The sequence below is a fragment of the Diceros bicornis genome, chromosome 5, assembly GCF_020826845.1.
Source record: "Diceros bicornis minor isolate mBicDic1 chromosome 5, mDicBic1.mat.cur, whole genome shotgun sequence".
Taxonomy (NCBI): domain Eukaryota; kingdom Metazoa; phylum Chordata; class Mammalia; order Perissodactyla; family Rhinocerotidae; genus Diceros; species Diceros bicornis.
In genome coordinates, this window is record NC_080744.1 from 95,238,357 (window position 1) to 95,289,141 (window position 50,785).

General features: G+C 42.9%; 1 protein-coding gene, 1 long non-coding RNA gene and 2 other non-coding genes across 13 annotated transcripts; 3 read left to right on the plus strand and 1 right to left on the minus strand.

Annotated features, from left to right (window-relative positions):
* Nucleotides 1-7,568: 7,568 nt before the first annotated feature.
* LOC131406500 (uncharacterized) lies at nucleotides 7,569-17,206 on the plus strand. 9 transcript variants are annotated; one of them, XR_009220153.1, is made up of 6 exons: nucleotides 7,569-7,719; nucleotides 8,529-8,693; nucleotides 9,163-9,267; nucleotides 10,052-11,504; nucleotides 14,113-14,148; nucleotides 14,653-17,206. It is a non-coding gene; the product is annotated as an uncharacterized LOC131406500 (long non-coding RNA). The 9 variants fall into 9 exon arrangements; XR_009220154.1 differs by lacking the exon at nucleotides 8,529-8,693 and having other exon boundaries at nucleotides 10,052-10,130; nucleotides 11,344-11,504; nucleotides 14,653-17,205; XR_009220152.1 differs by lacking the exon at nucleotides 8,529-8,693 and having other exon boundaries at nucleotides 9,155-9,267.
* Nucleotides 12,921-13,048, plus strand: LOC131406669 (small Cajal body-specific RNA 15). The gene has a single exon (XR_009220295.1). It is a non-coding gene; the product is annotated as a small Cajal body-specific RNA 15 (non-coding RNA).
* Nucleotides 16,433-38,615, minus strand: FSD2 (fibronectin type III and SPRY domain containing 2). 2 transcript variants are annotated; one of them, XM_058542542.1, is made up of 12 exons: nucleotides 37,971-38,615; nucleotides 37,727-37,822; nucleotides 35,790-36,020; nucleotides 34,544-34,566; nucleotides 33,378-33,499; nucleotides 31,109-31,264; nucleotides 29,071-29,205; nucleotides 27,865-28,015; nucleotides 25,244-25,377; nucleotides 22,825-22,957; nucleotides 19,238-19,414; nucleotides 16,433-16,685 (listed from the first exon to the last, which is right to left on the minus strand). In XM_058542542.1, the coding sequence occupies exons 1-12, from the start codon at nucleotides 38,613-38,615 to the stop codon at nucleotides 16,433-16,435; spliced, it is 2,256 nt and encodes a 751-aa protein (XP_058398525.1). The 2 variants fall into 2 exon arrangements, with proteins under 2 accessions (XP_058398525.1, XP_058398526.1); XM_058542543.1 differs by lacking the exon at nucleotides 29,071-29,205.
* Nucleotides 38,616-39,626: 1,011 nt separating this feature from the next.
* On the plus strand, nucleotides 39,627-39,730 carry LOC131406690 (U6 spliceosomal RNA). Its single transcript, XR_009220316.1, has one exon. It is a non-coding gene; the product is annotated as a U6 spliceosomal RNA (small nuclear RNA).
* The last annotated feature ends 11,055 nt before the right edge of the window (nucleotides 39,731-50,785 follow it).

The following is a 50,785-nucleotide window of genomic DNA, read 5'->3' on the forward strand; positions in this document are numbered from 1 at the left end:
GGAATTATGGGAGTCATTGCAAGAATGGTTTCAGTGATAGGGATGAAAATCAGATTGGAGTGAATTAAAGACAGAATAGAAGATGAGAAAATATAGAGACAGTGAATCTACAAGTCAAGGAGTATTTCTGTAGCTGAAAGGGGAGAAATGGAATAGTGGCTGCAGTAGGATATTGGGCCAAGGAAAGGATATCTTTGTAAATGGTGACAGTTATTAGGACCTATCTGTAAACTGATGGGAATCGTCCAATAGAGAGAGAAAATCTGACAATTCAAGAAAGGGAGAGAAAGAGCTGTAGGATCACAGTCCTTGAATGGTTGAGAGGAGATGGAATGTAGTTCACAGGTGGAGGAACTGGATGTAAATAAGAGCCCAGACTGACCCAGACTAATAAGAGGGAGGATTATGTGGGACAGATTCAGGAAGAGGGGTAAATGGGGGTGAGGGAAGGACTGAAAACCTGGAGTTATCTGCTGATCGCTTCTATTTTATACAAGATACAAAAATAGGCATTCTTTACCTTTCCTCTTGCTACCTGGGGTCTGTAACTGCCAAGATAACTCCAAGCCCCCTTACAGACATTCTAATGTGATTAAGTGGGGAAAAAATGGGACAGCAGGAAAACCATTATTAAAACAGTCTAGGGAAGAGAAAATACCTAACAGGGAATGGAGAGAGATGGCAGGTCCAGAAGTTTTCTGCCTTCTGCTTGTTTTCTTAGGTAGTACCACTAACAGCCCATTCTGTGGAAACCCCTAAGGTGGTTTGAGGGCGTTAATTTGGATATCTAGACAGGAACAGCTCCTGGAGAGCCCTGAATTCTAGACTGAGCAGTGTTGGTTTCCCTCTAGTGTTCTCCAGGAGCCACTGGATGGGTGTGAGAGCAGAGGGCCAGGATGGAAGCTGAGCCTTACGAGGTATAGAGACAAAGGGCAGGAGGAGTGAGCGCTGGTACAGTTCCTGGCTAAGGAGATGACAGGCTTTTGGCCCTTGGGCCAATTCCACACAGTATGTAATTAATCCTAACAATAGTTCATTTCTTTTTATTACTGAGCAGTATTCCATTGTATGAACATATCAAAATTTGTTTGTCCACTCACTTGGTGATGAACATTTGAGTTGTTTAGTTTTGTGCTATTACAAACAAAGCTGCTGTGAACATTTGTGTATTAAAGAAAATGTGGCAAATGTTAACATTTGGTGAATTTAGGTGACGGGTATGTAGGTTCATTGTATTATTCTTGCAACTTTTTGTATGTTTGAAATTATTTAAAAATAACATAAAAATGAAGTACAATTCTTACTAAACCTGATTAAAAGACACCTTAAAATGTTTTAACAATTATCATATAGTAAAATTGACTTCTAGTGTACAGTTTTATGAATTTTAAAACATGTATAAATATGTAACCACTACTAAAACTGAACATTTCCATCACTGAAAAAACTCCCTTCTACTATCCCTTTATACTGTTGGGGCCCAGAGCAGGCCACCCCCAAATATCCCACAATAGCATACTGATTATTTAGAATTAAAGTTACTTGAGAAGCAAAGAGGGCATTCTGACCCTCCTGTCTCTACTCCCCCTGAGAGCAGGAAATCAGTCTCCCATGTGAGAGGTGCTCTCCCCGCATCCCTATCACCAGAGCTGGGGATTCATGGCTGAGAAGCCCACATAAGCAAACCTTGCTGATTTACTACCTCATCTTAAACTCTGCTTAAATTCCTCATTAATTACGTACCTCAAATATAAGTTTTTTTCCTGTCATTCCTCACAAATTTATTGTTTCTTTGTGCAACAAAGATATAGTGCCTGCTTTGTTCACTCGCTGAGCATCATTTCTCTATGCTCTCCAATAGAGAGATCTTTAGAGGTCTTTCTCTTATTAATCTGTATCAGTTTTAGTCTTGTGTCAATTTTATTCTTAGTCCAGCCATAAGAACACAAGAAGGGTGGAAAGGGGATTTTCCCCCTCCCAGTCAATACTCATACTATCTCCCTAATCCTAACCCCTGACAACCACTAATCTCCACACTATAGTTTTCTCTTTTCAAGAATGTCATATAAATGGAATCATACAGTGTGTCAGCTCTGAGACTAGTTTCAGCATCATGTCTCTGAGATTGCTGCATGTGTCCAAATTGCTGCGTATGTCAATAGCTCATGCCTTTGGATTGCTGAGTAGCATTCATCTGATGGACGTTTAGGTTGTTTCCAGTTTTAGGCGATTATAGCTAGAGCTTCTGTAAACATTTATATACAGGTTTTTGTGTGAGCACAAGTTTCACTTCTCTAGGATAAATACACAGGACCATGACTGCTGGGTCATCAGTAAGTGTATGTTTAACTTTATAAGAAACTGCCAAACTGTTTTCTAGAGTGGCTGTACCATTTTGAACTCCCACCAGCAATGTATGAGAGTGCCAGTTGCCCCTTGTTTTGATCAGCACTTGGTGTTGTCAGGTGTGGGGCTTTCTTAGCCATCCTAATAGGGGTGTAGTGGTATCTGACTGTAGTTTGAATTTGCATTTTCCTAATAGCTAATGATATTAAACATCTTTTCTTCTGCTTATTTTCCATGGATATATTCTCTTTGGTAAAATGTCTGCTCAAGTATTTTGACTCGTTTTATTTGATGGGTTGTTTTCTCCTGTTGTTGGGTTTTTTTGTTGTTGTTGTTGAGGAAGATTGGCCCTGAGCTAACATCTGTGCCCATCTTCCTCTATTTTGTATGTGGGACGCTGCCACAGCATGGCTTGATGAGCGGTCTGTAGGTCTGCACCCAGGATCCGAACCCACGAACCCCGGGCTGCTGAAGCGGAGCATGCGAACTTAACCCCTACACCACCAGGCCAGCCCATCCTGTTGAGTTTTAAGAGTTCTTTACATATTCTGGACACAAGTCCTTCATAAAAGACACTTTCGATCTAAATACCATATATAATTGGTGCTCTTTGAAAATTAAAATATTGATATAAGTTCATTATAGAAAATATGGAATATACAGAAAAGTACAAAAAAGCCACCTCTAATCCCACCACCCTGAGAAATCTACTATCAAGATTTTAACGGCTATGTTTCTAGGCTATTTTTTTGTACTTAGTGATATTTTAAAATACTAATATTACAAACTAAATTGTATACTACTGGTTATTTTAACATCAACATAATATTAAATTTTCTTTGCAACATAAAAATATCCAAGCTCTAAGCCTCCATGGATCTGTAGATCCCCTCAGCACAATAGCTGGCTTCTGCAGGGTAGGTAAATTCTCTAGGTGAAGAACAAAACCCAGATTTCTCATTTGTTATGTCTACATCTATAATTTTTTTTTTACTAGAAATGAAACTTGAAGCACTATAAAAGATTGAATATAAAGAGATGAGTTATGAGAAACCAGACAGAGGTAAACAGAAGAAAGAAGGAATGGTAACATTAACATGAGATAAGGGGACATTGGTTAGATAGAAATTGAAAGCACTAAATAGGATAAAAAGGAATTTATGGATGGCACAATTTACAAAGAAGACAGGGCAGTCATAGTCCTGTATGAACCAAAGACATAGCAACTAAATACATAAAGAAAACTTTTTGGAAATGCAAGAGAAACTTATTTAAAATACATTTAAGTAGGAAATTTTAATCACACCTCTTTTAGAACTAGAACTGACCTAGGAAACATATCAGAGAATTGAATTCTAAAATCAATAAACTTGAATACTAAAATCAATAAACCTGACGTAACAGAAGCCCAGAACTTCAATTACAAGTAGAAAATATACATATTTCAATGTCCATGGAATATGTAAACATTGATTATGTACTTGATAAAGAAGAAAACCTTAATTAAAAAGTACAGAACCTAATTCTCTGATCATAATAAAACTGGAAAAAAAAATAAAAAGATGATAAAAAACGTTAAATGTTAAAAAAAAAATGATACCCAGTCCTGGACAACCCTTGGATCAAAGAGGAAATTACAAGTAAAATTACAACATATGTAAAAAGGAATGAAAAAGAGAACACTTTATACTAAACCCTATAGAATACAAAACAAGCTATATTCAGAGGCAAATTTACAGCCTTAAAATGTCTTCATAAAAAATGAAAGATTGAAAATGAAGAACTTAGATAAAATAAAGAATCTTAGATTTATATTGTGAAATTAGAAAAGAACCACAAAATGAAAGAGAGTAGGAAGAGGAACTATCACAAAAACTAAAATCAAAAAATAGAAGACGATAAATAATAGTAGAAAAAAATAAACTCCAAAGCTGGTTCTTTGAAGAGTTCAACAAAATAGACAAATCTCTTGTGAGCCTGATTTAGAAAAAAATAAAGCAAAAAATGTAAGGTTAGGAATGAGAAAGTAAACAACCACATGTGCAGAACAGGTTTTAACACAAGAAGGGGCTGGCCCAGTGGCGTAGTGGTTAAGTTTGCGCGCTCCACTTCGGCAGTCCAGGGTTCACAGGTTGGGATCCTTGGCGTGGACCTACACACCACTTATCAAGCCATGCTGTGGTGGCATCCCATACAAAGTAGAGGATGATGGGTATGGATGTTAGGCCAGGACCAATCTTCCTCAGCTAAAAAAGAGAAGGATTGGCAACAGATGTTAGCTCAGGGCTAATCTTCCTCAAAAAAAAAAAATCACAAGAGAATTCTATGTCTAATACAATGACAACTAATTTGGAAAACCTTTTGAAAATGGATGCCTTCCAAGCAAAATATGAATTATAATTGATCCAAGAAAAAGTAGAAAAGTTGAGTATTTCAATTATCATAGAAGAGAGCAGACACATTGTTTAAAATCTACTATATAATAATGCAGCATATAATAGTTTCACAACCAAGTTCTCTATTCAGCCTTAAAATAGCAGATAATTCTAAAGTTAAATTATTTCAGATCATAGAAAAATATGAAATGCTCCCTAATTTATTTTAAGGGATCTAGTATAATTTTAAATACCAGCATCTGATTAATATAGTACCAAAAACCCACCTATATACCAATCTCATTCATAAGAGATACATTCTAAATAAAATATCAATAAATGGCACCCAAGAATGTATCAAAACAATAATATACTTTGACCAAATAGAGTTATTTCAAGATTCTATTGTATTTTAATAGGCACTGTATCAAAACTTCTTATTCATTTGGATAAACTGATATCTTTAAAACACAGAATTTTCCCATCCTGGAATGTGTAATTCTCCATTTACTTAAGTCTTTAATATCTTTCAATAATGTTTCATATTTCCCACAAAAGTCTTGTACATCTTTTGTTCAGTGTATTCATATTAGGTTCCTTTTTTTATATTTTATTACTGGTATATAAGAAAATTTTAAGTTTTTATATGTTAATTTATTTAGCCACCTTGCTGAACTACTTAATTCGTTCTAATAGTTTGTCATCTCATTCTCTTGCATTTTCTAGAAAGAAAATCACATCATCTGAAAACAATCTTTTCACTTCTTCCTTTCCTACCACTTCTTTTTCTTGTTTTATTGCATTGGCTAGAAGATCTAGCACCATGTTGAATATTAGTAGTGAAAATGTGTATTCCAGTTTTTCCTGACTTTAATGGGAATGTCTCTAATGTCTTATCTTTAAGTATGATGTTTACTATAGATTTCTGGTAAGTGCCTTTTATCAAGTTGCTATTTATCTATTCCTGTTTTGCTAAAAGTGTTTTCTTTTAAATCACAGTAGATATTGGATTTTTTTCAGAAAACATTTTATCAGTTGAGATGATCATATAGTTTTAAGCCTCTAAACTATTTAATACAATGATTTATAGCAACAAGTTTTTTAATGTTAAATCATTTCTGAGATAAACCCTTTCTTGTTCTAGATGGAGTGCAGGATTGAATTACTAACATTTTATTTTAGAGCTTTGTATCCATGTAAGTTTGGTCTCTAGTTTTTTCTTCTGGTGCTATCTTTATCAGATTTTGCTATTAGGGGGATGCTAATGTTATAAAATAAGTTGAACACCTTTCCTCCTCCACCCCATGTTATAGCACAATTTCCAGGACAGAAAAACTGACAAGTGAAAATTGTGCAGCTTGATGGCAGCATTCCAGGAATAAGGGACAGCATGAGCAGAGACACCAGGATGAAAAAGCACAGGGAATGCTCAGAGATAGGATTAAGACTTCTTAAACTGGAATAAGTAACACAAAGTAGGTTTGGCTCAAGCTGCTAATTAATTTTCAAAGCACAACTCCCTTGCTGAAACACTTGGAGTTACTCCGCATTTTACATAGAAAATAGTCTCCAAACTCTTCAGCTTGCATTCAAAATCCTTCCTACTTTAACCTAACTTATTTTACATTTCAACCTGTGCTTCCTTCTCTGTGATGTTTGTTTGCCTAGCATGTTGTCTATGATGGTCTGTGATGGCACATCCAAATCTTACCCATCTATCAAGGGACTAACTCAAATGTCCATGAAAACTTCTCAGATCCAAGTGAACTATGTTTGAATTCACTTGTATTACAGTTATTTACCGTCAACTTTTGGCTTGCCTATTTCTTAAGCTCTTGTTAACGTCAACCCCCCACCCCCCCATTCCTGTCTTTCCTGGAACCTTAGAATGTGACTTTATTTGAAAATAGTGTCACTGCAAATGTAATTTGTTAAGGTCAGGTCATACTAGAGTAGGGTAGGCCCTTTATCCAAGAAGACTGGTGTCCTTTAAGAAAGAGACACAGAGACAGGGACACACAGAACACCATGTAAGAACCGAGTTAAGAGACTGAAGTGATGCAGCTACGAACCAAAGAACGCCAAGGATTGCCGGACACCACCAGAAACTAGGAAGAGACACGGAAGGATTTTACCCAGAGTCTCAGAGGAACATGATCCTGCGGACACCTCGTTTCAGACTTCTAGCCTCCAGAACTGTGAGCCAATGAATATGTTGTTTTAAGCCACCCAATTTGTGGTACTTCGGTGTGGCAGCCCTAGGAAATTAAAGCGGCAATTTTAATTTCTAATTTATCTTCCTAGCCGCAACAGTGCCATGTCCACAGTCCAGTCGAGGGCTATGTGGGGGCTCCACCCCTTCCCCGGTAAAGGAATGAGCAAGTTCGCAGCAGTGGTAGTAATCAAGAGTCACCAGACGCTTATGAGCTCCTGCTGTCAGGTGATGTGCAGCCAAGGCTCAGTAAGTGGTAGCCAAGATTACGGCAAGAAATGGGGCTACAAAGATAAACAAAGACAGTAAGATACCAAATACAACACGGGGCAGCTGGGGAGACGGGGCCTTGATGCTCCGGAGGGCGCCCGTGGGGCAAGGAGGGAATTTTTGAGGCTACTGAGTCTCCAAGCCGCTCTCCTAGGCCCCGCTGAACGGCTCCCTGCCCTCCACCGAGCTCCACGGACTCCCACCCCGATGTTCCACCAGCGACCACGGAGCGTTAACAGCTGGACCCTTCCCGAGCCTGCGCGCGCCGCCTCGGCGCGCCCCGCAACATCACGCTGTTGCGTGGGGCGGGACTTCCTCACGCCCCGGAAGCCGGAAAGGACTTTTCCGCCGGAAAGAGAGAGGAGTTGCGAACGAAATCAGATGCTCGCAGGCTGGCGTTCTTGTTGTGGGGCGTAAGGCCGAGCTGTGACCGGTTTGTGGGGCGGGTGATGGCGGCGTCCTGGTAGGCAGGCTGGAGTGTCAGGCTTCAGGGATCCGGCGGGAGCCGAAGTAGAGGTGAGGGGCCGCTGTATTTGTCGCGGGGTCAGCGCCGCCAGAGACCCAGGTCTCATTCCTACCTGACTCGTGTTCAGCTTCCTCGATCTCGTCTGGAAAACGAACTTGGTAGCTCACGGAACTGTGGTGGGGCTAGATGTGGAAGGGGAAAATACACACTCGGAGTAAAGTTTAAGAAAGAAACTCAGTAGGTGCATTTCACCTCGGTGATACCCTGTGTCTTGTAAGGGATATGATGTGAGGGCCTGTGCAAACCCAGACGTTCTGAGCCGGCGGCTCCTGCTCGAGGCAGCAGCACCTGTTGCGTTAATTTGAAAACACACACAGTTGGTAATTTTTAACCTTCCTGAATCTGCCGGCAAAAACATTTGGTATTAGAGGCGGAACAGAACCATCGAGCTCATACGCCTCGTTTTATCTTAAACTGAAGGGCAGTGAGAGGAAACAGGCCGAAGGCCACACCGTTTGTTGGTGATAGAACCGGGACCAGAAACGAGATCTCTTCATTTCCAGCTCAGAATGCTTTCTTCCACACCGTGGAAGGATTGCGAAACAATTCGTCTTTTGGTGGGGGGAATGAAAAGGAGTGAAGAGGTTGGGTCTGTACCTCTAGGTGCAGTGGGAATCCATCAAAGACAAAGTCAAGATGTGTCAGGAGTTAGAGCTGTGTCATTTATGTACATTTTAGATGCTCCATAGATGCAGATGAGTCTGGCATGTCGCTTCTGTCATTTCCTATGCAGCAGCGTATGTGTAGTAACAAAATGTGAGGATGGAACTTGCATTACCTGTTACATACCTTGACACAGAAAGTCCTGGGGTTCGTAGATATGGGCTCACCCTGGAAGACTTAGAGCTAACTATTATCTGAGCTCTCACTGTGAATGTTTGCTGTAACAACCGTGGAAATGTATATCCAAAACACTGAGTCAGAAACCAGCTATAAAGAACTTCTAAGTTGCCCGCAAATCCAGGTGAGATGCTGTGGAGTGCACTGCAGTCATACCTCTGCTGTCTTCTTAAGTAATAATGTGTTTGGCACTCAAGCTGTTTAAATGTATTGTGCATTATCTCTTCATCTCTCTCATATTATTAAATGGAAATGTAGAAAAGTGGGTGAGCCAAAGAGGTCTAGAAAACAACAATGAGTTATTTTAGCAAATACTGAAAAACTGTTGGTGTCACATAGGGGAACTCTTACTGCTGAGGAACTCATTCAACTAGATGTTCATTATGGGGGAGCCATGAATACTCTATAAACGATTTTCAAACTTTTTGCTCTCAGGATTCCCTTAAAAATTATTGAGGATTCCAAAGAGCTTTCATTTATGTGGGTTATATATCAATATTTATGGTATTAGAAATTAAAACTGAGAAGTATCTAAAAACAGGAATACAGGCATACTTTGTTATATTTATGCTTCACTTTATTGAGTTTCGCAGATGCTGCATTTTTTGCAAGACCCTCCACCAGCGAAAAGATTACTGCTCACTGAAGGCTCAGATGATAGTTAGCGTTTTTTAGCAATAAAGTATTTTTTAATTAAGGTATGTACATTGTTTTTTTAGACACAATGCTATTGCATACTTAATAGACTACAGTATAGTGTAAACATAACTTTTATATGTACTGGGAAACCAAAAAATTTGTATGACTTTATTGTGATATTTGCTTTATTGCAGTGGTCTAGAACTGAACCCACAAAATCTAGGAGATATGCCTGTATACGAGCACACAGTTTGTCAGTTGTTAAAGTGATGGGTATCCTCACAGGTCATGTAGCCTCTGATTGAACTCTGCTGTATATTCATGGAATGAGAGTGAAAAGGGCAAATAATGTCTTAATTATTATTATGAAAATAGTTTTGACTTGACTAACCCCCTGAAAGGATGTCAGGGGCCCCACTGGGACCACACTTAAAGAACAACTGCTCTATGCAGATGTTTCAAAGAAATTTTAGATGATGTAGACAAATTATTGCTATTGCAAGTGATTGTGACATGAGCAGAAATATCACCTTAAATATGCAATAATAAGGATGGTGTTATATTTCTAAGACTTGTATCGAGGCACAGGGAATACAAACAGATGTCCATTTTGTGTTCTCTTCATCCTGTTGATTTGTATAAGGCTTCAGACAATGGTTGAGACCATCTCCTAGAGAGTCAAGAGCTAAGAAGAGAAGACTCCACAGTTGTGTGGATTTGGACATGGACAAGCCACAGCCGGTTTCTGTTTCACTTGCTCCCTTGGCCAGTTAACTTGCTCACCTTCCCCTACCAGTGACCGGCAGCAGGTTACAGCCTCCATCTCCCTTCTCTGTCTTCCAGAATTCACGTGACATTTCAGTGGATTAGTAACTGCACAGAAACGTGCCCACAGCTGAGTTCGTAATTATTACATAAATAGGTAATTTAATAGGTGCTTAAAATGCCTTCTATTTTGCAGCAATCCTTGATAGTTATATGTGGTTATTTGGGGGAAATTGGCTGAAGTTCTTTGAAGGGCTGGGAAGTTATTTTTCTGATTTAAAATAATGAAACATAGACTCGCACTGTCTGACAATTCTAGCCATCTGTCAACTTTTTACGAAAGGATGACATTTCAGTAATGAGGGGGGCGTCCATCTGATGTTCACCCTACGTATAATACATAAATGTGGCCGAAGTTGGGGGGGAGGGGCTGCTGTTTGGTACTGAGCTACTTTAATTGTTGCTTGTATCATTTGTGAGGAAGTCTCTCCCATAAAATGATTCTTAAAAGACACTTGACATTTGAGAAGCAATCACCTGTGATCCTTTTAAGTCCTTAAGTTTGTCATTACCTTTACAGCATATACTTTCCTCCGTAAAAGTTTTAGATTCTAAGACCAGCAGAGAGCCACAGAGTCATGTTGTGCTGTAATATCAGATTGTCCATCAAGCTCTCTCAGGGCTAAGAGGGTAACTTCTACTCACCAGCCTCCAGGCCATACGAACCCAATTTATGTTTTGGAACATTTAAAATACATATGTTGTAGATCTTTGGGCTCTCTTAAGAATAGTCAAAACTGTAATATTAAATATCAAAGGACTCTTGCAGTATGGGGGAGGAGCATTCTAAACCACACGCATCTTCCCTACCTGCCAGATTCTCCTAAGCCCCCTCCCACTCTTCCCAGGTTAGAAGTCACCATGGAGCACTGTTACTAATGGGATTATGTGTTGGATCCCTCAGGTGTATTAGGACAGAAGAAAGGTTGAGAATGACTCATATGTATTTTTTGTGTGTGTGTGAGGAAGATCAGCCCTGAGCTAACATCTGCCAATCCTCTTTTTGCTGAGGAAGGCTGGCCCTGGGCTAACATGTGTGCCCACCTTCCTCTACTTTATATGGGACGCTGCCACAGCATGGCCTGACAAGCAGTGCATCAGTGCACGCCTGGGATCCAAACCCAGGCCGCTAGCAGCGGAGCACACGCACTTAACTACCACGCCATGGGGCTAGCCCCGATTTGTATGTATTTTTAACCTCCCCTTTCTCCCCCTGCAACACACACAAATTTGAAAGCTGTGTTGCTTTCTACAGAAGAGGATTTTCTTTTAATTTGAAAGACAGTTTGATGTCTTTTTTCTCTTTTCAGGTATATGAGCTCTTTGAAAGCAGATGCTGTTGTTTCCATGTTCTGATCCTTTAGAGATTATGAAGGCACAATTCCTGCCTTTGATTTGCTTAACTTAACAGTCAAGTGGAATAGAGGCAGGCCAGTGGTTGCAGTGTAGCCACTTAAGTGTGCTAAAAGAGGTGAGTGTGTGGCACTTAACTCAGCCTGGGAGAGGGAGGAATTAGGCAGTGCTTCCAAGAAGTGACCTGAGCTATACAGGCATTAGGTGGACAAGGAAGGGGAGGTCCATTCTAGGTGCATAGGAATCTGTGGCTGGTTTATAAATTAGATTGTACAAAAGATGCTATTGCGTATTTTATACGTTCAGAGCTCTGTCCTTACTTTTGGATTGTGCTTCTCTTGTTTTTTCTCTCTCACTGCCCCTCTCCCCCTTAATTGGATGGGTATTTGGGATATGAAAGGAAGTCAAAAGGTAGGAATCTTTCTGAGTTTGCTGAGAAGTAATGTGTATACTCAGTAAATCCGTCACTGAAAACTAAGTTCCTGCTTTGTTAAAATGCACAGCTGGGAAATCTCAATTTTGTTGGTTGGGTGCTTTCCCAGTGAATGGATTATATTCTTGTCTCCTATCCTGTCTATTTGAGTTTAAGGGAGGTCTCTTAAGCTCCTTTCAAAGAAAAGACCTATGTTTAGACTTAGGAATGAGCATGGGGGAGAGAGCAAGATTTGAATCCAAGTTCATAATACAAAAACATTTGTATTGGCTATGTCTGAGTGACTGTGTGTTGTTTTAATCGGCTACATGCTGTTTAGTTGAATTTGTATAATAATAAACGATAGTTTAATTCTACCAGGATTCGAGTAGGGTGGAAATAGAGCAGAAAAACCTGATTCTGTTAAAGTCTGGGAAAATGAAGAAAAAGCAATCAATCAGTGAGTCGGGCTTAATTTTTTACTGGGTTGGGAAATAGCAGAAAACAAACAGTGAAGTAGTAGGACATGATCTACTTGACAAGAACCAGCATTCAATAGCATCTCTAAAATAATTTCTAACTTGGGGAATTGTTGTGCCCAGCTCATCGCCACACTCCTTCCAGTAGACTTCCTAACTGACAGAAAAGATGCTAACTGGCTGGAGTCTTCTTTCCAAATCACAAACTCTTATCTTGCATTTTAGATTGACTAACCACTGCAGTGAAGCAAGCATATGTAAGAGTTCAAGTCTTTTAAAGCTTGAAGTTATAAAAATAATAAATTCTCGGGGCCGGCCCGGTGGTACAAGCTGTCAAGTGCGCGCGCTTTGCTGCGACGGCCCAGGGTTCACCGGTTTGGATCCCCGGCGCGCACCGACGCGCCGCTTGTCAAGCCGTGCTGTGGTGGCGTCCCATATAAAGTGGAGGAAGATGGGCGTGGATGTTAGCTGTCTTCCTCAGCAAAAAAAGAGGAGGGTTGGCAGATGTTAGCTCAGGGCCGATCTTCCTCACAAAAAATAATAATAATAATAATAATTATTATTATTATTATAAATTCTCATTCCCTTAATATATTGACATACTAGAAGACAGTGTTTTAAAAGCTGAACTTGGTCATATTCTCTGGAGACTTAAGAGAATGGAGTCCTTGAAGTCAAGCTGACTCTGCTTTTAGCCTCCTAAATGAAAAGGTAGATAGAACAGTTCTTGTTTGCAAAATAAATTCAAGATCTACTTATCTACCAACAGCAGTTATACACTTTCCATTGTCTTCCTATAGAAAATAGGAATAGTAAATTTATAGATGAGTAAGGGTGGAGAAGGACAGAGTGAACTCAAGAGAATCTTACTTTACTAATTGATAGGAAGGTGACTAGAAATTGGAAAAGTTGTTTAGGGAAGTGGGGGGGGGACCTTTCTTGTAGTGCAGTTTTCATAGGGTCTAGGAAGTTTTCTGGTAGCTAAACCTCCTTGGATAGAGAGCGACCTGGTCTCATGTACAGAATGCCGTATAATGGTGAATTGTGCGGGGGAAGCTGCCAGTGTGTGAGCCTTGTAAAATTATGATTTTAACAGATTTTAGAGGATGAGAAATATTAAGAAAAAGGCCTCATTGCCCATGCATTTGCTCTGCTTTATGCTGCTGACCAAGCACACACTTCAGAAATATTTTGTTGGATGTGTACAAGTGATTGCATATCATTGTTTGAACCAGCAGGAAGTCAATTATTAAACATACACTTTTCCAATTAAAAGGCAATTTAATTTTACCAGAAACCAATGTCATTTTGTATCCCAAGTCTAACCAACTTCCCAATCCCATCTAATAGGGGTGCCTTAAATTCTGAATATTCTGCATTACTAAACCCATGTTAGGGCTGGCCCTGTGGCTTAGCGGTTAAGTGCGTGCACTCCGCGGCTGGCGGCCTGGGTTTGGATTCCGGGCGCGCACCGACACACCGCTTCTCCGGCCATGCTGACGCCGCGTCCCACATACAGCAACTAGAAGGAGGTGCAGCTATGACATACAACTATCTACTGGGGCTTTGGGGGAAAATAAATAAATAAATAAAATTATAAACCCATGTTAGTTTACGCCAAGACTGTGGTGGTTTTACCTATTCTCTTTCCCCTTTGTTAAGGTGGGGAAGCCAAAGCTTATGTTAATAACTTGCTCAGGAGTTGTAAAGTAATATAGGTAAAGCTGAGAAAGGAACAGATTTTGGTATCTTTTGTTTTAACTACCCATTATCAGGAATTGTGGCTACAATGGTCTGACTTGTTAAAAATCTTTTTCTGTTTTGTTTTTTAACAGATTTATCAGCAGGTTGCAGGGAAACATGGCCTTGAGGTAAATCCTGCCCCTTGTTGAAATTTAGTTTTAGCAGAGTGTTCATGGTATTTTAAGGAATTGCAATATTTTACCAAAAAAACAAAGTTTTGTTTTGCTTCTGTTCTAGACTTATTTTTTCTTCTAAAAGATGAGAAACATGTTTAAACAAAGGTTCTTGATGCTGAATAATTGTGATGCATCTACCTTGTTTAAATTAAGTGGATTTTAAATGTCAAAGCTAATTCTAGACAGTTTTTTCGTGGTCAAATAAAATTTTATTAAAACCTTATAGGTGCTGAGTTTTTACCCATTTTATCCATGTTCATATTCATGTGAGGTACTCCATAAAGCCTATTAGAACCCTGAATTCAAACTTGCCTTATCTGTGATGTCCTACTTCCTACTTGGTAGTTTCTATTTCAGTAGCTGAGAACATTTTTGAATATACACATATGTATATTTTAATTGTTTATGACTTGAATTGTTTCTGTGCTTACGTTGGTTGTACCTTCCTCATTTCAGGGTAGTGATCCAGCTTGGCAGGTCAGGCGCGCGTGCGTGCACGCAACGAGCTGTAAGATTGTGAAGGTGAGTCATTAATGCAGGAATCTGAACTTCTGTTTATAGCAGTTGGCAGTTTTGAGAGGAGATAAGAGGTGTTGTGTCAGACTGGGAGTGTGCTGGAAAACATGCAAGTTTTAAAGTGAACGGTTTTTCAGTTAACACAAAACCTTAAGTGATGAGATGAGGGGCAAGCTGTTTAGAGGCGTCCATGGGGCACAATACTAAATTGTCTCTGAGAATTGCTTCACAAGTGGAGTCATTTCCTCTGCATCTTGACTCGGAAGCTTGAAAATGCTTTGTGTGCAGAGCTTTAAGTGACAACTAGAAACTTGAACTGGACAACCAGGAATGCGGCTGATGGGGCTGGGCATTGAGGTCACAAAAGGGCATGAGAGCAGTGAGGCAGGCTGCCCAAAAGCTGCTGCCTGGAGACTACCTCTCCCACCAGTGCTCAGCTTTGCACCTTGGTGGGCTGATGTTTTCTTTTAAAAAATTGTGCATTTGCTATATGTCATATACTGTTAGGCGTTCTCATGTTTGTCATTAAATCTCCCGATCCTATAAGAGAAGTATTATTTTTCTCTGTTTAAAGGGAAACAGGAGCTCTGGAAGATGATGTGACATTTCTAGGGTCGTAAGGCAAAGTAGCTACAAAGTAGCAATCAAACCTAGGTCTTGTGATTTCAGATCTGGTTCTCTTTACATTACAGGACAGTTCCTAGAATAGTTGCAACTAATGTTTTCTGTTTTCTCCAAATCTATCCCCTGATCCCCTAACCCACACAAGCAGTGAAAACACCACATTTATGTGTAGGCTGCTGTGTGACACGAAGAAGCATGTAATTGTAGTGTTCCATTTTTCCCAATCTTGTCATCAAGCCACAGATGCCTTCTGTTCCTTGGTGCTACCTCCCCTCCAGGTATTCTCCGTCTCCGGGCCATAGGTCCTTTGTTTTCATTTTGAAGGAGCCCTGCCGTCCCTCACATGGAGAGCAGTGAGAGGCTGAAGAGCAGTGGTTGGATGAAGAAGAAACTCGTTTATTCAGCAGATATTTGGTGTACACCTGTTATGTGTTAGCCCTTGGGAACTGATGAACAAAACAGACACTGTCCTGCCTTCATGGAATTAGGCCTTATAAAGGCCATTTCAAAATTAGAGTGGGGTGAGTACTATGAGGGAGAGGAACAGGTTGTTGCAAAGGGTGTACAGTGGGAGAAACTCATCACAGTGCCGCTGACTGCTGGGAAAACAGGAGAGGAGAAGGGCACAGGGCTTCCCTGCTTCTCTTTGTGGATAGACTCTTGCCTTCTCAAGTCTGTTCTTGGCTGAAATGTCACGAGTGTGCTGGAGCTGCTGGAGCCACTAACACTGTTGTATCTCTTCCCTCCCCATCCCCCAAGCTCTGAAAGCCTTGGAAACTCAGATACCTTGCATGTACACAAATAGACCAATATAATTTGATAACTTGAAAGACCTTTGAGTTCATTTAGTCTGAGCCCTCATTTTACAGCTAGGCCTGGTAATGACTGACCTAGCATCACACAGGTGGCAGTGCACAGGACTACAATCCAGGTCAGGTGAAGTGAGTGCCAGCACACCAGTCTGCCAGATAATAACATGAGCCACAAATTGTGCTGGGCGCGTGGTCTTGAATGCCGAGTTCAGCCAGCTGAGGTGTGAGTGGCTGGGAGAGGCGTAGACGCAGAAGAGAGACAGGAAGCTGGCCATCAGATAGGTCTAATAGAAAGTGACGTGCTTTGGCATTGAAATGCCATTATGTATCTTTAGACATCCGGGCTTTTCCAGAGAAAAACAGGGATGCACAAATTGGCGAAACTGACAACCGAATGTGTATAGATGCTGAGAAATGTCAACATTGAAAAATGACAATTTTGAATTTTCATAGTCTAATAGAATGCCAAGCTTCCTTGGGAAAACTGTTATTCTTATATCTGGAGTCGTCTTGTTGTGTAGAAATTCGTACTTATGCCTGAAGATTAAATTAACAAAGCTTCAGAAATTCTGTACATGGGCTATTAACAGAATATTTCATATTCATTTTCAAATATTCCTATGATTGTATTATTTCCTTTTATTAAATGACTACCAAAGTAACAGGCCATTTCTAAAACTGTACTCGATATCTCTTCTCTAAAATTTGTCCTAAGAAACTTATATTTTTAAACTCTTTCTGAGCAACCTATTAACCTAAGAAACTTACATACAGTATCATAAACTCATATTACATCAAAATATGTATAGAAATGTGTGTATGTATAGAAATAGTACATTTAAAAAGTTTGGGGGCCGGCCCCGTGGCTTAGCGGTTAAGTGTGCGCACTCCGCTACTGGCGGCCCGGGTTCGGATCCCGGGCGCGCATCGATGCACCGCTTCTCCGGCCGTGCTGAGGCCGCGTCCCACATACAGCAACTATAAGGATGTGCAACTATGACATACAGCTATCTACTGGGGCTTTGGGGGGAAAAAAAAAAAGGAGGAGGAGGATTGGCAATAGATGTTAGCTCAGAGCCGATCTTCCTCAGCAAAAAGAGGAAGATTGGCATGGATGTTAGCTCAGGGCTGATCTTCCTCACAAAAAAATAAATAAATAAATAAAGTTTGGATTTCAAGATTCAGATGTGTAGATCCCTTGCAATAAAGACATTTGAAACAGGGAACCTAATGATCTTTCATGTAACAAAATGGGCCTTTGGTTTTTGTAATCGGTGCACAAGTACTCTGAAGGCATCTAGTTCTTCAACTTTGAAACTGAGCAGGGCATCCCGCGGCCTGTCATGGTTCAGCACCGTTTCACACGCTGGGGATCTTTTCACCAGGAGATGAGGTTGCTTCTCCTGTGTGCTATGAATATGGCTGAAAACAAAGCCAGGCACAGGAATTTCCTAACCCTGCTACCTAAAGATGTTTGAAGAGCTGTGTGTGCCAGCATGCTGGTCCAGATGGCTGAGATGACCGCTTAGAATACGATCCAGGTGTGTCAAAGCAAGCCAGCCTATCTCCATCCCAGTTCACCTCTTCCCCTCAGCTTTGTTTCTTAACTAAGCAGCTACCAGAAGCTGTTAGGCCTTCCTTCTACTTTCCCTCCCACCACCAATAGAGTCTAAGACTGAACCAAAAAACATGAGTCAGCTAGGATACCTTACTCTCATTCTCTACAGGTAACACACACAAACTCTTGTACAGCTTTCCAAGATGGGACTGCTAGTGCTTGGCTTTTTGCCCGCCCTTTTTCTTTGTCTCTCATGTTGTCTCTCCTCTTCTGTCTTTGAACCTCCTCACCTGTCCCACTACACGCAGATTCCTACACTTCCTTTATGTTCCCCTAGTTTTTCTCTGTGCCTTGTTCTTACCTTTCTAGGAGAGGAGACTTGGATTTTTAATCTTACTTCAGGCAGAATCTCCAAATACAATATTTGGCTCAGTGCATAGTATTTCTTGCATTCCCCAAATTGGGTCTGAGTTTTAGTAGAGTCCCTTATAGTCTAAAGATCTCACAGGCAGAAAGTTGGTCTTCCCACTTATGGTTGGGCATGACAGATACTGTTTAACCATGATGGAGGCTCATGGGCACAGAACATTGGATGAAACATTAATAGGGTTCAGCAAACGAGGGTCAGAGGCCCCATAGTACAAGGGGTGCTGGGAAAATGGTATGGTAAACTTTTTGTGCAGTTTTTGAGATGAAGGGAGGTTGTAGCCATGGCTTTCTAAGTCTGAAAATGGCCATTGGCCTGGCCCTCGTGGGATTTTCCCAGCTTTATAGAACTGCTCCAGTGTAGAGGACAGAGTGCTCAACAGCAGAAGCAAACCAGAATTAGCTGTAACCATTAAGCCTCTGCCCACACTTAACTTAAAGAGATGGAATTGGGGCTTCAAATCAAACTGTATTCATTTAATAACGGTGAAGTTGAACATAAATGAAAAACCAATCACTTAGTGGTTAAGACTGCTGTCTTTGGAGCCAGACTGCCTGGATCTGAATCGTGTTGGGTGGATTGTAGCTTTCTTGTTTTTAAAATGGGAGAATATAGGGCCGGCCCCGTGGCTTAGCGGTTAAGTGCACGTGCTCTGCTGTTGGCGGCCCGGGTTCGGATCCTGGGCGCGCACTGACGCACCGCTTGTCCGGCCATGTTGAGGCCGCGTCCCACATACAGCAACCGGAAGGATGTGCAACTATGACATACAACTATCTACTGGGGCTTTGGGGGAAAAACAATAAAATAAAAAAAAATAAAAATAATAAATAAATAAAATGGGAGAATATGATGGTGAGCAGTAAACAAGATAATACATGTAAGAGTGTAGAACGTGCTTAGCACATAACAAGCTCTCCATGAATTTAGCTATTTCTGTCTGAAAGAAAAGTACCCAAAGCTGCTCTTTCTCTTTTTATCTGGACTTTAGGGAGATATCTTAGAATATTTTATAAAACACGTGGGCCTTAATTATTGCTGGTGAAAACCTTTGTTCTCTTCTTTCAAAAGCAAACCTTAGTCTTGGGTATCCAGATTTTACTTTACCTTGATGACGCAAATGTGTGCCTCAGGCACCAGGAGAAGCAGTCTGCTCCCAGGTCCTTCTGTTTAGGGACATCTTCAAAGGCCACGCCCACTGTGTAGTCCAAACACTCGTCCACCTCTACCTCCCAGTAATGGCGCCCTCGGACTGGAATTAGATTTCCCATGACAGCAACACACCTGGTTTTAGAAAGTGGAAGCGTGTGTGACTTGGGTGACCGAAGCCTGGCTGTGCAAGTGAGCAAGGCCGACTGCCGGGGCAGTCAGTAGGTGGTCTGTGAATGTGGAGGCAGGTGTGCTGAACACCTCACTTGTAAAGCAGCACAGCCTGAGCACTCAGAGCTCTTCTCACTGATGCGGAGATGAGAAGAGGGTTATTACACTGCTGGTGAGGAGGAGACAAACCAATAGAAAAGTCTGTTTGCCTTTTTAAATGATTGGGCTTTTAAAGTAACAAAAAGTTTTGGTTCACTTATTCAAAAAAAGGAAAGGGATTGAAATCTCACAGAACACAGCATAGTCAAGGCAACCACGTGCTTGAAGTTCAGGACAGGCCAGCACTCACTTATACTACAACACTAGCATGGACGGTCTCTGAGGTGATGCTTCTGTTAGAGATAGCTACAGGTAGGAGGCAAGGATTCTGATTTCAGAGGCAGACCGAAAAAGAACAAAATAGCCCATTCCTCACAAGATGTTAAGATCTATCGCCAAGATTTCACTGGAAACAACTACACTTACATAGGTCACAGTTATGTTTTGTTCTACAACAATAAAGCACTCTACCGGGAAAGGTTTTCACTGGAGATCAGATCACATCAGTGTCCCCAAGGTAGATATTCTACCTCCTGCAGGAGCCTCCTACATTACCCAACTTTATGTAGCTCTCCAAATCCCTAGGCAGATTTATTCAGCTGTCATTAAACACACTATCTCTGCTCTCAGAACGCCACATTCTAAACGCCCTCGAAAAGCTTTGGGAAGGAGAGTGCACCTTATTTAACTCCTCGTCTATAAAATGAAGCCATGTCTGTTCCAGGGTCCAGACCCACATTTCCACCCACCTGTTGTTTCTAACTCAGGATGTCCCAAACTGAAATTATCATATTCCTACTCCTCCCACCTACAAAAGTTTGTGTTTTGGATGTGGTGGGGAGGGGTATATACCTCGCATGTTTTCTGCATTTTGCTTAATAGACTCATTACGCAGTAACCCAAGATAGAAAACTAAGGAATAATGTAGTGGTTACAAGGTCAGCTTCTAGTTGAATTCTGACTCCCAACTCTTAATAGCAGCGTGCCCTTGGGCAAATTGCTTAACTTCTCTGTGCCACAGTCTTCTCATCTGTCAAATGGGACTGATAATAGTATGGCCCTCACAGGCCGTTGTAATGATTCAGTGAGATAATCCATGTAAAGCCCTGGGAAGTGTGCAGCACCTGATGACTACTCTGTAAATAGGGCAGTGATATTACAGTCCCTGACTTGTCCCTCCTCCACTTGCCCCTTAGCCAGTTGGCCACTCTCATCGTTGGTTGTATGTGCTAAGTATCTGTTGAATCCACTGGCTCCTCTTGTCCACCCTTCTGCTGATTTAGTCAAGGCCTCCACAGCCTCCTCCCTGGTCTCCTTGTTCCCCATCTGCCTCTCCTGCTCCTTCCCCAGCTCATCCTTCACCACGTAGTGTGAACTTTTTGAAACATAAATCTGATCACATCATTCCCCTACTTTAATTCTCCAGTAATTCTCACCACCTAAAGGATAAAATACAGACTTTTTCTTTGCACTGGACCTTATCTATCTTTTCTGCCTCATCCTCCACCTCTTCCCATTATGGATCGTGTGCTTGAGGCTATGTCTGCCCAGGGAGCTTTTTCATAGTTCACACAGAGTGAAGCAGCAGTGGCCTGGTCAAAGATGTGTGTTTTCAGAGGCCCAGGTGAATGGAACTCACCATAGGAGGGCTGTCTCTGTCTGGTTTTTGAGGGGATCCTGTCCAAGAGAGCTTCCTGCAAGGGTTGAGGAGACCTCGGCAGAAAGAGCCTGGAGTTGTAGTGTTGGAGGTTGATGGGTTGTGAGGGGCCACAAGAGGGAGAGAACTGCCATCAGAGGGGCCTACCTGGGGAATTGCTGAGGAGCCCACGAAAGTGCCCATGAGGGAGAGTCAGCTTTAAACATCACATTGGTACAGCCAATGTTAAAAACAAGACACCAGGCCCAAGATGGAGTCCCTTTATGCTAAAGGACTTCACCAAACCGAGACAACTTATAGTTTCGGCTCTCCCAGAAATGGAATCTTAAACTGGTTAATCAGGAATTGCCTGACCAGCACTAGTTAGGTGATCTGCCTGATTCCTGCTGTCCCGTGAAGGAAAGGAACCTTGCCATAACCAACCCACTTTTTTGCCTACTGTAACCTCCTTATTCCTGCTCCCTTCTGTCTATAAATGTCTTTCATTTTGTGCAGCTCCTCAGAGCTCCTTTCTGTCTGCTAGATTGAATGCTGCCCAATTCCTGAATCATTGAATAAAGCCAAAAATCTTTAAAATGTACTCAGCTGAATTTTGTTTTTTAACACAAGTAAGACCTTTAATTGCTTCTTATTCCTCTTCATGCCCCCAACCTTGGGTTGAATGGGCAGAGGTGAGAAAGGATAAAGTTGTTTCCACTGTACCCTGTGAAGTTCTGCTATTTCACGCCAACGCTTACATACAGTAGGTGCTTAACACATACACGGTAAAAAAGGCCAGCAGGGAGCCAGCGTCGGAAGAAGAGCCAGCTGTGGGGATAGGCGAGGACCCAGGCAGGGAGGGTCCTAGATACAGTTTTCATCCGTGGATTTCTGGCCCTCACAGGAGAGCCCCTTTTCTTCCTTGGAAGATCCTCCTGACTCTAAATCAGCCTACCGAGACCTCTTTTTGCCCTGACTACCAGGAAGCTGAGAGCCACGTTTAGTGTTTAATCTTAGGAAGAGAAGTAGCTGTTGCCTATCTGTGTTCTTTTTCCTTCATTGCTTTAATTTCTCTGTTTCAGTAGAGTATATTTGCCTCTTATTTTAATCCTTCTTTAAGTATTTGGAAGGAAGTAAGGTATAAGTAAATCACTTCAGCATTGGGTACTAAGCTCTGGAAATAGCCACAGATCTAGACAGCGTGCATCTTTGGTGACCACCCCTCCCTTGGGTCACGCACTAGCACGATCACCATTTTCCCCACCAGCTCCGGCCTGGGCTCGCTCCATCGCCAGATCCTCGTCAGGAAGTTTTCACAGTGTGGGAGAAAGAGCACTGGGCTCCTTGTTTCTGTTCTCCTATTGCCTGACAGCGTGACCCTCATGCCCATCGCCTCCTGACCTGACTCTCCAGCTCTGGCAGCCCAGGACTCGGAGGCCACAACGTGTCTCTTCTGTCTGCACCAGCCAGCCCTCTTCTCCTGTCCTCCCCTCCCTACCAGGCCCCTATCCCCTCACTCATTTCTGGGTTTTCTTTCCCCCTTCAAGGCTGCATCCATTTGTCATAATCCAGTTTTACCTGAATAACAGTGTTATTAGGGAGGTTCACAGATTGTTCCAGTGAGCGGTTGATAAGGTACCTGGTAAACCGGGTGTTGCTGGGGAACGGCTCCCCTGCAGAGGTTTTCTTTTCGCTTCGTACAACTGTGAGCCCATCCTCAGAAATGGTCAGCCAGGGGTGACAGGTGTGCTTGTTGAGGTGGAAGTAGCTGCCTGTGAGGGGAGGGAACACACCAAGGTCCCCAGCTGATCTCTTCACTGCCTTCTCAACACTGACCCCGTGGGCAGAGGGCTTACTGCACACTGCTGGCTTCGCTTCCGGGTGATACCCGCAGGCCTGGACCTTCCGTAATGATAACCCTCACGGTAATAGGGCGATTAACATGGACTGGGCTGTTACTGTGTGTTGGGTACTAAGCTAAGCAGGGTGCAAGTCTTACCTCATCTGGTCCTCACAGTGACCCTTAGCAAATGATAGAATGCAGACTTGATTCCAGATGCTGTGCTCTTACCTGCGAGGCTGTAAGTGCCTACACACGGACAAGAACTTCTTTTCTTTTTGTTTTTTTATATTTAAAAAATTTTGTGTGCATGTGTGAGGAAGATCAGCCCTGTGCTAACATCTGCCAGTCCTCCTCTTTTTTTGCTGAGGAAGACTGGCCTTGGGCTAACATCTGTGCCCATCTTCCTCCACTTTATATGGGACGCCGTCACAGCATGGCCTGCCAAGTGATGCATCGGTGCGCGCCTGGGGTCCGAACCGGCGAACCCCGGGCCGCCGCAGCGGAGCGCGTGCACTTAACCGCTTGCGCCACCGGGCTGGCCCCCAGACAAGAATTTCTAACCTACCAGCCGAAGGAGAAAGGAACTGAGGGAATTCTTAATGATCAGTGTGATAAAGGTTTGCAAAATTCAACGTTCAACTTCTACTTAGGGCATTGGGGGAGAAGGAGGGAGGTTAGAGCCATCCCCAAATCAGGTTAAAACACAGCTCTTCAAAAAGTGGAACAGAATAGATTTAATAAAAAATTATTTAGTAAAAAAAAAAATTCATTATTTAGGAACATAGTAACTCATTCTCCATTATTGTCTCTTTACCAAGCTCTTCTTAAGTTCCTATTCTGTCACTTCTTATTGTCTCAAACCCTAGTTCAGGCATCGCCATCGAGCTGTTCACAATTATTTTCACAATTTGATGCTGCTGGAAATTTTGTTTGCTATCTGAGCTGACTGGTGAGGGCAACGCAGGTTCTTCCCTTGCAACTGACATGTGTGGCCCTTACTGCCTGCTCTCTAATCCCAAATAAGGATTATTTTTGAATATATAATGTTTTTTGCTGATTCATGTTCAAGTTTTTCATAAATAGACTCTTAAAAAATTATTTGAACAAATTCAGAGATGACTGAATAATCAAGAGCTGCCTGTACCTTTTGCTCTCTTCTTTTTATTGAAACAGCCAGAATTTGACATTTCAAAACACCAAGTCAGCACAGGAAATTAGAAGTGCCAGCCCAACCAAAGGGAGGCCCCAGCATGATATAAAAGAAAAACCTGCGTCCTAGCCCCAGGGCTAAGCCCCACCACCTTAGGTGGCCACTTCACTTGTTTTTCCATCTGTGTGGAAGGAACATAAGTGGGGACTAATCATGCACCTGTCCTCCTGGCATTAGAAATGAGGACAAAATCACACAGTGGCCCTCAGTGAAAGATCCCAGTCCAGGGAACGTTGTCTCCCGAGCCCTGGGCCCAGGCTCCCTGCTTCTGCATCTCACCTGCATGTCGCTCAACCAGCCAGCCTGAGCCCACTTGCTCCCTGAGGTCCGAGAAGAGCCGGCTGGCTTCAGTGCAGCTTGGCCAAGCTCAGAACGCAGAGCCGCAGCCAGACCGGACAGCAGGAGATGTGTGGAGTGTTTCTAGTGATGTCTCTGCTGGCTCAAGACTTGGACATGACATATGACAATTTGATGACATCGATGGCAAGTGAGAAGTGGAAAGGAGCTGGACTTGGGGATGTGGGTACCCAGGCCCTCCCAGGGCCTGGGAGAAGGCTGGGAAGCCAGGTCTAAGTTGGGCCTGTGGGTGGGAAGATGCTTGGGCTGATAATGGGAACAGGGAGATAAGCCAAGGCCGATGGCTCTTGCTGGGAATTTCATCAAGACCCCGTCCCAGGGGTGGTATTCAGCCTGTGGGAGCTATGGGGTGTCTGGGCCAGCCAGGTCCAGTGTGACAAGCCTCTAGCCCACCTGAGGGCTGTCGAGAAAAACCTTGAGTTCTAACACTTGCTCAGCCGCCAGCTGCTCTATGACTTGGACCTTCAGTCCCCCGTCTGTAAGATGGGGCTGCGGGGCTTCAATCACCCCCGAGCCCCTTCCTGGCCTGACTTGCCGTGTGTTCATGTCTGTGAACACATCTATTTTCCAATGAAGTCATATCAGCACTGAGTCTGCCACAGAGCGGTCACTTTGGGGCCCAGAGTATAAGTGGCTGGGGGCACAGACCTGTGGTGTGGACGGTAGCAGGCTCGCTCCTTGCACTGGGGCCCCCCACGTTGAGGGCTCGCACGTAGATCATGTATCTCTGCCGGGGCTGCAGCTGCACCAGGGCCTCGCAGGTCGGGATGCCCACAACAGACCTAGGCAAGGAAGCAGAGCCACGGTCACCATGGGGTGGGGCCGGGGTGGCCAGCCAAGCACCAGTCCTCCCTTTCGAAGCTGGTATTTTCAACTTACCCTCGTGCCCCTGCCCTCTGACCCACAGCACAGCCCGGAGTGTTGGCCCCCCTTCGGTGCTCCCTCCAGTGGCCTCGGGGCCACTTTCCTCGTTTTCTTGTGTCCATGGCTATTTTCCCTCCAAGCTCCCAACCCTGTTTTCCCAGCCCGTAGTACCGTGCTTGGCGTGTGTCTAATGCTGCATCAGTGGAGGCGAGCACGCCATCCAATCCGGTGTGTCTCCATCTGTCTGGTGGGATCATAGCCTCTCCCAGGGCAGGGGCCGAAGACCACTTACCTTAGTGCAGTGCTGGGCCCATAGCAGGCTCTCCATGTGTGTTTATGAAGAAATGACCCTGACTCAAGCTGAAAAGGCCCACAGAAGCCCAATGCTGTTGACCCCTTTGAGAACAGCTGCCTACTGGGAATAATCCAATTTATCTAAATTGTACTATACAGGAATACAAGCCCATAATTGCCAGTCTGTATTCCTGCTGTTGCCAGCCCCCTTTCCATCCAGTGGGCAAGAGAAGCCTTCAGAGTGATGCCCGTTTACAGATATGATGCCCTTGCCTGACGAGGCCAGGATGTCCAGGTCACCTCTGCGCTGCAGCTCCAGGCCAGAGGGGCACTTTTACATATTCATTCAGTAAACACTAACTAAGCACCTTAGGTTCCAAGTACTGTATAGGGAAGCCCTGGGGAAAACAGAATGTAGCCCCTGCCCTCATAGAGCTATAGTCTAGATGAGAAGAGAGGCATTCCTCAAGTCATCACTGGAAGAAATGTAAGATGGTAATCATGACAAGTTGAAAACAAGGTGTATAAGGGGGGGAGAGGTGATTTTTGAGCTGAGCTCTGAAGCATGAAAAGTGGATAGAGGAGTCTCCTACATAGAAGAAGAAGCATGTGCAAAGGCCCCGTGGCAGGAAAGAGCATGGGAAGTAGGAGGAACTAAAATATGACCAGTGTGGTTGGAGCCAGACAGGGAGGAGGAGCTAGTGTGGGATAAACTGGAAAGGCAGGAAGGGGCCAGAATCTGTGAAGGAATTTGCCTTTTTTTCAGAGCAATGGGATGCCATGATTAGATTTGTACTAGGAGAGTAGGCACTACCCCAGATCAGATCACCTAGGTCACTGACCAGCCCTCTGATGACCCCCATCATTATGGACTGATCCCAGGTGTCATCAGATGCTCCTAAAGTATCAGCACAAATTGCAAAGGAAATCTGAACCATTCAGGTGGCCAGAACACCTGGATCCTCCTTCCCTGCTCCTGCGTATCTCTAGAAGTAAATAAGCAAGGTCAGACACACAGATTGTACCTGAAACATGGGTGGGTGGGATAGATGGCCGGGCTCCAAGCCTGGCATTTAGTACAGAAGAATCTGCCTCCCTAACAGTTGACACCAAACTACCCCTCCTCTGTTTCTCCAGAGCCAGGTGAGTGCATCCTATGCTCCCCAGCAGGACTACCCCTGGACTTGGTGGCTGGTACTGGGCTGCCTGGCTGATTCATTCCTCTTCCAGAAGCTCCTGGACTACCTGGTTATAAACCGGAGGTACATCCATGTTTCCTGCACTGTACACAGCTGTAGACTTATAGGATCTACACGCCCTTGTGGTCGTTGAGTCCAACCTTCATCTCCTCATGAACCCCTCCAGCTCTCCACCAGCCAGGGGAAGAATGTGAGCTTCCAGGTGGCCTTCTACCACGGACACAGTGTTCTTTGTACATTGACCTCTAATCTCTTCTGTTTCTGCCTCATGCTATTCTCCCCTTCCCCGTTAAATTCAAGCCAGGTGGGTCTTCTAGTTCCTCTAGTATGTCAAGCTCACTCCTGCCCGGGACCCGGCAGCTGCTTCCCGCAGGCGCACCCCTGCCTCCACTATTCTTAGAGCTCAGTCCTTCTCGTTCATTCAGATCTCAGTTCAGACGTCCGCTCTATCCAAAGTAAGTCCCCACCGTCACCACCATTCCCAATTTTATTACAGTCCTTTTTCCTGCATACCACTGTGTATTTTATGCATTTGTTTGTTTTCTTGGTTTTTGTCTACCTCCTTCACTCGACTCTTGGCTCTATGGGCAGGGAATTTGTCTGTCTAGTCCACCAATGCCCAGGCCCAGGACCTGGCATCACCTAGGGCCTCCGGACTTGTCAAATGAATGATGGTAAGCCTTAGTTGGGCTAAAAAAGCAAACCTGAGGTTCAACCATTTATTCTCTGACTTACTCACTCATCACTCACCTTCAATAATAGCATTCCAGCTACTTCCTACGAAAACTAAGCAACCTAAAATTAAGGTCACAAATTCTGACCCTCTCTCCAGACTCCACGCATTTCCTAAGCTGTATCACTGTGTGAGGTGTCAAGGCCTCTTGTGCCCAGCAAATGCCCCTCGTGACTCACTCGGTGACCCCCGAGGCTTCTGGCGTTGCTGCTTGGCTCAGCTCCACTGTGTACGAGTCCACAGGATTCAGGTTCCCACACTCCCAGCAAATCAGCGCAGCCTCTTCACAGCTCCTTATCTCTTTGCTTTTTATGATGGGGGGAGAAGGTGCTAAATGCAGGGGAGAGGGAGAGATGAACAGCCGTCCTGTTCACATCCAGCCATTTTGTCCAGAGAATGGAAGCATCGCAACCACTCCTCCCACAAAAGAGACTCAGTGCAATCAAAAGCAAACCAGGTGCTATAGACTATTTGTGTCCCCCCAAAATTCCTATGTTGAAACCTATTCCCCAATGTGACGGTATTTGGAGGTGGAGTTTTTGGGAGGTGATTAGTCATGAAGGCAGAGGAGTTTCTTATAAAAGAGAACCCAAAGAGCTCCCTTGCCCCTTCCCTCCATGTGAGGATACAGCAAAAAAGACAGCTGTCTATGAACCAGGAAGGGTTTTCACAGGACACCAAATCTGCTCGTGCCTTGATCTAGGCCTTCTCAGCCTCCAGAACTGTGAGAAATAAATTTCTGTTGTTTATAAGCCACCAAGTCTGTAGTAATATGTCATAGCAGCCTGAACAGATTAAGACACCAGGGACTCCCTTTCACATGTTCCTGGAGTGGAGGTTAGTTGCAAGGTTCAAATGGTACTGTGGCCGAGACCATACTTTTTGATCTTTTGAGACCAACTGTGAGAAAACATCCTTGCCATCCCAGGTGTGTAGATTTGGTGTATTAAATGAAAGAAAAAAAATACAAAGTTATTCCTGCCCTTCCGAATGAAATCAAGAGCCCCACCACATCAAGAAAGCCGTGAGGGCCGGCCCCGTGGCTTACCGGTTAAGTGCACGCGCTCTGCTATTGGTGGCCCGGGTTCGGATCCCAGGCACGCACCAACACACCGCTTCTCTGGCCATGCTGAGGCGGTGTCCCACATACAGCAACCAGAAGGATATGCAACTATGACATACAACTACCTACTGGGGCTTTGGGGGAAAAAAGGAGGAGGATTGGCAATAGATGTTAGCTCAGAGCCAGTCTTCCTCAGCAAAAAGAGGAGGATTAGCATGGATGTTAGCTCAGGGCTGATCTTCCTAACAACAACAACAAAAAGCCGTGATTCCTGTGTCCCCTTGCATGAAAGTCCTGCTACAGAAACAAGTGGCCCCGTTACCTGTCATGTACACCGCACGCTCACTGGCAGGGCTGAGGCCAGTCCTGTTCTGAGCTGTGACCCAAAATTCATACTGGGTATTTGGCACAAGGTTTGTCACTGAGCAGTATGTTTCTTTGACGGTCATTATAAACTCTGGGGGGGAAAAAAGCAAAAATTCAAACCTAAAGTAGGCCAAGTAGCTCCAAATTCATTGTGCTGATCCCCCTGTAGTAGATTACAAAACTGGCCACAAATTCCTCCCATCCCTGTATGCACACCCTCTGCAGTGTGCCTTTGCTGGTCCTTCCATTGAGGGGTGCTGTCTTTCTTGCCATCCCTTGAAGCTGGGCTTAGCCATATCACTTGCTTTGGCCAACGGGACAATAGCAAACATGATGCAAGCAGACGCTTGGGAAGTGCTGGTGCACAGGGGCTTGTCCTCCTGCTGCTGGGAATGCTTGCACTTCCATGGGAACAAGCCTGAGTCAGCCTCCTGGAGGATGAGACCACGTGGACAGAGGCTCCAGCCCTCGCAGCTGAGGCCCCAGATATATAAGCAAGGCCGTCCTAGGCCATCCAGCCCTACCCAAGCTGGCCCAGACCAGAAGAACTACCAGCCAAGTCAGAGAATTATAAGAAATAATAAATGTCATTTTAAGCCAATAAGGTGTGTGTGGGGGGGCTGTTGCACAGCAAAAGCTAGCTGATACACCTCCAAACCTCCCCAGACTCTTGAAAGGCAGTGATAACTCATGAACCCACCCTCTGATATCAGTTCCTTTATAACAAAGTGGTCCATTTAAAAGATCGTCATAGATGACCATGACACAGCCCCAACACGTCTTCTTCTATGTCTGTAGAGGATGCCAGCAGGGTTGATTCACGGCAAAAACTGTGATTAATCAGATCTGACGTCTCGGGCACCAACCTCCCTTTTCAAATCTCCCTTTTTCCTTCCATGCCCTCCTTAGTCCTTATTCTGACCACCTTTGCCCTCTTTCATCAACGCTTAAACTTACTCTTTCTTGTCTCAAGAATTCCCTTTCCTTCCTGGTACCTGAGCAGAAAACCACCCTTGCCTTCGGCACTGAGAGCCCTCTACCCATGTGGCCTGGTATAGTGAGAAGAGCTCTAAGCAGGGAGCCTGCGGACTTGGTTCTTGTCCTGGTTCTGCCATAACTCACGGTGTCCCCATGGACAGCTCATCTCTCTGTGGGTCTCAGTTTCCTCATCCATGAAATGGAGATCTCTAAGTCTCTTTCCAGCAGTCTCACTCTGACCACATGCCCACAGGACAGGCCCTGCCAGGCGGTGCCTGCCCCCTGATTCCTTCATATGCTCAGCTGGGCCTCCTCTGCTATCTGACCCTCCCTTTTCAACAGGAGAATAGCTTATCTCTTATGAGGGGTGGTGGGTGAGTGAGGAGGCAGCTACCCTAGTCCTAACCCCACACCAGCCAGCTCCATTTCCCTGGGGAGAGAATGGGCCAAGAGCTGCCTACAGTGGAGGCTGGGGGCCCTTCTCAGAACTGGGTTCAATATGGGAATGTGGGTCAGATCAGCAGCAGTCCTTCCAGGCTGCAGAGCCCCGCTCATTCCTCTTGGGGGTCTGCAAACTAACCCCTCCAGTTTCTCGCAACACAAGGTTGCTTTGAGGAGAGCCAGCCTGCCCTCACATACTAGAACCTGCTAGAACCCAGCCAGCCCAGCTGGGCCTCCTCAAGGAGGGCTGTCCTCACCCTTCCTGCACATAGTGCGACCAAGACTCATCCCAAGGACAAATCTGACCCCACTGCTGTAGATACACTCCAGACACCTTACCCTGGCCTTGTGGTCTTCCCCAGTCAGGCCCCCAACTTGCCTTTCTAGCCCTTTCTGCCATGCTCACCTGCCTGCAACCCATGCTCTGGGTAGTTCCCAGATTGTGACAGTTCCCCGGAGCGGGGTATGCAGATTCTTCTCAGCTCCACCTTCCCAACTGCCAAGAAGGCAGGGCCCTGGCCTCCGACGGGCTTTCGCCGTTCCAGAGCAGGGTTATGCTCCTGGCAGAGCCTCACCTGCTTGGTCCTTCCCAGGCGAGCCGTCCTGCACTGGCCGGTAGGACAGCTGATAGCTCTCCACTGTGTCATCGGAGTACAAGCTCCAGCACACCCGGACAGAGGAACCCGTGGCTGAGTTGGGAGCCTGCGGGTTTATCACTGGAGCAGAAGGAGCTGAAAAGGAAAAAGGAGAAAAACAAAGACAAGTGAGGAGCCTTAAGTAGAGGTGTGGATGGGACCTTTTACAGGACCACTGATGCCCCAGTGCAGCTGTGACCTTTGGAAATGGAAGAGGCAGTCTGGAGTGGACAAGGATAGGAAGGCCAAACCTCCCAACCATGAGCCTGCAAGCAACAACCAGTATGTCCATTTCTGCTCTGACAAATGCACATGAGCTTGGGAGGAGGGGTCGGTGACAGGGACTCAGGCTGGGGTATGGTTTGCAAGTCCTGCCCCAGGTACGCGGGTTCTGACCCTTCCACGCCATCCAAAGAGGCAGGACAGCTAGGACCATAGCACTGCTGCCCGCAGCCCGGGAAGGAACAAGGGAGTGAAGGAAGCCTTCAACAGGGACGCTCTGCTTTTCTGGGGGACGCTCCAACACCCGTGTCCTTCATTACGATGAGTGAAAATGGGGTTTGGCCAAATTGTGGTTTTCAGAACCAACTTCTTTAGAGTCCATCTACTGTGTTAATTCTTTCCTTCTCTGTAGGTTAATACTTCTGCCTCCCTCACCCCCACCCAGACTCATACACAACCGAGAAACACTCCTTGTTTTTCTTCCATAATTCTTCTCCTATGATAGCACCTCTCTCCACCCCAGGCCTTTAAGAACATCCTTAGTTTCAAATTTTGAAATTGCTCAATCCGGGTCAGAGCACAGCTAAACTTAAAGGAGTTTACTTAGCCACGACTCAGCCTTTCATTTCTGGTCAGGGGCTGTGAGACCTCACATGACAAAGGTGAGGAGGGAGAGAAAGAACCTACATCCCCAAATGACAAAGTCCAGGATGCACAGAAGATGCACTTCTATACCCTGTGAAGAAGAGCCCCACCGGGAGATGCAGGCAGAGGAGGGAGGGCCCTGGGAGCAGCTAAGCCTCTCAGGAGGCTCCGAATGCAAGCAGGAGGGTGGCGGTCTGCATGGGACCCGCACACAGGAAGGTGAAGAAAAATGTCGTGCTTCTTGAGCACTGACTTGGGCGATAGTGCTTTTCCTTCCAAATGACTAGGCCTGCTTATTTGGGCAGCACCACTCCTAAAAGGGGGAAGGGACCATCCGAGGGACATCAGAGCTCAGTGAAATCTCCCCTTGACCCCGTGGGTCTAAGAATGGCCTCTAAGATTCATGATTAAGGGTGTTCATTGCAGTGTGATTTATAATGGTGAAAAACCTAGAAACATCCAAGCATCCAAGAGTTGAGTATTAAATAAACAAATTAAGGTATGTAGCCCTTAAAATGTTTTAGAAGAATTTATCAGTTTGAGAAAATATTTATCATAATTGTTTTGCTTAAAAAAGCAGATTACAAAACAGAATGGTTTCATTTTTATAAAAAAAAATCTGTGCAAAGGAAAAACCTAAAATGATGTATGCAACATTTTAACAATGTTTGTGGGTGTTGGTGAGGAAAGGAAGGTGAGCAGTTAAAAAAAGCTGAATTCTAGTATACTTCTCAGAAATAAGGAATCACGATAATATTTTTAAGAGCTACCTGGCCATGTGATATATTGCACATACATTACCTCATTTAATTCTCACCGTGTCCCCGTGAGGCATTATTATGTACACTCTACAGATGAGAAAACCAAGGCTCAGAGAGTTGGGTGAGTTGTTCAAGGTCACACAGCTAGGAAGCAGTGAAGTTGGGATTCTCACTGGCTCCAGAGGATTCCAAAGCCCATCTCTGAGCCACTCTGCTAAAAGCAGCCACCCAGGAGGAACATAAATATGCCATTTAAGGAAACAAAATTCGGGCTACTTGTTTGGTGTAAAGTAGGCAAGAGAGCAGGAGTTTATGAAGGCGGGCAGGGTACGGACAGAAAATATTTCAAGGCTACCTGGGGCCAGATGTCGGCACCCTGAAGAGTTGAGGGCAAGCGCTTACCCTGGGGAGGTCAGCTTCTGCTCTCACCTTTACAAGCCACAAAGACAAAAACATGAAGCTAGAGGGAAAAAATACTTGTTTCTAAATCTTTATGCTGTTTTTAGCCATCCAAGTTTCTAACTCGAAGCTCAGGGAAATCGGAACCCGCTGTGAAGTAGGCCCTCAGGTGAGCTATGCACCTGGGATGGTGTTAATGGCGCCCATCAGCTGCTCCACATCCGAGAAGTCCAAGGTCTGGTCTTCAAAGTCATGCTGCGCAGAGATTTCTATGTCTGTTTTTGTTTTCAGGAATTTTCCAAGTCTGTTGGTATAAAAAACACACTATCGAGAATGGAGGGGCATTCTCCTCAGGGTACATCTATTGTGCTGGGCCACGAGTAATGAATGAAGAGGGCCTCTTTGCTGAACTTTTATTTCTTTATTTTAACATGTTGCTGGCTGCCTTGGGCCATCTGCTTCAGTGACTGACCTAGGAGGTCACCAGTGGGGATGGGCGGGATTGGTGTGTGCATTCGAGGGGAGGAGGTGGGGTGGGGTCATGTCAGAGAGTGAGGGTGGGGGGTCATAGGCCAACAAGCTCCAGATCCACAGCCTCTGACAGACCCCTCAGGTGCTGACTTGGAAGCTCCCACGTCCATGCCACTCAGGTCCCAAGATGTACAGACTCTCTGGGGCTCCCCCTCCACAAGGCCAAGTGCCCTCAAGCTGCTGACTATGGACCGGGGCTCTGCATCTTCTTGCACCTGCTTCCTGGCACTCACAGGGTTTGTAAGTGGCAGACTTAGAATTTGAAACTAGATCTGTCTTTTGCCAAAACCCATGCACTTAACCCTTACATTATTAAGCTTCAATGTTCATGTTGCTTTACAGACATGTAAATTGTCTTATTTAATTCCCACAAAACTATCCTTGTTTGTAGATAAGGAAGGTGGGTCCTCGACTGGTTAGACTTGCCCAAGGTCATGGGGGTAGCAGGATTTGAACTCCGGTCTGACTCTATAACGTGCATGGTTTCTGCAGTGCACAGTCTGGGTCCTGGCACAGCTGGGGACACTCTCTGGATCTTGGTTCCTCCTGGTGAAACAGGGGCTTGTGGAGGAGATCTGACCATGAGCTTGTTGGCTGGGCCTCATCATAAGCTCCCTTCCAGGCCTAAGATTCTGAGATTCAGTACTAGAGGGTCCTTGTGACCCCACACCATCATTCCAGCCAGTGCTATTTAATCTTAGAGGCAGACACAAAAGCTGAAACTGGGAGCGTATAACCAAATGGAATTGAGTCTATTTGGATATCTAGAGGTGAAAGAAACAGAAGAAGAAAATGCATGTCAGAACAAAAGTATTACCTGTCCGCCATAGCCACAGCATCCTAAAAAGGAGGAGAAAAGATTAAATTGATTTTGGAAATAAATTTATTTTTCAAACTATATAATAATATAAACATATTTAAAACTTAGAAATTAGGAAAAAGAAAAAATTAGCCATATCCCATACCCTAATAAAACCAATGTTATGATGCCTGTGCATTTTCTTCCATACTACTGCTTTTTTCCATTAACATTATGTAAGCACTTTCATGTTACAAATGGTCTTTTGGACCATCAAGTTGAAAGACCGAGTAACAGTTATTGAATGGGAACGCCATCGTTTACTTCCCCGTTCCTCTATTTTTGGACATTTTGGTTCTTTCCAATTTTTGCCATCATAAATAACAGTGAGAAGAACATCTTCATGCATATCACTTTCTCCACATTCTGGATTATGTCTCTGAGATACAGTGGTATTGTAGGACCACTAGTTCAAAAGGTCTGAGCATTGAGGGCTCTAATGCTGCCCACCAACTTGCTTTCCAGCTTCAGTCATAGGTCCCTCAACCCAAGCTTGGCAGGAAGGAGGCGCTGTTGGGCTTTGAGGGGTGACTATGGGCTTGGTCAGTGTGGCAGCCATATTTGGCAACCAGGAAGCTCTGGAGGCCGAAGGCCCCTCCCTCACATCCTGGACACCAGAACTGCCGCACATTTCTGTGGGACCTTGTGAAGAAAGGGGACTCTAGCTCTGACTGAGTTTGCAATTTCAGCTGCATGGGAACTTGGAGCCAGATTTAACTGGATTTCAAGGAAATTAAGAAATGGATTTTTTTGTGTGTGTCTGAGTTTATGAAGTAAGATTTATAATTGCTGTGTTTGTTACTGGGAAATTGGAGGTACCTTTTTGGCCTGGATAACCTTCTCCCCAGAGCCCCAGGAGGCCATCTGAGGGGGCCAGAAAACTCTCAGAGCACTGTTTTTGCACAGTTCCAGGATGAGGGGACAGATCTCTAGGTAACCAGGACAGAGGAACAAAGACTCAGGTGTTACCTGAGCAGTGGTGGAGGGCGGGAGTCAGCTGTGAATGAGCCTGCTTGGCCACTCATGGCAAAGCTGTGCAGAAAGAGGAGGTGACAACCTCACCATCGTGAATATCGAGTCGAACCAAATGGCTTCTGACCATAAAAGGCAATTCCAATACCTCCAGGTGAAGAAGGAACAACCTAAGCTACTCCAGCTATAACTGTCATTTCAGTTCAATATTTCATTTCACTTCATTACTGACCTTGATGAAATCAACCTTCTCTTCATGACACATCTCCTCTACTGTTTCCATCAGTTCTTTACAGGTATCAAGGTTTTCTCCACAGATGACCAGTTGTCCATACAAGGCTTCCAGCTTCTCTTTCTTTTTCTCCCCTAGAGCTTGTATTTTTTCTTCATATTTTTGAGCAAGTGTTTCCAAGATCTCATTGTAATGTGACTCAAAGTTTTGTTCTTGTCTTCCAAAATTCTCCTGCAAGACAGTTCCCCTCAGTCATCATTTCAGTGCATCTGGTGTGTCAACAACAGAGTCATTTGGGGCATGAAAATGTATCTATATTGTAGCTATTTTAGTCCCTCCACGTAGTCTTATCTCTTGCCAGGATGCTGTGATGGACACTGGGGGAGCTAGGACCCAGGAGTCTCCAGCTAGAACCTCAGGGATAATCTTAACAAAAAGCACTGCTTTCTCTCCTGGCAGCATTTTGCAATCGTCCTCCTCACTCCATTTTTAGCCACCTTTCATCACCATGACAACCAACCAGGGAGATTATCAGTGATGAATGAGTCAGCCTGTCACTGGAACCTTGGACCTTAATATGAAGATGTTTGCTCTGGGCGATTCCCACTTATCTTTCCCTCCTGAGCTCTCAACATCTCATGACACTCACCTCCACCCCTCAATGCTTGGATTATACAAACACCAGGATCACGCAGATCCTCATATCTGCTGAGAGATATCAACTGCTTTCTCATATCAACTAAGAGAAAGATGAAGGGGAAGGGGAATAAGGGTTGTGGCCAGATGGTGCTGCCTAATAGATGAGAAAAGTCAGGAAGACAGAGGGAGGGTTGAGACCGTACATAATCCTGGAGCACAATGGATGAGAAATATTAGTCAGAGCATATGGATTCCTGGTCCCTGTTCCTTAGATTGGAAGCCCAGGCGAGCTCTGCGGGTTCTGACTGATGTCATCCTCACCCATAACAGGGACTTTCCAAAGAAGGGGCTCTTATCAATCACTCAGGGAGTATTTACTGAGCGCCTACTATGTGCGTAAGATTTGCTTAGAATGGTGGAAGAGAGGGAAAGACGGTAGACAACTTCCCTGAGTTAAGTGTAAAAGGAAGATCTCAGAGTCCTCACTGAGGTGAAGACACTTTGATCTGAGAGTGAGCTGGCAGTACAGAGTGTAGGGAGTTTTGTCCTGGCTGTTGCACACTGACCCCTCCTAGCACTACCCTAAGCTTGGAAGGGGAAGGGCTTGTCCCTTCTCTGCCTTCCATAGGGGATTAGTGCAATAGCTCTCCTCCCTTTTCAGATTGGAGGCTTCACGGGAAAGGGGCCTGGGGCTTAGTTAATTCATATGGAGTGCTCCTGTTGATACAGTCTGAGGCTGCATGAATAGGATTAGAGCATCCACATGAAGAGAGAGGAGACAGACGGTCCCCTGGTCCTCAGTCTCGGTATACCTCATCTGGAGGGTCAGGTTGAGTGCTGGCATCACAGCGGTATACTACATACCTATTAGGTCCACCCAGGGGACTGTGACATGTTTGGTGGCAGGCACAGAAACTTACTAATCTTGTGAGAAATAGATAACAGCTGAGGAAAAGCACACTTATTAATGACAGAATAGGTGTTTTGCAATGCCTTGTCAAGGCTGGCGCGTGAAAGAGTCCTACCTTGTAGTAGGACTGGGGATATATAGACACAGAAGACACAGTCTCCCACGGAGAGCTTCTAGTTGAGTAGGGATTGCTGACAGGTGGTGGGTGCCCTGAGGCATATACCCAAGGTGCCATGGGAGGGCAGGGGAAGGAGTGAGGGGAGAGGGGCAGTAGTGACGCCACCCATTCTAAGAAAGCAGGTTCTCCAAATCATATCAGACACAGCTGCTGACCCAGCCACTAATGGAAGCCACGTGTGTCTGGTGGGCTCATCAAGTGTGCTCTTACCTCCACAGTGATGAAAACCTCCTCTAAGTGACTTGCAAAATTTTCCATCTCGATAATCTGCTTTTCCAATTTGTACATATTTTTGTGAATTTCATCCTATCCAACAGAGGATCACAAGAAGATGTTAATGGTACATCTTTTCTCTCTCTCTTTTGTAGAAGGCATTTTAGATTTATTCCCTGCCTGCACATTTGAGATATAAATGCAATATCCAGAGAAAGAAGAACCAAGGAGACCTATTTACCTTGGCGATTTCCAGTGCTTTATTGAGTGGGGTCACCTCATGCTCTTTGTGTTCATCAAAAACCTTCTCCAAAGCTCTTACTGGAGTTTTGCAAGTGATGCAGAAGACGTCAGCAGCTTCTTCCTCATCCTCCTCCTCTGGGATGACGTAGCATTCATACTCCTCACTGGCACGGCCACGTGTGTACCTATAGGCTTCCCGCAAGTCCTGGCACTGGCCTGCCGAGCCCCACCTTCCGAAGCCTGGGTCCTCTGCCTCAGCTGCCTCTCCACTAAGTCTCCAGTCTCTCTGCTCCCCGGCTGGTTCTCTCCTCATCATCCCATAAGGAGGATATTCTGAAACCTCTATTCTGGGCATGTTTTCATCAACAAACTCATCCCCTAATTCGTGATCATCTTCAAGTCCATATAAATGGACAAGTTCATCCACTTCCTCTTCAAGTTCTTTTTGAGGCTTACCTTTCGCTGCCCCTCTTGGCTCACTGGTCATTTCAGCTTGGACTACTTCTCTTCTCATCCGAGTGGTTTCTTCTGGGAAGATATGCAGTCTGTCTTCAAAGTCATACAGATCCATGTGATAAAAGTGAAAGTTCTTGGAGGCAGTAGACCTGTGCATTGCCGGCGCCCCCCCAGCTTCCTCCTCCATTGTAGCTCTGGAGGACCTGGGCAGCACCTTTGCACAAGAAGGATCCTTCCTGGACGGTTAATAGCGGATATTCTGGGTGCTGGAACACAAAAAGAGGAAGAAAACTTCGTTTCTGAGATGGCCTTGTAGGAGGGAGTCATTAGATTGGGCTCCGCTCATTCACAATTTTTTTAAACTATCTGAGCAGCTGGGCTGTGGTTTCACTTTGAACTATCTGTAAAGAAAAGTTTGCTTTCTATAGGAGGATGGGCTTTCTAAGCTTAAAAGAGACAGAAGAAATGACAAAAGAAACATAAATAGATTTGACTAACAATAGACTCCTATACATTAAAAAAAAAACCTCGAAAGGGAAAATAATGGGAAGTGTCAGGCAATTATTATTAAGCAAATTGTATGAATTAATTAAAAAAATTAAGATCTTAATAGTTTACCATGCAAGGACAAGTCACAAAATAATTACTTTTGTATATAATATTACCTGTACAAAAACATTTAGAGAATGGTCCATCCTTGTGAGTAACAGAGAACAAATAAATTAGATGTCATTTTGACTTTCCAGTTAGCAAATATTTAAAAATATAAAAATGATACCCAAGGCAGGGTAAGGGAGCAGTGAGTACTCTCATATGCTGCTGGTTGGAATGTAAACTGGCCCCACCTCTCTGGAGAGAAAATTTGGCAACATGGATCAGGAGCATTAAAAGTGTTGACACTCTTGGCCAGTCCTGATGACCTAGTGGTTAAACTTCAGTGAGCTCTGCTTCAGTGGCCTGGGTTTGGCTCCCAGACATGGAATCACACCACTCCTCTGTCAGTAGCCATGCTGTGGTGGCAGCTCACACGGAAGAACTACAGTGACTTACAACTACATACTGGGGCTTTGGGGAGGAGAAAAAAAAAGAGGAAGACTGGCAACAGATGCTAGCTCAGGGCCAATCTTTCCTAGCAAAAAAATGTTCACACTCGCATGCTCGCTTCGGCATGAGATACTGAAATATGGAACTATACAGAGTTCCATATACTAAACATATACTAAAATTGGAACCATACAGAGAAGATTAGCATGGCCCCTGTGCAAGGATGACACACAAATTTGTGAAGCGTTCCATATTTTTACAATTTCTAGTAAAGGAGTAATATGCCAACAACAACAACAAAAAATATTCACACTCTTTAATCTAGTTTTCCCTGAGGAAGTATCTCAAACACAGGGGAAAATTTTTTCTATATAAAAATGTCCACCACTAAATTTTTTAAAATAGCAAAAAAATTTTTGAAAAGGCCTAATGATTAGGAGAATGGTTAAGTAAACTAGGATATGTACACTCTATAGCATATAATGCAGCCTTTAAAATATTTAGTGAGAGCAAATGATAACGTGGAAAAAGATTTACAATATGATGTTAAGTAAACAGAATACTCATTATATATAGACAATGATAACCACTGTTTTTAATGGAAGTTCGTAAAATCTAGGAAGAAATAGTCGTAGTAGTAAATACAATGCTAGTAGTAGCTACTACTTGTTGAGTGCTTACTGTGTGCTAGGCAGTTTATACACATTGTCTTATCCTCATATCAACCCTATGCGGTAGGCACTACTGTTATCCCCCTCTTACAGAGAAGGAAATTATGACTCAGAGAGAGGAGCTTGTGCAAGGTCACATAGTTAGTAAGTCATTGAACTGGGATTTGAACCTTAGTGTGCGTGATGGCCATGAGGATGTGGTGGTAGATATCCAACTACAGGGAGCGTGACTGACCAGAGGTTTCAGCTGCAGTCTGAAATCCATCGATATATTTGCATGGAGGACATGCTTCCCATGGACATCTCCCATCGGATGACAAAGTGTAGCAAAGATACTAAGGCAGATCCATTTCTGGTTGACACAAAACTACTCTGATGGCGAATTTTGGCTGGAGCCTTGCCAAACCCTGGCAGCTTTGCCAAACCTTTCTTAAGGGGCATGGCAGTCTAGGATGCTTCTTCCAAACCTTCCCTCCTCTCCTCCTTCACTTGGTGTGAGACTTGCATCATGACAAGACAGCTCTCTCAGCCTTTCCTATCTGTCTCCCTATTTTAACTCACACAGGTGTTTCCCCTAATAAAATTCTTGCAAATTTAATCCCATCTGGTACCTGCTTTTTGGAGGACTTAGATTAACACAAACTGTTGGACTTCAAAGCCCCTGCTTTCTTCTTAGCTCAGAACTGCCATGTGTTATACTAACTACTTTTGTAATATTTTTACTGACACATAATTCACACACCGTACAATTCACCTGTTTAAAGTGTGTAATTCAATGGTTTTGGTATATTTGCGTATATATGCAACAATCACCATAGTCAATTTTAGAACATTTACATCATCTCAAAAAGAAAGCCTGAGCTCTTTAGCTATCACTGCCTGCAGTCCTTCATTTACACCAGCACTGAGCAACCACTAATCTACTTTCTGTCTCTATTGGTTTTCTTGTTTGGACATTTCATATAAATGAAATTATATAACATGTGGTCTTTTGTGACTGGCTTCTTTCTTAGCATAACGGTTTCAAGTTTCATCCCTGTTGTAGTCTGTCAGTACTTCATTCCTTTTTAGAGTTGGATAATATTTTATTGTATGGATAAGTCATATTTTGTTTATCTATTCATCAGCTGATTTGCATTGTTTCCCATTTCATCTGAGTTGTTTTCATGTTTTGGCTATTATAAATAATGCTACTAAAACATTTGTGTACAAGTTTTTGTGTGGATATATGTTTTATTATTATTACTATTTTATTGAGGTCATAACTGTTTATAACATTGCGAAATTTCAGGTGTACATTATTATTTATCAGTTTCTGTATAGACTGCATCATGCTCACCACCAAGAGTCAATTTTTATCCATCACCATATATATGTGCCCCTCTACCCCTTTCACCCACCCTCAAACCCCTTTCCCTCTGGTAACCACTAATCTGTTCTCTTTGTGCATGTGTTTATCTTCCACATATGAGTGAAATCATGTGGTGTTTGTCTTTCTCTGTCTGGCTTATTTCACTTAACGTAATACCCTCAAGCTCCATCCATGATGTTGCAAATGGGATGATTTTTTCTTTTCTATGGCTGAGTACTATTCCATTGTATGTATACACCACATCTTCTTTATCCATTCGTTAGTTGATAGGCACTTGGGTTGCTTCCACATCTTGGCTATTGTGAATAATGCTGCAATGAATATAGGGGTGCATAGATCTCTTTGTATTGTTGATTTCATGTTCTTTGGATAAATACCTAGTAGTAGGATAGCTGGATCGTATGGTATTTCTATTTTTAATTTTTCGAGGAATCTCCATACTGTTTTTCATAGTGGCTGCACCAGTTTGCATTGCCACCAGCAGTGTATGAGGGTTCCCTTTTCTCCACCTCCTCTCCAACACTTATTATTTCTCGTCTTGTTAATTATAGCCATTCTGACAGATGTGAGGTGATATCTCATTGTAGTTTTGATTTGCATTTCCCTAATGATTAGTCATGTAGAACATCTTTTCATGTGCCTGTTGGCCATCTGTACCTTCTTTGGAAAAATGTCTGTTTATATCCTCTGCCCATTTTTTGATTGGGTTGATTGTTTTTTTGTTGTTGAGTTATACGAGTTCTTTATATATTTTGGAGATTACCACCTTGTTGGATATATGATTTGCAAATATTTTCTCCCAGTTGGTGGGTTGTCTTTTTGTTTTGTTCCTGGTTTCCTTTGTCTTGCAGAAGCTCTTTTTTTTTTTTGTGAGGAAGATCAGTCCTGAGCTAACATCCATGCTAATCCTCCTCTTTTTGCTGAGCAAGACCAGCTCTGAGCTAACATCTATTGCCAATCCTCCTCCTTTTTTTCCCCAAAGCCCCAGTAGATAGTTGTATGTCATAGCTGCACATCCTTCTAGTTGCTGTATGTGGGACGTGGCCTCCGCATGGCTGGAGAAGCGGTGCATCGGTGCACGCCTGGGATCTGAACCTGGGCCACCAGTAGCGGAGCGCGTGCATTTAACCGCTAAGCCACGGGGCTGGCCCTTGCAGAAGCTCTTTAATCTGGTGTAGTCCCATTTGTTCATTTTTTCTTTTGTTCCCCATGCCTGAGTAGACATGGTATTTGAAAAGATTCTGCTAAGAGGTTGGCCCCATGGCCTAGTGGTTAAGTTCAGTGTGCTCCCATTGGGTGGCTCAGGTTCGGTTCCTGGGTGCAGACTACACCACTCATTGGCAGACATGCTGTGGCAGTGACCCACATACAAAATAGAGGGAGATTGGCACAGATGTTAGCTCAGGGCGAATCCTCCTCAGCAAAAAAAAACAAAAAAGATGCTGCTAAGACTGATGTCAAAGAGTGTACTGCCTACGTTTTCTTCTAGGAATTTTATGGTTTCAGGTCTTACCTTCAAGTCTTTAATCCATTTTGAGTTAATTTTTGTATATGGTGTAAGATAATGGTCTACTTTCATTCTTTGGCATGTGGCTGTCCAGTTCTCCCAACACCATTTATTGAAGAGACTTTCCTTTCTGCATTGTATGTTCTTGGCTCCTTTGTTGAGAATTAGCTGCCCATAGATGTGTTGTTTTATTTCTGGGCTTTCAATTCTGTTCCATTGATCTGTGTGTCTGTTTTTGTGCCAGTACCATGCTGTTTTGATTACTATAGCTTTGTAGTATATTTTGAAGTCAGGGATTGTGATGCCTCCAGCTTTGTTCTTTTTTCTCAGAATTGCTTTCACTATTCGTGGTCTTCTGTTGTTCCATACAAATTTTAGGATTCTTTGTTCTATTTCCACGAAGAATGTCATTGGGATTCTGATTGGGATTGTATTGAATCTGTAGATTGCTTTAGGTAGTATGGATATTTTAACTATGTCGATTCTTCCAATCCATGTGCATTGCATATCTTTCCATTTCTTTATGTCATCTTTGATTTCTTGCAGTAATGTCTTATAGTTTTCAGCATATAGGCCTTTCACCTCCTTGGTTAAATTTATTCCTAGATATTTTATTCTTTTTGTTGTGATTGTAAATGGGATTGTATTCTTGAGTTCTCTTTCTGCTAGTTCATTATTAGTGTATAGAAATGCAACTGATTTTTGTAGGTTGATTTTGTGCTCTGCAACTTTGCTGTAGTTGTTGATTATTTCTAATAGTTTTCTGACTGATTCTTTAGGGTTTTCTATATAGTGAGTCATATCATCTGCAAACAGTGAAAGTTTCACTTCTTCCTTTCCAATTTTGATACCTTTTATTTCTTTATCTTGCCTAAGTGCTTTGGCCAAAACCTCCAGTACTATGTCGAATAAGAGCAGTGAGAGTGGGCACCCTTGTCTTTTTCCTGTTCTCAGAGGGATGGCTTTCAGTTTTTGACCATTGAGTATGATGTGGGCTGTGGGTTTGTCATATATGGCCCTTATTATGTTGATGTATTTTCCTTTTATGCCCATTTTATTGAGAGTTTTTATCATAAATGGATGTTGGATCTTGTCAAATGCCTTCTCTGCATCTATTGAGATGATCATGTGATTTTTATTCCTCATTTTTTTAATGTGGTGTATCACATTGATTGATTTGCAGACATTGAACCATCCTTGTATCCCTGGTATAAATCCCACTTGATCATGGTGTATGATCCTTTTAATGCATTGCTGTATTCGGTTTGCCAACATTTTGTTGAGGATTTTTGCGTCTATGTTCATCAGCAATATTGGCCTGTAATTTTCCTTCTTTGTGTTGTCCTTGTCTGGTTTTGGTATCAGGATGATGTTGGCCTCATAGAATGAGTTAGGAAGCATTCTGTCTTCTTCAATTTTGTGAAATCATTTGAGAAGGATAGGTATTAAATCTTCTTTAAATGTTTGGTAGAATTCTCTAGAGAAGCCATCTGGTCCTGGATTTTTGTTCTTTGGGAGGGTTTTTGATTACTGTTTCAATATCTTTACTTGTGATTGGTCTATTCAGATTCTCTATTTCTTCTTGATTCTGTTTTGGGAAGTTGTAAAAGTCTAAGAATTTATCCATTTCTTCTAGGTTATCCAATTTGATGGCATATAATTTTTCACAGTATTCTCTTATAATCCTTTGTATTTCTGTGGTATCTGTTGTAATTTCTCCTCTTTCATTTCTAATTTTATTTATTTGAGCTTTCTTTCCTTTTTTCTTAGTGAATCTGGCTAAGGGTTTGTCAATTTTGTTTATTTTCTCCAAGAACCGGCTCTTAGTTTCATTGATCCTTTCTACTGTTATTTTGGTTTCTATTTCATTTATTTCTGCTCTAATTTTTATTATTTCCCTCCTTCTGCTGACTTTGGGCTTTGTTTGTACTTCTTTTTCTGTTTAGGTGCAGCTTAAGATTGCTTATTTGAGATTTTTCTTGTTTGTTAAGGTGGGCCTGTATTGCTATGAATTTCCCTCTTAGTACCACTTTTGCTGCATCCCATAGAGTTGGTAATATATTTTCATTTTCACTTGTCTCCAGGTACTGTTTGATTTCTCCATTGATCCAATGGTTGTTCAGTAGTATGTTGTTTAGTCTCCACATATTTGTGAGTTTCCCAGCTTTTTTCTTGTAGTTGATTTCTAGTTTCATAGCATTGTGGTCAGAAAAGATGCTTGATATGATTTCAATCTTCTTAAATTTATTGAGGCTTGCCTTGTTTCCCAACATATGGTCTATCTTTGATAATGTTCCATGTGCACTTGAGAAGAATGTGTATTCTTCTGTTTTGGGATGAAATGTTCTATATATATCTATTAAGTCCATCTGGTCTAATTTTTCATTTAATTCCACTCTTTCCTTGTTGACTTTCTGTCTGGATGATCTATCCATTGATGTAAGCGGGTTGTTGAGGTTCCCTACTATTATTGTGTTGCTGTTAATTTCTCCCTTTAGGTCTGTTAATAGTTGTTTTCTGTACTTTGGTGCTCCTGTGTTAGGTGCATATATATTCATAAGTGTTATGTCCTCTTGGTGGAATGTTCCTTTTATCATTATATACTGCCCCTCTTTGTCTCTCATTGCCTTTTTAATCTCAAAGTCTGCTGTGTCTGGTATGAGTATGGCAACACCTGTTTTCTTTTGCTTGCCATTTGCTTGGAGTATCGTCTTCTATCGCTTCACTCTGAGCCTGTGTTTGTCTTGAGAGCTAAGATGTGTCTCCTGGAGGCAGCATATTGTTGGGTCTTGTTTTTTAATCCATCCTGCCACTCTGTGTCTTTTGATTGGAGAATTCTTTCCATTTACGTTTAGAGTGATTATTGATATAGGAGGGCTTAATACTGCCATTTTATCTCTTGTTTTCTGGTTGTTCTATATTACCCTTGTTTCTCTTCCCATGAGTTTCCGACTGCCATTTCAGTTTGGTGATTTTCTATGATGGTTTCCTCCGTTTTCTCTTTATTTATCATTTGTGTCTTTGTTCTCTTTTTTTATTTAGTGGTTACAATGAGGTTTGTGTCAAAGATCTCATAGATGAGATAGTCCATTTTCTGATAGCCTCTTATCTCCATTAGCCTAAGCAGGTTCCATCCTTTTCCTCTTCCCTGTCTAAGTTATTGTTGTCACAAATTATTCCATTTTGTGTTGTGAGTTTGTGATTAAAATGAAGTGTTTATAATTATTTTTGATGCTTTCCTTATCTTTATCTTTAATTTTATAATTAAGTCTTTGCTAACCTGTTCTGATAGAGAGCTGCAATTTTCTGATTTTGTCTGTCTATTGATCTCCTCATTCAAGCCTTTGTAGACCTTTTCTTTTTTGTTTCAGGTATGAGGGCCTTCTTGATCATTTCTTGTAGGGGGGCCTTGTGGCAATTAACTCTCTCAGCTTTTGTTTATCTGGGAAAATTTTTATTTCTCCGTCATATCTGAAGGATAGTTTTGCTGGATAGAGTATTCTTGGCTCAAAGTTTTTGTCTTCCAGTATTTTGAACATATCATTCCGCTCTCTCCTGGCCTGTAAGGTTTCTGCTGAAAAGTCTGCTGAAAGCCTGATACGGGTTCTTTAGTAGATTATTCTCTTCTGCCTTGCTGCCCTTAATATTTTTTCTTTGTCATTGACTTTTTCCAGTTTTACTAATATATGCCTTGCAGAAGGTCTTTTTGCATTGATGTAATTAGGAGTTCTACTGGCTTCATTTACTTGTAATTCCAGTTCCTTCCCCAGGTTTGTGAAGTTCTCAGCTATTATTTCTTTGAACGAGCTCTCTGCTCCTTTCTCCCTCTGGGATATCTATAATCCTTATGTTGCATTTCCTAATTGAGTTGGATATTTCTCAGAGAATTTCTTCATTTTTTTTTTCTTTTTAGTCTTGGTTCTCTCTCCCCCTCCACCTGAAGCATTTCTATATTTCTGTCCTCTAAATTACCTAATTCTGTCCTCCATAATATCATCTCTGGATTTTTAAGGATTCTAGATTGCTTTATATCACATTCATTATGTTCTTCATCTCCAGCATTTCTGTTTGGTTTTTTTTTTTTTAGAGTTTAAATCTCTTTTGTGAAGAACTCCTTCTGCTCATTAATTTTATTCCTGAGTTTATTGAACTGCTTTTCTGAGTTTTCTTGTAACTTGTTGAGTTTCTTTATGATAGCTATTTTGAATTCTCTGTCATTTACATTATAAATTTCTGTGAGTTCAGGATTGGTTTTTGGATACCTGTCATCTTCATTCTGGTCTGGATTGTTAATGTATTTCTTCATGGTGTTTGCTGTATTGGACGTTTGCTGGCACATAGTGGTAGTATCTGGTCGCAGATTCCACCTGCCACCACTGGGAGGGGCAGGAGCTGTGTTTTTTGAACCCTCCACATCTGCTGCAAGTTGTGCCAATAGGGCTCATCTGCCTGCTGGCCACTGCCACGTGGTGGCTCACACACTCAGGTGCAGGCGTTCTGGTGTGGATCTGCTGCCCTGGCCGACTGGCTGAGTGGGTGCACCAGGCAGGAGGGGATGTGGGGTGCCTTCTTTTGCTCACAGGCATACCCGCTCGGCACTCATTTGTGGCCTGCCTGGGCTGCTGGGCTTGGTGGGGGTGCCCATGTGGTGACCAGGTGCCTTGGTGTGGAGCATTTCTGCAGGCTGGGAGGCACTCTGAAAGTCAAAGCATTTGCGTGGAGGCATGCTGGTTCCCCCACCTCCTCCTAGAGTCATGCACCAGCTGCTGCATGTGGACCTGCAACCTAGATCCCTGCCGCTGGGGAGGAGGAGGAGATCCCTTCACCTTCCACTGCTTCCTGGGGATCTAGCACCCCCACCTTCAGACGTATGGCTGTGTGGATCTCGCAGACATCCCACTGTGTTGTGTGGGTATCCTCTGTTCGCTAATGGATGTCCTTTTGGTTGTATCTTAGTGGGATAGAGACCAAGGGAACAGCTCACTCTACCATGATGCTGACATCACTCTGTATATAGGTTTTTATCTCTCTTGAGTATATATCTAGGAGTGGGATTGCTGAGTTGAATGGTAACTCTGTATTTAACTTTCTGAGGAGCTGCCAAACTGTTTTCCAAGGTGGTTGTACCGTTTTACATTCCTACCAGAAGTGTATGAAGGCTCTGATTTCTCCACACCCTTGTCAACATTCATTATTATCTGACTTTTTGATTATAGTAACACTAATGGGTGTGAAATTATACCTCATTGTGGTTTTGATTTGCATTTCCATGATGAATAACGATGTCAGGTTTTTTTCATGTATTTATTGGCCATTTGTATATCTTTTTGGAGAAATGCCTATTCAAATATTTGCTCATTTTTAAGTTGAGTTATTTGAAATTATCAGATACATGATTTGCAAATATTTTCTCACATTATGTGGATTGTCTTTTCACTTTCTTGATAGTGTTCTCTGAAGCACAAAAGTTTTTAATTTTGATGAAGTCTAATTTATCTATTTTTTTCTTTTGCTGCCTGTGCTTTTGGTGTCATATCTGAGAATCTATTGCCAACTCTGAGGTTAAATCAACCTTGCATTCCTAGAATAAATCCCACTTGGTCATGATGTATAATTTTTTTATATGTTATTGGATTCAGTTTGCTAGTATTTTGTTGAGGAATTTTTGCATTCATATTCCTAAGAGATATTGGCCTATAGTTTTATTTTCTTGTGATGCCTTTGTCTGTTTTTGGTATCAGAGTAATACTGTCTTCATAGAATGAATTGGGAAGTGTTCCTTCTCTTCTATTTTTTGGAAGAGCTTATGGAAAATTGGTATTAATTCTTTAAATGTTTGGTGGAACTCATCAGTGAAACCATCTAGTCCTGGGCTTTTCTTTGTGGGTAGTTTTTTTTTTTTTATCACTAAATCAATCTCTTTACTTATTCAGATTGTCTGTTTCTTCTTGAGTCAGTTTTGGAAGTTTGCCTTTCTAGGAATTTGTCCATTTCATTTAAGTTGTCTAATATATTGGAATACAGTTGTTCATAGTATTCCTTTTTAATCCTTTTTATTTCTGTAAGGTTGGTAATAGTTTGAGTCTTCTCTGTTTTTTCTTGGTCATCTAACTGAAAGTCTATCAATTTTGCTGATCACTTTAAAGAAGTAGCTTTGGGTGTCTTTGATTTTCTCTATTGTTTTCCTATTCTCCTTTTCATTAATTTCCACTCTAATCTTTATTATTTCCTCCCTTCTGCTTGCTTTGTTTAGTTTGCTCTTCTTTTTTCAGTGTCTTAAGGTAGAAGGTTAGGTTATTGATTTAAGATCTTTCTTCTTTTTAAATATAAGCATTTACAGCTATAAAATTCCCTCTAAGTACTACTTTCATTGCATCCCACAAGTTTTTGCATGTTTTATCTTCATTTTCATTCATCTCAAAGTATTTCCTAATTTCCCTTTTGATTTATTCTTTGGTCCATTGGTTATTTTGGAGTGTGTTGTTTAATTTTCACATATTTGTGAGTTTCCCAAATTTCTTTCTGTTATTGATTTCTAATTGTATTCCTTTGTGGTTGAAGAACATATTTTGTATTATTTCTATCCTTTTAAATTTACTGAGGTTTGTTTTATGGCCTAATATTTGCTCTGTCCTGGAGAATGTTTCATACGGTTTGAGAAGAATGTGTATTCTGCTATTGTCGAATGGAGTGTTCTATAGATATCTGTTAAGTCCAGTTGGTTTATAGTATTATTCAAGTCTTCTATTTCCTTGTTGATCTTCTTAGTTACTCTATTCATTGTTGAAAAATAGAGTATTGAAGTCTCCAACCATTATTGTTGAGTTGTCTAGTTCTCCCTTCATTTATGTCAGTTTTTGCTACGTGTATTTTGGTGCTCTATTGTTAGTTGCATATACATTTATAATTGTTATATATTCCTGATGGATTGACCCTTTTATGATTATAAAAGGTCCATATTTAGTAACATTTTTTGTTTTAAAGTCTATTTTTTCTAATGTCAGTATAGCCACTCCAGCGTTCTTGCAGTTGCTATTTACATGATATACCTTTTCTCATCCTTTTAGTTTCCATCTATTCATATCTTTGAACCCAAAGTGTGTCTCTTGTAGACTGCATATAGCTGGAAGTATTAATTATTAATTTTTATTATATATTAATTATGACAAACTTCCTAAGAATTTCTGCATGACAACACTGTGTCTTTTTCAGTGCAACAAAAGGGCATTTTCTATAAAATAATACACCCCACCCCCTAAGAAAAGTCCTCCTCAGAATGTGATAATTAACATTTCAATCCTCAACTTCCTTGCAGGATAGTACACCAGAGGTTAGGAAAGAAGATTGGCATCTACAATTCTGCTGAGAACTGTAGATATAACATTGGAGGAAGACAGTTTACTATCAAAAAGTGTTAAGCTATGATGTCAGAGAAACTATAAAGTTAGAAAGAGAACTCTAAAGGATACCCTAAAGCTGAGGGAAAGTACCTATGGAAGGATAAACTTGAAAGAGGGTTTAGATCTTGTTGAAGAAGTTGTGTTTGTATCTCATTTCATGGCAAATAAGTTCACTGAGTCGTCTCGGTGGCCAGAGCTGGTCCACAGTTGCTGGAAAAGCAAGAAAAACACGTGAAGGCACAGGTGAGTCAAGCCTAGCGGGCAGGTGGACAGAGAGTTGGAAACACTGCTACAGGCATGAGGTTCATTAGGAGGATCAAAGGAAAGTAATCACCAGATCATAGGAGACCCTGAGCCAGAATC

Coding starts and splice junctions, on each gene's coding strand:
- FSD2 (XM_058542542.1), bottom strand. CDS start 38,615: ATGGAGGAGGAAGCTGGGGGGGCGCCGGCAATGCACAGGTCTACTGCC. Junction 31,265..33,377: donor CGCCATTAACACCATCCCAG/GTGCATAGCTCA, acceptor TTTCCTTTTCAG/CTCCTTCTGCTCCAGTGATA. Junction 22,958..25,243: donor TGCTACCGTCCACACCACAG/GTCTGTGCCCCC, acceptor CTCCCCTCACAG/GCAGCTACTTCCACCTCAAC.